The following is a 56,346-nucleotide window of genomic DNA, read 5'->3' on the forward strand; positions in this document are numbered from 1 at the left end:
ACAGCTATCCACTATTATACCCAGAGCAAGAAACTACATTCACAATTACAATAAACCAACTTTTGAATAATGCGGACTTCAGTCCATTTTTGATTCAATTCAATATCAATCCGCCCCGTTAATTCTCAATCCGACCGGTTAACTTTCAATTCAACCGCTTTCGTTCCAATTCAGCCGGTTAACTTTCAATCCATACTGTTTTAACATAATGCCCCTCTCTGAGTCATAAATTAAAATACCTAGTTTCTTTCATCTTGAAAATATAACTATGAATTATAGTCAAATAAAAAAACTAGATGAAGAAACTTTAGAAAAACTGACTGAAGGCACAGGGCCCAGTGACCAATGCCTGTGTTCGATACTAGCGCCGCCTGACGGTGAGAAAAAAGGGTTCAGAGCATCAATCAAGAAGGCGCTAGCGTCGTTTGGAGGAAGAGGCGGGAAAAACAGAGCGATGTACGGACAGAATAGCGTTGACATACCACTTACTTTTTCTAAGGGAGGAAAAGGTACGTTTAGAACATGATTTGTCATTTGTGAATCTTCACACATACAGAGAGAAACAGAGAGAATAAAGAGAGAGAGAGAGGGAAAGAGAGAGGGAGAGAGAGAGAAAGAGTGTAGATATAGCTCTCTTTCTATTCTTCTTCTGACCTCTTTGGAGAGCGAGTTCGTTTCAGCCAAATGACGTCCACTGCTGAACAAAGGCCTCCCCCAAGGATTTCCATAACGACCGATCCTGCGTTGCCTACATCCAGGTACTTCCCGCGACCTTCACCAGATCATCGGTCCACCTAGTGACCAGACACTACGTCTACCGGCCCGTGGTCGCCACTCGAGAACTTTTCTGCCCCAACGGCCATCAGCTCTTAGAGCTATGTGCTAACGCCCACTGCCATTTCTAACATTATTAGTTAGGTACTCTATATCTATAAAAGCGAAAGGTCACTGATTGACTGACTCTCTCACAAAATCTCAGAAACTAAAAGTGCTAGAAGTCTCAAATTTTGAATGGGGGGGTTCCTTTTAGAACGTAGGTGCTCACTAAGACGGGATTTTGCCAAATTCAACACCTAAGGGGGTACCTAAAACGGGATCCACGCGTTCGAAGTCGCTGGCGGCCGCTGTAGTCTGGTCCGTGAGCACGTAGAATTTTGTCCAATGACCCCTAGCTACCCATCCTTATTGCTCGCGCGTAATTAAGTTGCTATCGCGCTCGCACACTCACTGCGGGTGCCAGTCGCACAGTCGCGACAGCAATATAATTACGCGCGAGCGATAAGGATGGGTAGCTAGGAGTCATTGGACAAAATTCTACGTGCTCACGGACCGGGCTTTAGTTAATAAGAATTTTACTTCATTGTGTTGTGAACTGTACTAATGTAAAACTTGGTATTCGATTCCACAGGAATCTACACCACCAAGGAGGCGGTGAAACGGAACTCCTCATGCGGGAAGTGTGGGTGCGACAACGAGAACTTGGTGCTGAAGCATTCGTTCGCAAACATCAGGATCACCAGCCCTGACGTCTCCAGCATATGCCCTTGCCCGTCTAATTGTATGCCAGGTAAATTAGTTAATCTGGCCTCCCTAACGCCCTTTCCACTCAGGCTGTGCGGAGATGAGAGGAGATATTGTGTGAGTTGTGGTGCGTAGCTGTCAGTTGTCATTCTTTTCTATCTGTCAAACACCGCACCGCTCCGCACATTTCCGCATCACTCTGCTCTTCTCCGCACCGCACCGCTATCAAATTCTATAGAAAAACAAGTGCACCTGACAGTTCTCCGTTCTTCTCCGCTCGATCCATTTCCACCAAAGAATCTGATTGGTTATTCAAAAAACTTCTCTGCTCCGCTCCGCCTGGTGGCAACCGGGCCTTACTTACCCTACCTTTGTTTTGTCACCTTTCTTTGGCTTTGCACTGGAGGGAAGTCGAACTCCTACGTTCTTCTGATTAATTTCGTTGCGGGCCCAATGACACTTTATTTTTTTCCCGGAACAAACTTGACCTTCACTAGTTGGGTTATTGGCGGTCAAGCTGTAGATCCTGGCTACACAGGAGTCGCAGCGGTGGGAACGAGAGGTGGGAATAGTCTCGTAACCCATGTGGCTAGCGTAGGGAGTGTAGGCTAGTAGGTGGGAGGGGTGATACTTACGCCCGTATTCACAAACGATGCTTGCTTAAGTGAAGCAAATCGAACGCACAGCGTTGAATACAGCTTTGTGCTTGGTTAGTGTGTCTACGCGTCCACGCGCACTGTGAGACATCATAGTAATGTTTGTGAATACGGGCGTAAGTCACTCATTTTTTTTCCAAAAAACCTCTATTACTTCCAAGTCTTTCAGTATCTTATTTCTTTTCCAGACAAAGACAAACTCCAGAACAACATCAAGGTGACCATAGAGCACGTGTATGCCATAGAGTCGGATTCAGACTTCTCCGAAGACTCGTTGTATACGGTGTCAGAGACAAGCAGACTGACTGCAAGCGAGCCGGTGTTGCCACGGTCTACGGACTCTTTGACCGTGAATGAGTTGTCTATGACTGAAGAGAGGGGGATAAACAAAAATTAAGGTAGTTTAACCTCATAAAGGTAGCAGAACCAAAGAGACTGAATCGCTAAAATCAAGTGGCAGTGGGCGGGGCACATAGCTCGTAGAGCTGATGGCCGCTGGGGCTGGAAAGTTCTTGAGTGACGACCACGAGCCGGAAGACTTAGCGTGGGTAGGTCTCCCACTAGGTGGACCGACGATCTGGTGAAGGTCACGGGAGGTGCCTCGAGGCGAGCGGCGCAGAACCCTTGTGGAAATCCTTGGGGGAGGCCTTTGTCCAGCAGTGGACGTCTTACAGCTGAAACGAACCAAAGGTAGCAGGAAGGCGCTGGATGCAAGCCGCCCAAGTAACATTTTACTCCATTTAAGAGTTCAATAGTCGTTCACATGTACTCCACAAGCTGTGTATGTCAGCTGTATACGAGCTGTATAGCTTGCTATAATGCTTTTATAGAACCAGTTTGGGCACAAATTAGACAGCTTTAAGTTCACTATGGCTGTACATTAGCAGTATAATAGCATTATAATAGCAGTTTAAGTAGTAACATCGTACTTAAGGCTGACTTACGGCACTATATGGGACGCAGTGTGAACCATACAACGTACGTGAGGACAATAAAGAGTAACAAGTGGCTAAATGCACAGCTTTCAAAGTTATAAAGTCCGACAAAAGTACTCCAATGCTACCTAAAGTTCACGTGTGTCTTAAATTATTTCCACATTTTAATATTAGTTTGGTATTTGTACGTGAGTGCCAAGAGGGAAACAACTCGGGCGGATAATCATTTATGCAAATAATAACACGGGTTTTAAATACTTAATAATGTTAATGCCATTGGGAATGCAACTTTCTCGTGAAATGTATACATATTTACAGCTAAAATATTTACGCGCCTCTGTAAAAACGCGATATTCATTTTAAAATATTTAAAACTGGCTGAGAGGAAATCTACAATTTTCAGTTTTGATATTGGATTGGCATTATAATTATATTACGGTAATTAATTATAACATGAAACCAAAACTCAATCGCTCTATCTGCGAATTTTGTGATAAATCTGCATTAATTTCGGAGATTTATTTGGTAAATATTTTAGGTTATGTAGAACAAAATGGTGGAAATGAAATACGGCTATGTGAACTGTTATAACTCCAATTTAATGCGGTGAGCGTATATTAGGTTCACATGTGTTCTGTTAGAATGCTGTTATCTATATGAAGTTCCACATTTGTACCACTACAGCGCTAATGTCTATAAATTTATTCTAATGTGAACTTATGTACAGCTTTAAGATGTACCTAGTTCAGGTCAATTGTGTATCTTTAATTCTTTCAAATACTGAAATTTTAGAGATCCGCAATAAAAATTATTAATGTCCGTTAAATCGCCTAGCCCAGGTACTAATAGTCAAGTATGAATACCTAAAGCATCAGACGGTAGTGTTCCCGGTTTAAATTCGTTTATTATGCTTGACAATTTATTCAAAGCGGAATGAGGAATACGATTTTCAATAGCCCATGTTCTTATTTTTTTTGCGAAAGGTTAAATAATTGTCCAAATCAAAATGGTATTCACTATCACTAGAACTGCAATCATCACACTCTGATATCTGGTATATTTTGAAGGGAAATTTCAGGTTCAGGCATAATATTTTCCTCTGCATCATGTACAGAACCACCATGAACAACTAAAAACAGGCTTGGGGAAATGTGGAATAGAATATCACATTCACATTCGTGTTCAGCTTAAAGCAAATAAGAGTAGTACTTGTGGACAAATAAACTGCTATTGATGTTAATGGACAACACATATAGTCCTTTTAACAGCCTACAGTGTACATGCGAACCATTGAAACACTTTTGTACAGATAGTAAAAAAAGGTTATTTTAATTATCACAAACAAGTCCTACTACAGCTACTAGCTGTATAACAGTCTAAAACAAGTAAACATCACAGCCTTTGGCTTTATAAATGACCACGTGTGTTCTATTAAAATGCTAGCTCTATAACATCGTACAAGTAGGCCGTTAAACAGCGGTTGCCGTATCTCTACCCTCCTATAATGCTCTTAGTCAGATGGCCGACTAAAGGATAGTTGTTAGAGTATTATAACACCAACAATCGTATAAAAGTATAACTCTACACTAGTCTACACTCCTATAAGTCCCTTAGACAGGTATAGGTGTAATTAATTGCAATAATACAGCTTATACATCACGAGTGAACTGTACTAATGCTTTAAGTACACATTGGAACTAAATGTGAACTCTTAAATGGAGTAAAATGCTACTTGGGCGCCAGCTTTTAGCGTCGGCCGTTTGGTGTAGTGGTTCAGAACGGACTACTGTGCCGAGAGGTCCCGGGTTCGATTCCCGACCGGGCAGAAATTGAAATGATGAATATTAATTTCTGTGACGGGTCTGGGTGGAAATATGTATAATATGTACGTATTTAATAAAAAAAAAAGTATATAAGTAGCGCTGTGTGAAATTGTCCAAAGATTTATTTATTTATTTATTTATTTATAGGTCTAGCCCTGAACTCAGTCAGTGCCTGAAGTATGGGAGCGGCTCGGGAGGGGTGACATTGACATATTATGACGTGACAGAACATACAAATCTGAAGTACCTTTGAAGTCTCGCTGACGTTTGACGTCACAAAAACACCCTCCCGTGCCGCTCTCATACCTCAGGCACTGAATGAGTTTAAGCACTAGACCTAATGTATTCTAAATAAATTGGCAATCGTTCGTACGTTCGTTTCAGCCAAATAACGTCCGTCGTCCACTGCTGGACAAAGGCCTCTTCCAAGGTTTTCCACAATGCACGGTCCTGCGCTGCCCGCATCCAGGCTCTTCCCGCGACCTTTACCAGATCGTCGGTCCACCTAGTAGGAGGCCTGCCCACGCTACGTCTTCCAGCCCGTGGTCGCCACTCGAGAACTTTTCTGCCCCAGCGGCCATCAGCTCTACGAGCTATGTGCCCCGCCCACTGCCACTTGGTTTTAGCAATTCTGCGAGCTATGTCGGTCACTTTGGTTCTCCTGCGGATTTCCTCATTTCATCAATGGCAATAAATTAATGTTTTTTCTTTTTAGAATATGATTAACAAAGAACTCTTACTTGAACATAGAAATGTGGAGTAAGAAATTTATATTAACCATAGCGGGCCTTACATCTTCCGCTTATATTTTTAATAAGTATTTCGAAGAATAATGTTTTAATTTCATATTTAATAAAATTTGAGCCAACCCAACACTTGGTTATTATTATTAATAATATACATAGAAAACCTAATTTCACCCTGTATAGTGGAAAAAACGTTCATCATCATCATCATCAACAGCCCTTTACAGTCCACTGCTAGACTATGAGCCTCCTCCACTAAAGTGGAGGGTTTTGCCATAATCCCCACGCTTGGCAGGCGGGTTGGAGATCGCAGTATAAAAGATTGATGTTTTTCAGAGAGCGCTGCTGTCCTTAAAACATCTCTAGCTTTTCTTCTTTCCAATGATATAGGTATCACACGTAGTAATTAATTAGATATTGGAATTCGTCAAACATTCAAAGTTTAGGCAAAAATTGAATAATAATACAATTGAAGTCGCGATGTCGTTTGACGTCACAAAAACACCCTCCCGTGCCGCTCCCATAGACCTATAATAATCTTATGCACGATGCTTGCTTATCAAATATACCTCTGTGATTGGTCCGTGCGTTACCCTGTGCGTCTACGCGCGCACTGTGAGACCTCATGTTTGTGAATACGGGCGTTAGTTACTATCTGGAAATAAATATACATCATGGAAAGAGTGGGATCCAGCGCCATAATGTTATGGAAGATTTGGACGCACCCACGCCTATATTTGGGCTACCTCTAGACAGAAATTACGCTGTTGATTGTGTTGGCCGGCCATGTAGTGACGTGCTAAGAGAGAATCGATGTTGCTGGAAAAGTGGAAAAATTGCGTTTGTTAGTCGTATACCTCGAAATAAAAAAATCCTTGTAGCTTTTCACCTATTCGCATTTCGCCGCGATATCAAAATTTCTGAATAGATTTTTATTCTTGTCTAATTTTTTATCGCTAATTACAATTGTCTAAATTCATAGTAGATTTACAGTCCTATCAACTTAAGCTGAGAATTGCATTTGTGTGAGTGATCGCCAAAAGTACCGTTAGTAAAACACATACAAATAAAATTAATGTTTTATTAAAAGGAAGTCTACAAAACACTTGCTACCAATTGGGCCGATGTAACGACACTTGACACATCCTTTTAAATAAATAAATAAATAAAAACAGGTCCTCGCTCAGCATATGCTAAGGCACGAAGTACCTCGACGCTGATATTCTGCGAGCACCGTTTATAGAGAGGGCGTCCAGCCAGCCTTACAAAATACAACAAAAAGACAAACTTTATAAAATTACAAAATAAAAACAGACTAAAAACTTTTCGTTCACACCTTTAAAATACGTATTCAATTTGCATAAAATTTCTTTCACTTGGCTGCTTAATGGATTTCGTACAGGAAATTCACTTACAGTAGGAGCCATTTCACTATTTGGAACACAATTACATAAAATTACACGTATCTGCTACCAGTACCGGGGGTGAAGTGAAGTATGTGAGCGACAAGGAAGCGGTGCGTGGCGGACGCGCCGCGCTTCAGGCCGCTTGCTATAATAAACCATGCGCGGGACGCGCCGCGCTTCAAGCCGATTGCCACTCTAAACTATCGGTGTGCACTCACACAAATGCAATTCTCAGCTTAAGTTGAGAGGACTGTACTTTCCTGCCTGTCTTCACTGTATGCGGCTTAATAAATAGGCTATTGATATACATGCTACATCAAAATTTGCTACTGTTGTAAAAATCTGTTAAAAATATATGCTAGTAACAAAATATAGGTACTACCGATATTACTCGCTACAACAAAAAACGCTATCACGGTGAAATGCGAATAGGTGAAAAGCTACAAGGATTTTTTGATTTCGAGGTAGGTATACGACTAACAAACGAAAAATTTGTCGTAATGTCTCGTTCTCCCGCCAAAATACTCGTATAGTTCCAAAATACTGAACTGTTCTATCCATGACATTGACAGTGGGGCGCCACCGTCAATACTGGATCGCTGGTTCCGATTTTTGCCATGTTGGAAACCATATAGTTGAACGATGGTAGCGCCCCCCTGTCATTGAGTTTGGCGGGACAGTTCAGCGTGGGTCATCTATATGTCAAAATCAGACGGGTTCACCCATGACATTAGGTATGTTTACATTTGGTATCGCTTCTCGTTGGCCGTACTTTTAGTCAATTCACAAAAAGTCTGACTCCACTGTTCCCCGCGACAGATACGTCGTAACCTTATACAAGATGGCCGCCGCCCATTCTTAGAACGGCCAAGTAATGCACGACCTGTGTTTATGTGTATTTAATATGTAATAAGCTTTATTAATATCACTAGCTGTGCCCGCGACTTCGTACGCGTGAAAATAAGTTTGAATCACAATGAAGAATGTTCACTATTTTTGTTTTTTAGCTTTCTGTATTCTCTGTTAAAAATAAAAAATACACGTGAAAGAATTGGGTATTTCTCATCGCCACGGTTCTCATCGTCACCTTCGTGGCGAATTTTATTTCTAACTTATTTCAACTTTTTGTAAACAAAAATTGTAGCGCTTGATGTGAAGATTGTATTCTCAGTAAATCAGTCAAATAGTGAGTCTCGTTTGGAAGCTTTAACGTTTTGAATTTTTTGATGCCACGAAAGTGATTCTGTACTTCACAGCAATAATTTTTACAAACTTTATTACTGTAAATGACTCTTAAGTGTTTATAAAACATATATTTTGTCTTATTTTCATAGATAAATAGCAATAACATAATATAAATAGGTACCTACTTAAATACAAGATAAAATTTTACCGATTACGTCACCTATTAGTGCCTTTTCACACGTTCCGGTTGCCGGCTATCCGGCGCCGGGTACCCGGTGGTGAAGTGTATGGGCATGGTACGTAGCTTTCACATGTTCCGGCGTAATTAATCCGGCATGCCCATACATTCACGACCGGGTACCCGGCGCCGGATAGCCGGCAACCGGAACGTGTGAAAAGGCACTTAAGTTACAAGATTCTACGCAATTGGTTTTAAGGGTGATACTGGTGGCATTCTGAAATGCTAAAGAAGCAAAAAACGGATTATCAGTACCTCAATAAAAATAACTCTAACTGATTATCAGTCCCTCAACAAAAATATTTTTTTTATTTAGGCCAGAGGGCCTCGTATTTTTGTTGTACAACTTTTAACTCAAACTTCAGATTAAATTTATCTTACAAACAGATACACAGTCACATATACAGACATACATACAGTCATACAGACAGATAACAAAAATACCCTTATTTATTTATTGATGTACTGATCTCTACTTACCACGTATAATTTATTAGTTATTAAAATATTGTAAAAACATAAACACCAGTCACTATATTTTAAAATAAACCAAAGCAAGAAATCACTTTCGTGGCCTAAAATCACCTTCGTGTATAAAACACCACGAAGGTGATGCCACGAAGGTGACGAAAATTGTAGTTTTTTATGAATTATCCTAAAATTTGAATTTAACGGTTCAAGTCGAATACTACACAAATAAGTCTAACATGTTAAGTTTTCAATGGCAAAGTTTCAATTAAATTGTTTAAATTTTAGAGGTAGAAAATATTGTTCAAGCAAGCGACGGTATTTCTATGGATAATCACAAAAAGTTACGTATTTTTTTCCCGGAGCGACGATCGACCTATCTCACCTCCCCAATGGCCGGAGCGCGACTAACGTTAACCGAATAAAACACTGTGATTGGTTGCCGGTGTTCAGTTTAACGGCAATCTTGTATTATTACTCAAAATTTTAGGTACCTAAAATCGTGTGACCAACGTATTTCGCTTTCTCAATTCAAAATAATTATAAGAAGATATTTTTTTGACTATTGTGTGGAAAGTATATTTAATTACGATAATTTTAGTATATGCTACACACAAATTGAATGAAAATTGTGAATGCAGTAACCAAATGTTTCTTTGCAACCGAAGGTGTGACACGATGAGAACGCGAAAAATCACCCCGTTTTTTATCGTTTCATGTGATTTTTTCGTATTATTTTTGCTTCTATTACGATAAAATTTATATTGTATGTAGCTAAATAGATATTTTATCATCTGATTTCAAAGTTATTGTTCTAACTTATACCGTTTATGAACTATTATTGTGTGAACTTCAAATTTGAGTGTAAATGAGAAGTACCCAATTATTTCGATACGTCAATTAGTTTCCAAGATATTGAATTTTAAAAGTGCGGGCGGCGGCCGGCCCGCCATTTTATGCGCGTGACGTCATATTACAGTGACTGGCTCATATTTGTATGGGTGGAATCTTGCAAGCTGAATTAAGAACCACTTCCAGGCAACCGATTAAGCTGAAATTTCGCAAACACATGTGATTTGGATGACCATGCAATATTATGATGACATGGAGCTGATCTGATGATGGAGCTGGAAGGTGGCCATAGGAACTCTATAATAAAACGACTTAAATGCATCGAGTTTGGGCTCGTTCGTTTTGTATTGATGAGTATTTTAATTCTTTAAAGTAATCGGGGTCTAATGATGGAGCTGTAAGGTAATTCGCAATAAAACGACACAATCGCATCAAGTTTGGGTTTGGTTCAATTTTAATTTCTGTGATGGGTCTGGGTGTTAATATGTATAATAAGTTTGTATTTACAAAAAATTATATTTAAGTATGTTTATATCCGTTTTCTAGTGAGCGGACGCTGTGAATGTACGTCACACGGGGTCACGTGACCGTCGGCGGGACTCAATATTTAAGCGAACTTTGAATGCCTATAAAATCATAACTACTGGGTATTTTTGAATGAAATAAAAACTAATGTATTTGTAAATATAAAAGCTTAACTGTGACATAGGTTTCAAGTGATTTTGCATACCTAGTAACATTCTCAATTCCCGTTTTTGCATTGCTTAAATGGTTTTTGCAACATTTTTCTTTACTGCTCCGCCCCTATTGGTGTAGGGTGATGTTAAACAGGGTGTCCCAAAAATATTGTCAAGCCGAAGCCCAAAGGTAGAGCATCACTAGGGCTACCCCAATCACGGCGACTTTTGATAGTTTTCGAGTTATGTTTTTTTTTACAACATTCAGGATTTTTTATAAATGCGAAAGTCTGGTCTGTCTGGATGGATGTATGTTTGTTACTCTTTCACGCAAAAACTACTGAACGGATCTTGATGAAACTTTACAGTATTATTGTTTATTAACCAGAATAACATTATAGGCTATAATTTATGACGATCTGTGACAAACAAAATTTCACGCGGGTGAAGCCGCGGAAACAGCTAGCATTAAATATTTGGTTGTAGCGTACATAAATATTATTTACTATGATAAATTGTGGCCTTCATAAAACTTTACACAGGTGATTTTAATTTCAAAATAAGTTAATTGTAAAATATAGACTTTTATACAATGACGTCATTGAGTATTTAATCATTTTGTAAATATGTAACATCTGTAATGATATAAAATAAGCAGTTTGTGCAGTGGACGGCATTTTGAAATTTCCAGTCAAACGCAACAACATGAAATACACACTTGTAAGTTTTTTTTGTATTTCTTTTTATACAATCTACTTAGTAGGCCGTTTGTAGACATCCCTTTTTTCACCGGACGACGGACCGTCAAAATCAAAATCAAAATCAAAAATATTTATTCAGTTTAGACCACAAGTGGCACTTATGGCGTCAAAAAACGTTTCGGATAATTTCGGATGTAGGCAGTTTAAATTGTTTTTTGTATAGCATTATGTAAAGGCATAACTGCCTGATTTACCTTTATAATGCTATCTAGTATCAATTTTTATTTTTTTAATACTTTTTATTCGATGTAAAGTGTGAGGCCATGAATGAACCGTGTTGGACAACTATTGCAAATTGCATTCTAAAGCACAGATTTGATATCCGTAACCGTAACCGAAACTTTCGGATATCCGAAATATAAAAACATCCGTACCTACTCGTAACCGAAAACCGGTATAATATTATTCCTATATCCGTAACCGTATCCATAACCGAAACTACATATCCATAACATCCCTAGTATACATATCGTACATACGAGTATAATAATAATAAAAGGTTCTCTTTCAATACCGGAACAACCAGTTCCGAGAATCTTTAAGAAGAAAATATAAATAATAATAATAAGGAGAAAGCGCAGCACACCTCTCTACACCCCTGAGCTGGCAGACGCTAATGCTGCCCCTCAGTCCGGTCTATTCGACTCATGACGCCAGGAGGGGCCCATTTAGTCGCTGGCTAGTCACCGCCTGCCATGGTTTTCAGTCCGAGACTATGAACCAGGCAGGTGACCCGTAGTCTCCATCCATAGCCCAGTAACCAGTCCCTCCATCCTTCATCCATAACCCTATTCCATTCACCAATAACTGCAATAGCTCCTGTGCACAGGCTGGGGATGGTCTCTGGCTACATCCCATGATATAGTCAGAGACTAGATCCAGCATGTGCACCACTTTCACTTTTGTCGATTATTTTGCGCTTAAAACGGCCTCTACGTGTTGGATCTGTATCCCCACGCAAGCCTTATAAAGGACCGGGCCACTTTTGACCCGTGAGCTCCAAAGCGTACAAATATAATAATAATAATAATTTTTTTTTTTATTTCAGAAAAAAATATTTTCCATAATAATATCGTAATTTCCTTCTTTCTCCCGCAGTTGCTTCTCGTTGTAGCGTTGGTGGTGGTGGCTTTCGCCGCTGCCGTGCCTCAGGGGGAGGAAGACGCACCCATTTAAGGAGTGGCCTTAACTGCCAAAAGGTGACTTTCAAAAATTGGAGTGGCTTTATTTATGCAAAGTTCGTTCGTTCGTTCGTTTCAGCCAAATGACGTCCACTGCTGGACAAAGGTCTCCCCCAAGGTTTTCCACAATGAACGGTCCTGCGCTGCCCGCATCCAGGCTCTTCCCGCGACTTTTACCAGATCGTCGGTCCACCTAGTAGGAGGCCTGCCCACGCTACGTCTTCCAGCCCGTGGTCGCCACTCGAGAACTTTCCTGCCCCAACGGCCATCGTCTCTACGAGCTATGTGCCCCGCCCACTGCCACTTGATTTTAGCAATTCTGCGGGCTATGTCGGTTACTTTGGTTCTCCTGCGGATCTCCTCATTTCTGATTCGATCACGCAGGGAAACTCCGAGCATAGCCCGCTCCATCGCCTTTTGGGTGACCTTGAGCCTTCTTATGAGGCCCATAGTAAGCGACCACGTCTCAGATCCGTATACCATCACTGGCAAATTCAAATTCAAATTCAAATTCAAAATATTTATTGCTTACTAAGTGACAATTTGTAATGGTGTAAATTACATAATATACAGGAGCTTAAAAACTTAGTTACCTGAGTGGTATCGCAATAGAATAGGCGGCTATTTAAACATTAAATTCATTTTCAACCGACTTCAAAAAAGGAGGAGGTTCTCAATTCGACCCGTATGTTTTTTTTTTTTTCTATGTTTGTTACGCGATAACTCCGCCAATTATGAACCGATTTGAACAAATCTTTTTTCGGCGTATAGGTAATACCTCAAGGGTGGTCCCATTTAAATTTAATAATAGAAAAAACAACCCCCAAGGGTGGAAAATTGGGGATGAACTTTTTTATACGCAATATCTCCGCCGATTATAAATCAATTTGAACGATTATTTTTTTGTTGAATAGGTATTATCAAAAGGGTGGTTTCATGCGAATTTGAAGAAAATATTTCACCCCCAAGGGTGGAAAATTGGGGATGAACTTTTTTATACGCAATATTTTTAATTTTTAGTTTTTTTTTTGTGTTCACGCATTTGAAGTCGGTTTTATTTTTTTTTAAAAGTTATCTCTTGTTACAAATTATGGAACACCAAACAATCCACACAACTTTAACCGCCTCTGTGGTCTAGTGGTAAGACCACCTGCTTCAGACGCAGAGGTCCCGGGTTCGATTCCCAGTGGGGGATGATTTTTCTGTTCGGTTTGGTTGGTGGTAGGGCTTGTTCTAAGTCTGCCTGGCTACCTACCACCATGTTACCTCTGTCGCCACAACAACAATGTTAACAGCATTGTTGTGTTCCGGCAGTTAGAGGTAGCCAGTTCCTTCGTGGTTGAGGATTCCGGGTGAAGCTCGATTCCACCTTCGACGTCTTACCATCAGGTGAGATACAGGCCAAGACCTTCCTCGTTGTGGATAAAAAAAAACTTTAAAGACCAGCCATCCACGAAGACGCGCCCCACCAATTTTTGGTCTCAGTCGCGCGGGGTGCGGGGAGTGTGGTCCGAGCAATCCGTAAGGCATTATTGTAGTGTGCGTGTGCACTCATGGATCATTTAGCGTGTACACTCAAACATTAGCGGAAGAATGGTGGGGCGCGTCTTCGTGGAACTAGGTATTATTATAACTAATGTTTTTTCTCAATACAGATCTCGGCTGGTAGACCCACTGCTACGCACTCTGGACACCGAAAGCAAAAGACAAACTTAAATAAAGTACCACAGCATGAAACTCTTAGATAGAAAATATATTTGAAAACTTTGTTAATTATTTCACAACTAGGTATCACCTAATTATTGTAAACCCTTGAAAAAGAGGCTGACCATAGTGACTGAGTTTCTTGCGCTGCTTCTTCTCAGCACTGGCCCATTTATTGTCCCGAAGCAGTGGTAGGGTTAATACTGGGACATGTAACACTTTAAAAACCTATTTGCTGAAAGTAAATGTCTTTTTAACTATTATGATTTCATGAATAAATAACTGCTTAATGTACTTTCCGTATATTGTGTTTTATTGCGTCTCTGTTTTCCCTTATGCCTTCCGTCGACTGACCTCACTTTAAAGGTTCACCCTCAGATCATAGAAGGGAATAGATGTGAAACGGGGGCGTGGCGCGTGTCTCCGCGATATGCCCAGAAACGAACATCGGCCGCGTAGCTAGGTTAGTCGCGATTCAGTCGTACTAAGGAAATGTTCTCCGATATTTTGGATAATGCGTCGTTACGTGCAATAAAACAAGTGAAACGAAGAACTACAGGAACAATGGAGTCATTTACTACATGTAAGTATTGCAAATCCATTGGTATTTTGCTTATAAATAAAAAAAACTAAACATTTTTACGAACGAATTCAGTGCCGTAACAGTTACTGCGATATCGAAATCAGTGGTGATAAAAATTCTAACAAACTTGTACATTGACGATTTAGTTAGCAACCACTTTATGTCATGCTCAACTACTGCGCAATGTATTTAATTTCTTCCGATATCCACTGTCGTGTGAAAATACACAGTACGGCCGCATGTGCCGGTCGTAACATAGTGCCGTGCTCGTGTTCTAATGCGTTTTCCTATTATCGATAAATAGAAGTAAATTATAATTTTCTATTTTGTAATTTTAAATAAAAAAATGATGTGTTACTTGCGATTATAAGATTTTACAAAAAAAAATAACAGTAGAAGTAATTAGTAACTGTCAACTATGTAATTACTATAAGAGCTAGTTGAAAGCCTAATATAGGCATTATTTTTGATAAACATATGCGGTACGCAGATCGCCATAATTAAAAAGTACGAGTAAATGCGTGATAGTAGTTAATAATAACGTATAATAATAAAAAGGTTTTCATACATAAGCATTTTGTGAAACCAGTTTCGAGCCTTGCCCCTAGCGATTTAAAGTATCGATATCTTGTCGACTCCATTTTATCTTTGTTCTCTCACTAGCGTTTTCAATGTGTGCGTCACGTCACGCGGCCATTGATTGGCCATAAGGCATGCCTTCTGGCCAATCACAGCACTTTTAAGCCGGTTGCACATGTTGTCGTAGACTCTCAGTCGCTTTGTTTTTACACAGTTGAATGTGTGTGTGGGAGCTGTGGTGGGGGAAATGTGGGGACACTGGTTCTCGTTGTAGTTACGCGCGACTTCATATCTATTCTCTTTCTATGATCTGAGGGTTCACCATATCGCCTTGCGCCGCGAGGCGAGGCGTTTACGTTTGCGGTGCGGATAAGGCCCAGAACAGACGGTGAAACGCAACTGCAACGAAACTGCAACTGCTAGTTACTTTAGTTGCATCTAAGTTTCTGCCATAGCGTCCGTTGAGAGATCACACATGACGCGACCGGTTTGAAACTTTCAGTTTCAGTTTCATTCATCAGAATCATCACATAGTTGCAGTTTCGTTGCAGTTGCGTTTCATGCTCCGATTTGAAATACCTTTTTGTGTGGTATATTCCTTTTTTAGGAAGGCTTTAAGCATAACATCACCCTACAGCCAATAGGGGCGGAGCAGTAAAGAAAAATGTTGCAAAATCGGGAAATATTATTCAAGAAAACTATTTCCACGCGAACGAAGTCGCGGGCACAGCTGTTAAAACGTAGTTAGAGACTTCAGATGTTAATTTGCTATACAGAGTAGATACTAGTTTATAGTTATATAGGTACGAGGGGCGGCTGATAATTCCGCGGCCTAAGGTACCTACTTAGCGATGAGTAATTAGCATGTTACTCATGTCACTAGTTGCGACACTCAGTAGTATTATAAAAAGCAATCAATAATTAAGTTTGCACTGATAGTTCAATTTCTATCGAACAAATGACATCACCATGTCCGCCAAATCTGGAGATTTGCGGAATTTCGACACCGCGCGCCGCGGACATAATTCCTCGTAAAGAAGGAAAATAGACCGAAAGACATTTTTGAAGAGATGTCATTGGTTCTTCAGGATTCTGGACCTTCATATACCATGGTTAAAAAATGGGCCCGACTATTTCAACACGGACGAGAGACCTGTGAAAACGACCCCCGCCCTGTCACGATACTGAGTGAAGGAAACGTTCAAAAGTCGAAAAAATCGTTCCGGCTGACCAAAGAATTAAATCGTGGCAGATAGCTGAAGAATATTTATTTATGTTCGCGAGGCTATTGTACAGAAATGACGTGGGAAACTGACACGCGGATTGATCTTTCGGCAAGACAACGCGCCCGTTCACGCCGCACGAGTTGCGAGGCCAAGCCCTGAAAGACACCGGGTTCTCAGAGATTGGCCACCCACCATATAGCCAAGACCTATTACCTAGCGATGTTTTCCTGTTTTTCGATTTGAAAAAGGACTTACGGGGCCGGAGATATGCAGATGACAACGAAATTAAAGCTGCGGTTGGTCGTCATTTTGAAAAAAAAATTTTTGGGTGGGTAAAAGGCATTGTATGCGAGATTTAAGAAATGTATTTCTTTTGAGGGAGATTATATTACAAAATAAAAAATAGAAACCATTTATTTTATTTCATTAAGTACCTTAGGCCGCGGAATTATCAGCCGGCCCTCGTATTTAGTTCCAATGAGCAGGAAAATAAATACAAAAACATTAGCTTAGTTTTATCATAAGGGTTTCCACAGACTGTCAGTAAAAATAAATTTAACCTAAGTGGCGATCACGGACCGGAAGATGTATCCAAAAATTGGCAAAACTGTAAGTTTCCCAAAAAAAAACTGGAAGACGTAGCCCTTCGGTGGACCGACGATCTGGTAAAGGTCGCGGGAAGAGCCTGGATGCGGGCAGCGCAGGACCAGTCTTTGTGGAAATCCTTGGGGGACGCCTTTGTCCAGCAGTGGACGTCATTTTGGTAAACGAACGAACGAAGACACTTATGGCTCTTTCCTACTGAGACATCCCGTTTTTTGCAGGATCCCTTTTAGTAGACGTGTTATTATAACACTAGCTTTCCGCCCGCGGCTTCGCCCGCGTGGAATTTTGTCTGTCACAGAAAAACTTTATCGCGCGCGGCCCTGTTGCAAAAACCGGGATAAAAACTATCCTATGTCCTTTCCCGGGACTCAAACTATCTCTATGCATCGGTTAAGTGGTTTAGGCGAGAAAGCAAGACAGATTGTCGTGGAACAGGAACTTACGCCCGTATTCACAAACGATGCTTGCTTACGTGAAGCAGCAAATCGAACGCACAGCGTTCAATAGAGCTCTCTGATTGGTGTATCACCCTGTGCGACCGCACACTGTGAGACCTCATAGTAATGTTTGTGAATACAGGCGTAAGTCTGCAATTACCCTAATATTGAATTAACTGGTTTTCAAAACAGGTTATGGTGTTTTATTTATTCGCGATTCATTAAGGAAGAACGCGGTTACAAAACAGTCTCGTGATTTAATATCAAAGTATTTTGTTGCAATACAAAATTTTATTATAACAATATTTTTCTAGTTAATTATAGATATTTTTCATGTTGAATAAGTACCTATCGTATTCGAGTTACTAAGCGCTTCAAATTTTTGTTTATAAAATAAATATGTTTCAATACGTTTGTGTTCCAATGACACAAAGTTTAATGAAAATAATTTTTTTAGTGCTTCTATAATAGTGCTATTAGGTACAAAATATTTAATAATGTATAAATATATAACATTATTGTCGTGTTTGTGTGTTGTTGCAGCACAACATGAGAAGTCTGAAGGTAAGATAATTTAATTAAAATAGAAAATATTGATACTAAGTGCCTTCCTATAATGTGATGTTTCGTAATAAACCATTACATATACCATAAATCAAAGCACAAAAGGGACAAACTTGACCTCCACTGGTTGGGTTATTGGCGGTCAAGCTGTAGATCCTGGCTACACAGGAGTTGAAAGAAAAGAAAGAAATATTTATTACGATGAACATCACTTAGAGAACAAAGAAAGTATACGCAAATAAGACAGAAATAGCACATAAATATTACAAGGAAATAAAAAGTGAACTGAGCAGTGCCACCCTGTTACAACAGCGATGCCCATCGCAATGGGACTCCACTCAGCATATGCCGTGGCCCACGGTGGGGAAGGACACGATGCTGGTTTTCAGTGTGCCCCATGCCGAGTGGAAGTCACAGACTGCAGACACCAACCTAAACTGCATATAAAACAGTTTAAAAATAAATATATGTGGGAATAAGGAGTTTGGTTTAGTTTTTATTTTTAATTATGTTCTTTATGGTGAGATGTCAGATTTGGTTTAGATGACGTTAGCTGTCTGTAAAAAGATGTACGATTTTGTAAGACGATTTTAATAAAATGAAGAATGAATAAAACCATTATTTTCAATAACAATCTCACAATCCCACAACTTTTTTGGGGGCTCGTTCGGGATATAGTTGGGATAAGCAGGGATTGAGAGGATTGATCATGGGGGTCAAGCTCATCATTGAAAACTAATGGTTCAAGACGACGACGGAAGACGAAAATTCAAGACGTAAAATACGACGAAAGATGATGAAGGTGACTTGTTACGACGGTGATCATTTCTGATGAATTCAAGTAAAGTATCTTACTATACGACGACGACTTACGACGAAGACGAAGAAGACGAAAGATATTTTACCGAACATGCCGCCTAAGAAGAAAGGTCAGGAGCCGAACGAAGATGAAGAATACCATGAGTGCCATGAAGATGTTGGGGTTCAGATATCGTTCCGAGACTTGGAGAAGTCGATGAATGTTTTTACTGGCGATGATACCTATCCTGTAACAGAATTTATAGAAGAGTTTGAAGACGTTGCTGATTTGATGAAGTGGACTAATGTAGAGAAATTAGTTTATGCGAAGAGACTGCTGGGAGGAACTGCCAAGTTATTTTTGAGGTCTATTGGTAGAGTTAAAGACTACACTAATTTGAAGAGAGCGCTCAAGGAAGAATTCGCACCCAAACTGAATAGCGCGACGATCCACAAGAGACTAATTGAACGTAAGATGAAGAGTGATGAAACTTACCAACAGTACTTTTTGACGATGAAAGAGATAGCGTTACACGGGAAAGTTGAAGATGCTGCCCTGATGGAGTACGTTATAGACGGAATTAGAGACGTTGAGACGAATAAAGTTATACTTTATGGCGCCGCGGATATTAAGGAGTTCAGGAAGAAATTAGAGATATACAGCGAATTTATGAAGAAGTTAGCGAAACCAACACCTACGACGTCAAATCACCAAGGAAGTCAAGGTAATCGAAGATCAGGCAATGATGATAATCCGAAGAGAAGATGTTATAACTGCGGAGCTTTGGATCATCAATCTTCTGCATGTGGAAAGGGAATTAAATGCTTTAGATGCAATGTCCAACGTGGACACAAGAGTGTTGATTGTCCCAATAACGAATCGAAGAAGACGTTGAGTATTCTTAAAGTAGTAAAAGATGATGTACCGTTAGAGAAGATTAAGATTGAAGCAGTGGAAAAAGATGATAATACAGTTGTAGAATACGACATAGACGACTCTGGACATACGACTGAAATTAAGACAATGTTAGAAGACTGCAAGTCTACTGAAGAAATAAAGAAGAGTAATGACTGTCAGATTGAACAACTACCTGCACCACGAGTGAAACACGACGACGCCCTAAGCTGTTTAGTACTTACCGAGACGACTGCACGACTGAAGAAAGCACAAGATGAAGACGAACATATTCAGATGCTGAAAGAATGCTACCAGAATGACATGTTGCCCAAAGAGAGAAATGAAGATGGATTATTTGTAGTACCAAAGAAGATGCGTGACGAAATTATAAGAGAGAATCACGAGAGAGGGAAAGAAGGACTGTTTAACCGGATCAATAAAGGAGGTGATGAATTTGTTAAGATGCTAGAAGAGGAAAACGTAGTAAGGATGAATGAGGCAAGACGAGAGTTAAGAGAAAAGGCGAGAGAATGTGTAGAGACAATTCAAGATGGAAGTGTTAGGACTTATAACAAGAAAAGAAATAAAGCTACAACATATGAGAAAGGTGATTTGAGAATTGGAAATACAGAAGACCCTGATTTTATGAAGACGTGGATTGTTACCGAAGATGAAGGTATTTCATCTGGGACAGATGAATAATCAGGAAGGCCGTGTGGGAATAAGGAGTTTGGTTTAGTTTTTATTTTTAATTATGTTCTTTATGGTGAGATGTCAGATTTGGTTTAGATGACGTTAGCTGTCTGTAAAAAGATGTACGATTTTGTAAGACGATTTTAATAAAATGAAGAATGAATAAAACCATTATTTTCAATAACAATCTCACAATCCCACATATATACCTAATAATAATGTGCGAATAGAGTTGTTGAATATATTATGTACATATAAAACAATAGTTGCAGCGGTAGCACCGAGAGGTGGGAATAATCCCGTGAAAATGTACCATAAAATAATGTGACTTGTTGAAAGCCAATGTTGTGCCTCAACTCTAGGACTATCCAGACCAATTTTGATTTTGTTTTAATTTGATTTCATTTATAGGCGCCGAGTGCTCAGATTCTATCGGCAATTCAGGGAGATGTGTCAGGATCAGACACTGCAAAGAAATTGAATTCATCAAGAAAGAGCGCTACTCTAACGTAAGTTTGGTCTTTGGTCATTTACTTACTGCCCGTTCGCGCTAAGTTTGCCGGTCCGTGGAATGCGCGTCCCCCCCCCCCCCCCAATCGCGATTAAACGCAATTAATGTGTCATATTTTAGGCAAAAACACAATTTTTATCAATAATAATAAATAAAAAATATTTTAAATATAGTTTGATAAGATTATAAACGATTCCCTTCGAGTGACGTCATATCGCCAGCGGCAAACTTAAAGCGAACGGATAGTACCTACTTATGGTCTCAGTCACTGAGGTACCTATGGAGGCGGCACGGGTCTTTTTGGGACGTCAAAGTTAGCGAGACTTCAAATATGCTTCTTCTTCTTCTTCTTATTAATGGCGATGAACTTGTGTTTTTCGCCACAGGGCACACTGTTCCGCCAATATCACGTGCGCAGCTTTTACACGGTGTAGGTATTTTGATAAATTTAAATTTTCAAAGGTATGCTAAGCAAAATACCTAAAACAGAGACATCACAAATAAGACAACACAATACATAAACATAACACATAAAAATAAACACAAATGTGGAGGTTTAGTTTTCTGCTAGCTCTTGCCTGTTACAAATTAATTTTGTTAATGTTAACAAATATGCTTCAGATTTGAATGCTCTGGCACGTCATAATATGTCAATGTCACCCCTCCCGTGCCGCTTCCATACCTCAGGCATTGACTCAGTTAAGCGGTTAATAATGTGTTGAGGAAAAAGTTTATGTAGGTATTATATTATTAACTTCGTACGTGTGTATCCCGTTTTACCCCCTTAGGGGTGGAGTTTCGTAAAATCCTTTCTTAGCGGATGCCTATGTTATAACATCTACCTGCATGCCTTTCAGCCCGATCCGTCCAGTGGTTTGGGCTGTGCGTTGATAGATCACTATGTCAGTCAGTCAGTCAGTCACCTTTGATTTAGATTAATGGGTATTTCTCATCGCCACGGTTCTCATCGTCACCTTCGTGGCGAATTTTATTTCTAACTTATTTCAACTTTTTGTAAACAAAAATTGTAGCGCTTGATGTGAAGATTGTATTCTCAGTAAATCAGTCAAATAGTGAGTCTCGTTTGGAAGCTTTAACGTTTTGAATTTTTTGATGCCACGAAAGTGATTCTGTACTTCACAGCAATAATTTTTTCAAACTTTACTACTGTAAATGACTCTTAAGTGTTTATAAAACATATATTTTGTCTTATTTTCATAGATAAATAGCAATAACATAATATAAATAGGTACCTACTTAAATACAAGATAAAATTTTACCAATTAGGTCACCTACTAAGTTACAAGATTCTACGCAATTGGTTTTAAGGGTGACACTGGTGGCATTCTGAAATGCTAAAGAAGCAAAAAACGGATTATCAGTACCTCAATAAAAAAGAACTCTTACTGATTATCAGTCCCTAATCAAAAACATTTTTTTTATTTAGGCCAGAGGGCCTCGTATTTTTTTTGTACAACTTTTAACTCAAACTTCAGATTAAATATATCTTACAAACAGATACACAGTCACATATACAGACATACATACAGTCATACAGACAGACAACAAAAATACGAGGCCCTTATTTATTTATTGATGTACTGATCTCTACTTTACCACGTATAATTTATTAGTTATTAAAATATTGTAAAAACATAAACACCAGTCACTATATTTAAAAAAAAACCAAAGCAAGAAATCACTTTCGTGGCCTAAAATCACCTTCGTGTATAAAACACCACGAAGGTGATGCCACGAAGGTGACGAAAATTTTAGTTTTTTATGAATTATCCTTAAATTTTAATTTAACGGTTCAAGTCGAATACTACACAAATAAGTCTAACATGTTAAGTTTTCAATGGCAAAGTTTCAATTAAATTGTTTAAATTTTAGAGGTAGAAAATATTGTTCAAGCAAGCGACGGTATGTCTATGGACAATCACAAAAAGCTACGTATTTTTTTCGCGGAGCGACGATCGACCTATCTCACCTCCCCAATGGTCGAAGCGTGACTGACGTTAACCGAATAGAACGCTGTGATTGGTTGCTGGTGTTCGGTTTAACGGCAATCTTATATTATAACTCAAAATTTTAGGTACCTAAAATCGTGTGACCAACGTATTTCGCTTTCTCAATTCAAAATAATTATAAGAAGATATTTTTTTGACTATTGTGTGGAAAGTATATTTAATTACGATGATTTTAGTATATGCTACACACAAATTGAATGAAAATTGTGAATGCAGTAACCAAATGTTTCATTGCAACCGAAGGTGTGACACGATGAGAACGCGAAAAATGACCCCGTTTTTTATCGTTTCATGTGATTTTTTCGTATTAATTTTGCTTCTATTACGATAAAATTTATTTTGTATGTAGCTAAATAGATATTTTATCATCTGATTTCAAAGGTATTGTTCTAACTTATACCGTTTATGAACTATTATTGTGTGACCATCAAATTTGAGTGTAAATGAGAAGTACCCTAATACTTCTTTAACTATTTTCCTTTATGTATTATCAAGACGACGACCTCATAAAGGTAGCAGGAAGGCGCTGGATGCAGGCCGCTACCAACCGGGCTGTTTGAGATTGCGTCTGTCATAGTTTAGAAAATAGTAATGGAAAATGTCAAAAGTCATAGGTTCTGAAATTGTATAGCTAGATGGCGATGTGCTTCGTTCAATCGCGATATCATTTGATTTTTTCCTGGCTATTTAAGTTAAAACATTAAGGTTCAATATACTTCACTTTACTTGGATCAGTGTTTTATTTTACAACCACGGTCCGAGCTTTTTGGGACACTGTACATTGTTGTGGTCCTTCGGTACGCCGGATATAAAGGCCACGTGGAGGTTTGTACAGCTGGCCACTCTCTCGTCACACCGACCAAGCGGTGGACTGTCGCTTATGGTGTGCTTTGCGGAAGCGGAAAGCGGATTCTGCTGTGATGACGTCAGCGCAAAGCAGTTGGATGAGATTTTCCACCAGACGGCGCTAAAAGCAGTGCCACCCGCAAGGATCCTCCAGATGGCGCTAAAAGCAGTGCCATAGACAAGGATTCTCCAGAGGGCGCTAAAAGCGGTGCGAGTTTATGGAGTTCACGAGGAGCAACCAGATGGCGGTAAAAGCAGTGCAAATCGGAAAAGTCGTGAGTCACAGTGATCAGAGACAAAATCAAAATTGACAGTTTGGACTTTGATTTTCTTTATGTAGTTAGCAGTTGTCAAACACTTGTAATTATTTATTTAGTTTCGTAGCTAGGACTTAGAATAATCGGCGAAAAAGTGAACAGACGGGGAACCTATGCCCGATTTTTTATAAGTTCTATTTTTTCAAACACTTAGAAAATTTTGCATCTCAGGACTTAGAATTTTTTGCGATTACGGACTTGGTATTTTCAAAGTGTGTCTAATGATTTCTTAATTAAGTGTGCGGAATTAACTAACTTTAATTTAATTGCGATGTTAATCTATGTAGGTAATTAACTGTTCATATAATATTTCCATGCCTAGTGATTTAGAGAAGTCGTTTCACTCAATGGATCACTCCTCAGAGGTCAATATGGAAGCCTTAGTTAAGTTACAGGAGGATGTGAAGGTTTCGATTAGCAAGGGTCATGTAAACTTTAAAAAGTCCCCTAAATCCAGAATTTCCCAAGCTTACATAGAGACACGGCTGGAAACATTAGAGGAACAATGGAGGTTGTTTACTGATACGCACCGAACGATTATTTCAGATATTGAGACTGACGAGTACAGGAGCTCTAGCTATTTTACTGATGATGTTTTCGAATCCACACACGAGCTCTACTGCGATTATAAGACCAACTTAAAAGAGAGCTTGAGTGAAGTTGTTGCTGTAGCCTCGAGCAGTAAGTCTCCTATCCCGCAGTCCGGTACGTCAGTTAGTATGCCACAGGTTAAGCTACCCAAAATTAGTATTCCCACCTTCAGTGGAAAGTACACTGAGTGGACCACTTTTAAAGATTTGTTTGAGTCCCTGGTCCATAGGAATGATAGTCTGGAAAATGTTCACAAGTTGCATTATCTTAAAGCCCACTTAACAGGAGAGGCAGAGCAACTTTTGCGTCACATTCCTGTTACTGATGCAAACTATACCGAATCTTGGGCTCTGTTGAACAAAAGGTTTAGCAATAAAAAATATTTAGCCAACTGTTTATTAAAGCGTTTGATTAGCCAGACAAATGTAAGTTCCGAATCATCTGAGCTAATTAAATCTTTACTAGATACAACTTGCGATTGCCTAAACGGGTTGAAGAATTTGGGTTTAGAGACAGATTCATGGGATGTCATCGTAATTTATTTGATTAGCGCAAAATTAGATCCAGAATCTCGCAAGTTGTGGGAGGCAGAAATAAGCACTTCCGACGACCATCCTACAATGAGCCAATTTAAGAACTTTTTAGAACATAGGTTCCGGTCGCTAGAGTTTTTGCCTTCCCGATCAGTAAAGCCAAATAATGTAGTCCGCAATAACATTTCTGTCCATCACACTGCTGAAATTTCGTGTCCATTCTGTTCAGAGAGTCATAGATTATACAATTGCAAGAATTTTGCAAAAGAACAGGTGGACACACGACGTAGTTTTGTTCAGTCCAACGGATTATGCTATAATTGTATGTGTTCTGGTCACTTCGTATTTGTTTGCCGTCAAACTTCCAGGTGCCGAGTTTGTAAAAGGAAGCATCATTCTCTTTTGCATGTCAGTAGTCCCAAATCAACTGATCAAAATGTTGAGAGCTCATCAGTTGATAAGAGTGAAGTCATTGTAGCCACTTCATTGCCTAGTAACTCCAGTGTTAATAGTGAAGTCCTTCTGGCCACTGCACGTGTTAAGGTAGAATCGCAGTCCGGAAATATGCTAACTTTTAGGTCTCTGTTGGACCAAGGTTCTCAGGCTTCATTTATCTCGGAGTCAGCAGCACGATCACTAGGCCTTAAACGAGTTTCGTGTGATGTAAATGTATCAGGTGTAGGTGATACAGTTCAACCTGTTGTTTCGAAATCATTGGTAAGCTTTAAGCTCCAATCGACTCTTGATCCCACTTTTGACATTCCAGTTAAAGCATACGTGTTAAAGAAACTGTCATCAGTCATCCCAAAGCGGAAGGTCAAGATTCAACTGAGTCAGAGTTTGACACAACTCAAATTAGCCGATCCCAAATTTCACACTCCTCATAAAATAGATTTGATTCTAGGAGCCGACATTTACAGCCAGATTTTAGTTGAAGGAATAATCAAGGGTTCTCCAGGCTCTCCTCTAGCGCAGAACACAAGGCTTGGATGGATCCTATCTGGCCAGGTTCATTCAGAACCTGTAGACGGTTCGCCGTTATGTCATAGTAGCAGAATCATCAGTTCGCACGCCCACAACGACAAGTGAGCCGTTGTTGAGGAATGGTCTCTCTTGGTTGACAAAAGAGCTATCGAATACAGTCCACTAGGTTGTAACCAAGATACCAATTTAGGAAAAACTTAGCTCTGTTTCTACAGCCACCAAAGTTAGGTCTTCACAGGTACCCAAAATATGTAACGTAGGGCTACTGGGCTAGTGAAAGAGAATGATCTTCCCCGGCTCGTTGGCTTTATGGCATCTTTGTTGACAACCATCCCTTCGCTGGACAAATATTACACGTGTTTTCGTAGGCTAACGTGTGCAAAAGCTCTACCATAAAATGACCTGTTTCGAAATTATGTGTCTTACCTGTGGCAGCCTAATTGAGTCTCGTTTATTATTGTAGATTTTGAATGTTCTGATTTGTTAAAGTCATAAGCAACTGTACTCGCACAAGTCTCACATAGCATAAATATTATTAGATGTGTTATGTTTTATGAATTTAATGAAGTGTCGATTGCTTTTTGTTTATTAAGTGATGCTAGTTTTGTTTTGTTTTGATAGTTTTTATACCAGCGAATGTTATTATATCGTACCAGTGCAATTAGGTATCAAGTACACTACTTTATAACTTAAGTAATAACTAGGTTATAGGTATTTTGTCGAAGTCTCATGTACGCGATACTGATGTTAATGATGAACACCGCACAGTGTTCATGGTGGGCGGTTATGTTTGAGATTGCGTCTGTCATAGTTTAGAAAATAGTAATGGAAAATGTCAAAAGTCATAGGTTCTGAAATTGTATAGCTAGATGGCGATGTGCTTCGTTCAATCGCGATATCATTTAATTTTTTCTTGGCTATTTAAGTTAAAACATTAAGGTTCAATATACTTCACTTTACTTGGATCAGTGTTTTATTTTACAACCACGGTCCGAGCTTTTTGGGACACTGTACACGGGCAATGTGGAAATCATTGAGGAGGCCTATGTTCAGCAGTGGACGTCCTATGGCTGAAATGATGATGATGATTGTGTAAACTTGGTTTCAGATCTGCGGGTCCAGCGCAAAAGACCCGATAATATGCTGTACAAGGAAAGACTTGAGGTATTTGTTGTTTTAAGTTGAGTTTAGACTAGACCTCCGTTAAGGTTTTCAGGTGACAACGAACCCCAGTAGCTAATTCCCCCATAAAATAAAATAAAATTGACTATTGAAGATAATAACGTTTACTTTGCATTATCTGTCACGTTATACTAAATCAATGTCACCCATTCCCGTGTCGCTCCCATACCTCGGGCAAATTCAAATTTCAAATTCAATAATTTATTTGCTAGAATACATAATTACATGCTCGTTTTACAAAGCAGATCTTACAGAGTTAAACGTTAGACCTATAAAAAGTTTATTTCGTACAGAGTTCAACTTATGTAACATTTCAGAAATACTGATACCTGCGAGCCGGCCAGTCCTCGTCGGCCAGACATGAAAATAGGAAAAATTGCTTACCATAGTAAGTCATGGGCATTATAATATTTTCTTCTACACCCCTATATTACTTAGGCACGTAATGATCATCATCATTTCAGCCACAGACGTCCACTGCTGAACATAGGCCTCGCCCAATAATTTCCACATCGCCCGGTTGGTAGCGGGTAGCGGCCTGCATGCCAAATACACTGCAAGATATTTTGTGCTGCAAGTTATAGATCGTTTCATCCACGAAGACGCGCCCCACCAATTATTGGTCGATCGAAGTGCTGGGTGCGGGGAGTTTGATCCGAGCAATCCGAGCGTCATTATTGTAGTGTGCTAATGGATAATTAATTAGCATGTACCGATAACACTCAAACATTAGCGGAAGAGCTGATGGCCGCTGGGGCAGGAAAGTTCTTGAGTGGCGACCACGAGCTGGAAGACGTAGCGTGGGCAGGCCTCCCACTAGGTGGACCGACGATCTGGTAAAGGTCGCGGGAAGTACCTGGATGCAAGCGGCGCAGGACCGGTCTTTGTGGAAATCCTTGGGGGAGGCCTTTGTCCAGCAGTGGACGTCTTTCGGCTGAAACGAACGAACGAACGAACGATTAGCGGAAGAATGGTGGGGCGCGTCTTTGTGGATAAAACGATCTACATTTATCAATTTGTGATTAAACTAAATTAAAATTTAGTTTTTAACGGCTTCATTGGTTTCCAGAGTGCGTGGACTACCAAGAACAGATCAAGTTTCCGTGTGTAGGATACACATACTACGCGCAAATTAACGGTTCGACCCAGACTCGGTATACCCGCCGCGATGGCTGTTCCGACCCTCCTTCTCTTGTAATCGGCTCGAGCGGAGTCGATGCTAGCAGAGGACAATTCCCCCACATGGTAAGACACCCTATAAACGAAGAAGCTCTTGGCCTGCATCTCACCTGATGGAAAGTGATGATCAGGCCGAAGGCGGAAGCGAGCTTCTTTCTTTGTTATGGCGACAGACTAAGGTAAGTTGGTAGTGGACTTTATGCCCGTTTTCACCATCAATCCCTAAATTTTAAGTGACCATAATGAAAACTAAATTCCTGTTATGTATCACCATAGGGGTCACTTAAAAATAGGGATTGGTGGTGAAAACGGACATCACCAACCAAACCGAACAGAAAAATCGCCCCTACTGGGGATCATAACCGTGGCCTCTGGATCTGAAGCTTTTCTATTTATTTCCTTCTATTGAATTTTCAGGCTCTGCTCGGCTACGTCGAGGATGAGAGCGAGGTGGAGTGGCTGTGTGGAGGGACCATCATTAGCGAGCAGTTCATCTTGACTGCTGGCCACTGCACCTCGCACAAGCAGCTGTGAGTCACCAATATAGTTCCAAAATAGTGAACTGTCCTATCGATGACATTGACAGTGGGGCGCCACCGTCAATACCGGATCGCTGGTTCCGATTTTTGCCATGTTGGAAACCATATAGTTGAACGATGGTAGCGCCCCCCTGTCATTGAGTTTGGTGGGACAGTTCGTTCAGCGTGGGTCATCTACAGGGTGGAAACGTTAAGTGATCTCACTCGATTATTTCTAAACTATACAAGATATTAAAAAACTGGTTACTGATCCTGAAAGTGCTTCTTGAGCTCTTTCAAACGGTACCAATAATAGGTTACAGAATAAACTGGATCTATCTGAAAATTCATTTTTTCCAGCTTCCATACTAAATGTATGCCAGACACACAATATTAGAAGTGTATTTTTTTTTTATTTAATAATAAACTCTTAAAATAAACTCGTGAATTGTATTATCATTTAAAATGATTCATGGAAAACATTGGTTTTAGGCTTTACTTGCTATAATATTGTCAAGAGATGAGTGTCATCACTGTAGTAGTACTAAATGTATGGAAGAAGGAAACATTGAATTTTTGGATAGATCCAGTTTATTCTGTAACCTATTATTGATACCATTGGATAGAGCTTGTGAAGCACTTTTAGAATCAGAAATCAATTTTACGATATCTTGTGTAGTTTTTAAAATAATGTGACTTTACCAAATGTATGGAAGCTGAAAACATTGAATTTTCGGATAGATCCAGTTTATTCTGTAACCTATTATTAATACCGTTTGATAGAGCTCACAAAGCACTTTCAGGATCAGTAAGTAGTTTATTGATATCTTGTATAGTTTAGAAATAATCGAGTGAGATCACTTATCGTTTCCACCCTGTATATACAGATTGGAATTTTGTAATGCCACCTGAAGGGAAAGTAGGTCTTAATACTGTAGATAGAAAAATGTCAAAGAAAACATTCCTTTATTTTTTAAATGAAAGAGAACTACTTACATTCAAAGATTTCCCTCCAGGTGGCATTACAAAATTCCACCCTGTAAACACTTTCGAATATTGTCCTAGTTTCGTTTTTTGTTTGAAATAGCAAAAAAGGCACCAATAACTAACGTCTAAAGCCCGGTCCGTGAGCACGTAGAATTTTGTCCAATGACCCCTAGCTACCCATCCTTATCGCTCGCGCGTAATTATATTGCTGTCGCGACTGTGCGACTGGCACCCGCAGTGAGTGTGCGAACGCGATAACAACATAATTACGCGCGAGCGATAAGGATGGGTAGCTAGGGGTCATTGGACAAAATTCTACGTGCTCACGGACCAGACTATACCTACACTATACAGGGTGTAAAAAAACCTATCACGAAGACTGAAACTACGCCTTCTGTACACCCAACCAAGTAATATTACAAAATATTATTGGTGGGAAATATTTTTTATTTTTATGATTAAAAAAAATACAATATTCCGCAGCCCGCAATGTACAGCGCGCCACGCAACGCAATGACCGTGCCTATGTGTGTGTGAGTGTATTGGTTGGAGCGTACGCGCTTTCCCGCCACTACCTACCGCGACCGCAGAAGTATTTTGTACACAAAATTACCAGATTATTCACTTCCTACATTTAAAAAACACATTCCTTTAGCATTTGTTTAGGTTTAGAACTAAGTACTTACCGACTAATCCCCTTCGACGTCGTCTGGAATCGGCCGCTCCAACCGGACAAGTTGTGGCTCGAACTGACGGCCTTCCACGTGCAAGCAAACGCGTGCCAGGTAAATCGTGTTTTGATGCGCGCTCCAGTATTCCTTCACGTACAGACCGCTATTTAAGTTCCTCAAATCCGACACAATACACGCCTAGACGAGGCGGACGGAGGCACAATCGGCTGATTGTCCAACAGACGTTGTACAGCCAGAACAATAATACGTGCATCAGTACGTTGGTGCGCTGTAGGATGTTCAGCCCGATACCTACAGCCTGCAGGGCTTCAGATGCGTTTCCACGTGCCCTCCCATAACAGTAAACCATGTTTACGTACTCACGAGCACTGTACGTATGGTTAGGCATCTTTCTAACACACATTCACTATTACCACACTCACTATCACACGTTCACACACTAACTATCCGCACGAGAAAACAATCAAAAGTCGCAAGCGCATTCGACGGCCGAAGAAACCGAACTGGCCGTGCGACGAGCAACGCGAGGCGCGAGCGGCCCCTCGCAACAAAGGCACTGCCCCGCGCGGCGAGACTGACTGACCAATAACAGTCAAGCAATACGTCTATCGAATGTGTTCGTCGTGAATCGGTAGCGCTTTGTTATTACTCTTCATTTTCAACTACAAATTTACGTAATTTTTAACTTAACAAAAATGTAAATTCATCACTTTAGTACAGGCAAGTCTATCAACGAATGAGATTGTAAAAGCGGCGGCAAAAATACTTTGATTAATCTTTGTTAACTAAAGATCCGTCCTAGCATACTTAATAATAATTAATGCTTTAAGCAAGCTTCCAAAATACTCAAATTTGAATGAATTGTAGATGCGCAATCGTTATTAATAAAACAATAAGAATATCAATACATTTTGATAGTTATTCCGTGTAATAAAGTTACGTTCATTTAAAATAATCACGAACAAGACGATGAATCTTTTTATGTTGAAGAATGGAAGTAATTGGTATGAAAGAAGTGCTAAAAGATATGAAATTTTGTTTAGTTTCTAAAATCAATCGAGTTTAAAAATAAAATCTTATGTTTTAATCTCCCTTCGAAAGTGAAGGAGCAAGAGTTTGCCAGTGTGTTATTTCTAGGCGTTCAGATTGCAGTAATAAGTAAGTTAAGTTTTATTTTATTAATTACTATCGTAAAGACGTAAAATTTATTAAGTTAGAGAGCTAGAAATAATGATCCTGTGTGTAAGAGCATTTGTCATTTGTTTACAGTACTTTTTAATGATACAAGTTTATCACATCTGCTTACTGCCTGTGATTAACGATTAAAATTACGTTTATTTAGAATCGCGTGCATAACCATTACTTATTTCAAGTAAATTATGAAGAAAGGAAGTAATGAGTATGGAAGGAAGACTGAAAAAAGAGACCTTTTTATTTAGTTGCTGAAATCAATTAAGTTTAAAGAACACACAATCATCACTCCTATCGAAATTGAATGCCTTAATCAACGATAGGAGTAACATTGCCAGGTGTTTACTCTAGGCGTTTAGAGCGGGGTGGTGTAAGCAATAATTTGAGTTTTACTTTATGAATTTTATTACTATCGTAAAGACTTAAGTTATTGAAGTAGGGAGTTATTAATGTAAAGAATGACAGGCCTCATTCAAAAGATCATTATTCATCTGTTTACGGTACTTTTTAATGATACCTACTTACGCTTATCACAATTGCGTAGCTAATAAGACCTGTGATACTACATTGTGATAGAATAACGGTTATGCGTAAAAGCACGGTTTAGTTAACAACCTAGGTTCTGTAAGATTATTTAATTTGCGGAAAGAAACAAATTCGTGTAAAGGGTTTTTATTAATTAAAATGTAATTTATTATTTTTTAGAATAAAAACTAAACTGGTAAGGTGATATTAAGGTGTAAGTAACTAATTTAAGTACTCATTTCATTTTTACAAACTAGGTAGATTTGGATTAAGCTCAGTTCAGTTGGTCCAGTCGTAGTCGTTGAACTCACAGTAGAGTTGAATGACTCACGGGCGAGCGCGGGTTGCGGTTCGGGGCGTGGGGGCAGCGCTTGAGCGTGTGTGCGCGCGCTGCTATCCATTTCTTATTGTAAAGACAAAAGCCTTATTGTGACGAAAATACTCAAAATTTTAATAAGGTTTCTTAGAAAAAAAAATTTTAAACAACGAATTGAAATTGATAATGTAAAAATCTTGAAAAAAATATTCTGACTTTGACCTTCAATATCTCCTAAACCACAAGTTTCCCAGGTATGGTCCCAAAGAAAAAAATGATCCCCATGATGTGGAGAATAAGTAGTCTTCGGCTTCGGGATAGGTTTTTTTACACCCGTTATTTTGCGGGTATCATATGCCGCGTCACGTCGCGCGACCCATGACAGGCCGCGCAACCTGTCATTGGCCTATGAACGCGCCGGCGCGATGGCGATCTGCACACGTTGGTTGGTGTGGTTGAAGCATAATACTATCATAATAATATCTATCTATCTATCTATCTATCTACCTATTGTTTTCAGAGGTCCAGTATCGCTGGCAAGACTGGGCATACTGAAGAGGTCAGACCCTGACAAGGTGGCGCGGGATTACAAAATCAAGAGGTTCCTTCTGCACCCGGAGTACAAGCCACCTGCAAAGTACAATGACATCGCTTTGCTAGAGACTGAGAAGAGGTTCGTACGATACTTTTTTTAACCGAGTTCAAAAAAAGGAGGAGATTCTCAATTCGAGTGTATGTTTTTTTTTGTATGTAAGTATATTACCGCAGAACTCCGTCAATTAGGATTTTCGCGATTGAAAAATCCGCCAGATGGCAATACGTAGACGGGAGGTCCAAATGCTGCATGATTGGTGGATTTTGACATATCTGTCAATGTCATGTTAAAAATAACCAATCATGCAGCATGATTTTTCAATCGCGAAAACCCTCATTATGAAGCGATTTCCAAAACTCTTTTGTTCTATAGAGTGTATACCCTACGGGACGGGAATATTCCCGAGGTGGTCCCACTGTCACCAAAGTCAGGGTCTGATGATGGAACCTAAACATCTTAGGGGAAATCGAGGGCAACCCTCAAATTTTATAGGCATGTTTATTGTTTTTCATTTTTTTCTTAAGTTAATCAAGTATTTGCGCCTGGAAATCATCATCTCATATTGAGGAGCTGATGATAGAAGGTAAAACTCCTTAACACTTAAGAGTTGGAGGATAATTCTTTTAATTTTATAGATAAGTATAGTTTCTAAAGTTATTCAAGTGTTTGCATCAGCAGGTAGTTATCAGCTCATCATGATGAACTGGTGACGGTAGGTACAACTCCTTAACACTTAAGAGTTGGAGGATAATTCTTTAAATATTATAGGTACAAATAGACCGACAGTTGTATTCTTTCATGTTATAGGTACTTTTAGTGTATGTTTTTTGGAGTCGGTTTTATTTTTTTGTTAAAATTTATTAACCGAAATAGAGACTAATAGGTTGTTAGCCGCCAACCCATATCAAAAGGTCTATTCCACTTCGATCACCTGGATTTGATCACCCAGGTGATCAAAGACTCCAGGCGACACTTTCTGTCCTTTGATCACCCACGAATAAGTCCACTTCGATCCCCTAGGAGATTTTATAAATTTTATTTTATCCACAACGAGGAAGCTCTTGGCCTGTATCTCTCCTGATGGTAAGTGATGATCAGGCCGAAGCACAGTGATTCGAGTAGAACAAGCTAGCTGGACAATATTATTTTTTTACTTTAATGTGTTTAATACACGCATTACTTACTTTTTTGTGCAATTTAAGATTAATTAGGCTTGTTATTATAATTATTATAGGTAGGTTTGAAAAAAAATTTTTTTTGGTAATAAAATATTTATTTCCGAAAATCAAGAGAAACAGAGTAAAAAGGAAAGAAGAAACTAACTTTACAGTATAATAATAATTGATCTTATGATGTATTAGGTGTTAAAGTATGAAATTCCCGTTTTTTATGGAGAATTTAATGAAAATCAATTTTTCGATATAAACATTTTTGCGATTTATATGGAACAAAGAATCTCAGTTTTTTTTAATTTAGTGGGTAGACTGGGACAACATTAATGACTTGCCAAGTTGCTGTGGCCAGCAGACATTTGCGCTGCAGCTTCAGCAGCCAATATCAGTTCTCAAGTACTTCTTGAGGAAATGAGGTCTAAAAGTCTTCTTCTTTTCGTCTTTTTGCTGGACTCGTCGAACTCCTTGAGTGGTCGTCCAGGTGTAGAATCTTTCGACGTGGAAGACTGAACTTTATGAACAGAAACATGTAACACTATGGCTCCGGGAATCCACTCAGTTTTGTTTTTCATGAAGCGTTCCCTGTTTTGCCGTATTTCGTCCATTGAAATGAAATTGAAATGCGACTGATGCTATTCTTCAACTCTCTCAGCGAATTTTCGTGATCCCAATACATCACATTTTAAGAATATAAATTAAAAATCATGCTATTCTGGTCACTTTTTCAATGTTTTAATCATTAATCAAAAAACTTGATTTTTTATAAATCTGAAAAAATAAAATTGTTGTGCAAAAGTGTGCAAACTGAAACTGGTATATTTGAATACTAGAGGGTTACAGCTACAATATATATAAATTCCAGACTGGGGTCAAGTGGGGGCATACAACTTCTAGTCTTCCAAACATAAAATTTTGAGAAAAATATAAAGGTCAACATTTCGCCATACTTTTTAAAACTATGTGCATTATTATGCACCTTATTGTACAGAAAATAAAAAGTACTTACCCTTATCTTCAAAATCCATCACACAAATATTTCGTCGGCGTCGTCGAACAACGACGTATCTGCAAAATGTTAAGTTTCCAGGAGAGCGTTTTGAAGTTTTGGAACCGGTTTTTTGTGTCTACAAAAAAAACTACTTGGCTGATCGGTTTCAAATTAGGGGATGTTATAAACATAAAGATGTTATTTTATATAAACTATGTACCCATCTCCAAAAATACTTAGTTTTTTGTAAAAATCACATGCGTCATTGTTCTATGGACAATTTGAGGATATATGTGATAAACCGTCGTTGTTCTGCGAATTTTTTTAATCAAATATATGACGTATGTCACTTTTAGTCATTATTCTACGGAACTTCTGCCATGAGTACCCGTCGGATGATGAAGAAAGTTGGAGGAAATAAATAAAAAACATTGTTTATTAGGTTTCATTATTAATTAATTTATAAATAAAGACAATAGGTATCAAAGAAAATTAACAAAAATCAAGGATAGATAAACCACATCCATATACTGCGGCAGGTTTTGCAGAAGATCGAAGAGTATAACTTGCCATTATGCTTGGAGTTCGTGGACTATGAGAAGGCCTTCGATTTGATCGAGATTTGGGCAGTGCTGCAATCACTCCCTGCACCGCGGCCGTATCGACTCTCGTTACATCGAGGTACTGAAGTACTTCTACATGAACGCACCAATCTGGCCCAAATACAGAAGCAGAGCACGAGCGCGATTCCACTACAGCGAGGCGTAAGGCTGGGAGATTTTATACCTATTTCCAAAACTGTTCACCTGTCCAACTCCTGGAATGAAAGGATTCGGCATAAATATCAACGACGAGTACAACACTCACCTTAGGTATGCCGACGATAATATTATGGTCATGGCAGAATCTTTGGAAGACCTCGACACAATATTAAAGACCTTAATCGAGTATCCCAACGGGGCCTTTGGATGAACATGGAAAAAATGAGCTTATGTCGAATGTCCATGTTGCACCCTACCCAACTTCGGTTGGGATCTCAATTCTTGAGATTGTTGACAAGTAGGATGTCTACATTGGACAAAAGATTTAGCTAGGTAGGTCCAACTTCGAGAAAGAGGTCAATCGACGAATCTACCTCGACTGGGCAGTATCCGGAAAACTAGACATCTTTTCGTCCAAAATCCTAAAGTGCCTAAAGACGAGAGTCTACCATCAGTGTGTGTTACCCTATTATAGGTCCAAAACATTGGCTCTCAAAGAAGCTCAAAGTTGCACGGCGTGCTATAGCAAGGGTTATGTCAGTGTTTCTTTACGAGATCAAATCATAAATGAGAGGTCCGTAAACAAACTAAAGTCGATGACATATCCCGACAGATTAGCATGCTGAGTGACAATAGGCAGGACACATAGTACGCAAAACTTACGGCCAATGGGGCATCAAGGTTCTGGAGTAGGCTGCATACCGAAAAACGAAGCGTGCGACATCCACCCACAAACCAAGGCGGAACGATGATCTCATAAAGGCACTGGATGCAAAAACTATCATCTATAAGATCTTGCATTTTTTGAATAATGTTGGGATCTGCTTGAAAGGGTAAAGAGGACATTGATTTGACGGTGTAAGTGCTACTTAGAAATGAATAAAATAAATAAGTATAAAATTTAACTTAGACGAAAAGCTTTCTAAGCATACCTATACTTACAGGGTGACGTGTAATAAGTGAACATCCTTGTAAGGGATAACAGGTTATTGTAACCAATTTATTTATGTAGGTATATGCCTAGGCAAAAGTCAAGCATTTCTCAGTTTTAATAGGGACATCCTAAGATGGTGTTCCGATAAAAATTGAGCGGGCGCCCCTTTATCACACTATTTTCTTTTATTTTATTACTTTTATGTTTACTGTGTGTTTAATAAAGTCTTTTATTATTTTTATTATTTATAGTTTGGGCTTTTTCTACCTTAGCTTAAAAGCAGGAAAATTTAAAATCAGCTACGGGATATTAATTATTATTATTTTGATTTTTTGTATGGAAAAATTACATTGTGTTTTGCGTAGGCAAATACTTATCTAATTTGATTGCAAATGACTTGCACTATAATCCTTTACAAGGATGTTCACTCATTACAAGATGTCATCCTGTATACGCAAAAAAAAACTTTATTTTTAACACAATGTTTATTTTGAGTAACAAATCGTCAAAAAGGAACACATTAAAATCAAATTATAGTAGTCTCAATTTTTTATTTTATTTTTTAAGCAATTTAAAAATAGAACAAAGACGCAATTGGAATACCCACCCATCCCTAGTACAAAATCGGTTGTGTATATCCGACGTCAAAATTACCAAACTTTACCGAAGTAAAACGATGGTTCTGATCAAACGCCAAACAAAAGTCCTTAGAACAATGAAAGTTCAGTACATCCGCCACCAAAAACAATTATTTTGTACCAAACATTCTTAATGTTTATACTCATCAATCTACCTACAAATACCATAAAATAAAAACAAAAGGACACTGTTTCTTTTATTTTCGAACTTCCTAGTACAACGACGGGTGTGTACGTACGTCACAGTTTTTTTTTCTCTGACTTCCCTAGTAAAGAGATGGTTGTGACTTTCAGTCATCAAAACGATAAAGTGTCCAAACTTATAAATATAAAGACGAAATTCTAGATACATTCAATATCAATACGAATACAAATGTATAAGCTATTCCAACAAACGATGTCGATGCCTCCTAAGTAAATAATCGTAAGCCACAAAATATCAATTTTGATTTTATAAGCATTTTATAATTACTAAAATACGTATTATCGAACCCGCGAACAAAAATTGCAATATCATTTAAAATAAAAGATTTTTCACACGTATTCAATCGTATGTAATCCACGATCGCAACGTATACTATCGTAATGTCCTGTGCGATCGTCTACAGGGGAGAAGCGGTTTGGTTCACCGCTAGCGAGCGCATACTATTAGGTAAGTAGTAATTACAGTTTTCCTTTTGGTGTTGAAAATTGCCTTATATTTTGTTACTAGCTATGCAAAACTATAGTAATTAACACATACGATTCTTTACGTTCCTTTTTTAAGCTAACAAAGTATCGTATGTTTTACATACCATGATAAACGTTGTCAATTAAATTTTTTTTTTATCGTATGTAATACATACGATTATTAACGTGGTTTGTTTTCGTACGTTTGATATTGTATGTGCAATTTAATATTGTTTACGTTGGTAAATTGAGTATTTATTCCTATTGTAACGTTTAATTACGATTTTTTCGTCTTCGTTGTGAAGTTAAATTATATTTTATGTTTGTGTTTTTTTAATATTTTCAGATTCGCCATTGCCTGAAGGAGCTGATTTAATAGAAATCCAAGCATTTTCTAATTTGATCTCCAGTGATTTACTTAGTGATGAAGGTACTTCGATCCTACTAATATTATAAATGCGAAAGTTAGGATGTCTGGATATCAGGATGTCTGGAAATTTGTAACTCTTTCGCGCAAAAACTACCGAACAGATTTTGATGAAACTTTACAGTATTTTTGTTTATAACCCAGAATAACATAACATATAGGCTATAATTTATGACGATCTGTGACAAACTAAATTTCTTTAATAAGTGACATTTTTATGTATTTTTATAAGTAATCAATAATAGGTAAAAAGCTTTATAACTAAAAAAAGTAAATCTGAATCACTCTCAGCATTATGATTAAAAGAATCTACAAGAAGATTGTGATAGAATTGGTGATGCACCGCTGGAATGACACCTCTAGTACAAAGGCTTACCAAGTATTTTTTTTTTAACTTTGGTTATAGGTAGCATATTTTATGGTTAAAAAGGAAGCAAACATCAGAGTAATCTTGCTGTCGTCGTCTCGTGTTAGTTTTAGTAACAACAGTCATATATTGAGACTCATCCAAATGATATTTATAATGGAGTTTATTTGAACACAACATCACCGTTCAAGTTCTTAGTCCAATTTTTACAGCCTAAGATTGACTCAAAATCCAAAAATTTGGTATGATGCAACTCGATTACAGTATATGGTTTCCCATCTTGTTTAGCCCATCGTACCAATGAAAACCATTCTAAAGGAGTATAAATACATTTATTTTTGGCACATCTTTCAATCAAAGCATGAAACTACAACCATGTACTGTGATCGTGTTGGATCATACCAAATTTTTGGATTTTAAGTCAACCTTAGGCTGTAAAAATTGGACCAAGAACTTGAACGCTGTTGTGCAATGGATGAAAATAAAAGAAGTCAAGGTGCTTCCTTCTGAGCCAAATAAACTCCATTATAAATATCATTTGAATGAGTCTCAATATATGACTGTTGTTACTAAAACTAACACGAGACGACGACAGCAAGATTACTCTGATGTTTGCCCCCTTTTTAACCATGTGCTACTATAACCAAAGTTAAAAAAAATACTTGGTAAGCCTTTGTACTAGTGGTGTCATTCCAGCGGTGCATCACCAATTCTATCACAATCTTCTTGTAGATTCTTCTAATCATAATGCTGAGACTGATTCAGATTAACTTTTTTTGGTTATAAAGTTTTTTACCTATTATTGATTACTTATAAAAATACATAAAAATGTAACTAAATAAAATAAATATCTTTAAAAGTCCAGTAGAAAAAAATAACTCATAACTTAAACTTAATTGATTTCAGAAAAAAAAAACACAATTTACTGAATTATCATTAATTATTATTCATGTTACCTATTATATAGATTCCTTATGTACAATTTTTGAATAATATTAGAGGCTTTAGTAAGATTAAATACTATTTTTTTTAAAGTAAGAACAATAACGATGTAACTTTGTTAATTGATTTTATCAAAATTAAGAATAGATTTTGCTTATTTTAAGGTTAATAAAGAAGATAAATATTCCTTTTATCACTTTATAAATAAAACTTTTTAATTTAATCGTTGTACGCGCCAGCATTAAAACCTCATACATTTCAAACTCATGTCACACTATTCTATCACTCATTCTGACAGTCCTTTTCCTATCCTCTCCCTCCCACCTTCAGTCTCGCTCTCGCATCGCAACGCGCCGCTTCGCCTACCTATCTGGGCGTTAATACTAAATAAGTATCCAAAATAAACCAATTCAAATAAACACAAATCGCGCGCTAAACTCATCTCAATAAAAATTCAAGTGTTTGTGAAAGTGAAAGAAGAACCAAGCTTGGACCGTCCTGTGGAGTCTGCTCAATCGAAGGTATCCCATCCCGTTCCTATCCCAATCTCCTACAACTCCTTTCTGGTCCTTCGAGCCGGATCGTTCATTTCCTATCCTTTACACTTACAGAAAATCACAACTACACATTTTCACGCATCCGTCATTTTGACAACCCTCTAGAAAATTCTAGAAAATTCGCTCGTTTGACACATTCTTTCTGGAAAGTTCGATTCGTTTGACATTTGACACATTCTAGTGGGTCTAGACAAAGTGCAAATTATAATCGCAAACCAGTCGATAAGTGGTCGAAAAGCCCCTTTTTTGTATGGAGTTTTGACGGATTCGATTTTCGATTCGATCAAAAAGTGCGTTTTGTCTAGGGGGGTAGAAATTACTATTCACTCAAACGTCAACTCGTTGTTTGTAAACACGTGTATTTTTTAAATTCAATCTTTTAAAATTTTATTTCAATTCAATTTCAAATTCGCTTACATACGCTACGCATTTTATTTTCCTACTGGATTATAAATAAATACGCACAACTCAACTCATTTTTAACGCTAGCTCTCGTGCGTGTGTTTGCTCACCTACAATACAATGGAGGGAGTAAAACGCAAAATTAATTTGCTTGAAGCTAAAAAAGAAGCGCTTTTTCAGAGGGTTCAGGAACTATACGACCTCAGCCTAAAGGTCTCCGACCCTCAGATTGAACAAATTTTCATGTCTCGCATGCATTCGATTGAAAAAACAAGATCGGATTTTCTTGATACTATTGACGAACTTAATTTGTGTTATATGAAAAATGATGAGGAACTCAAACCTACATTTGCCGCACTCAACTCGTTTGACGATTTGTACTGTAACATCCTTTCGGTGCAAAGCTCCATCGCACAACTAAAGGCCAACACAGAGCGTCGCAAACATGATTTCGTAAAAAAATTACCGCCTTTAGAATTAGTCTCTTTCGACGGAGCCCCTTCCAAGTGGCCCGTTTTCTACCAAAATTTTAAAACGCTTATTCATGAGAACACTGGTTTGTCTCCAGGTGAAAAGGCTCAATACCTTATAGGAAAACTTTCCGGAAAAGCACTTACAATTTGCTCGGGTATTCCACCGACTGGTGAGAACTATTACATAATTTGGAACAACCTATTAGAAAAATACCAAGACATAAGAGTACAAGCCTCTATGTATTTGGAACAATTAATAAACTTCAAATCGCAATCTTTAGATGAATTTTTGGAACAGTATTGCTCAGCTGAAGCTGCCTTACGACGTTTACAGATTGATGACCTTTCCGATTTCATTTTGACTCATATTGCTCTCAGTAAATTAGACAAAGACACTCTAAATTTATTTGAACAATCCATTAAGCACGTAAAAATGCCTACGTTTAATGATCTCAAGACTTTTATAAAAGAACAGAATAAAATCCATGCTTTACGCTTATGTTTTACGCAGAATAAGCCGTACGTTAATAATAAAACGAATTTCGCATCGCAGTCTAAAAACTCGAAACCGACACAGTCGTTTGTTTCTAATACAGCTTCTGGAGTAAAACCCAATCAACATTACTTTCAATCTCAACCGAATTCGCAAGGCTCATACACTCCATCCGCTGTACGCAAGAATTGTCAACTTTGTAAGACGGAACCTGAACATGCCCTGTTCAAATGCAGTTATTTTCGCTCGAAAAATGCGCCAACTCGCTACTCTTTAGTGAAAAAATGTAACTTTTGCCTCAATTGTTTGGGCTTTCATAATGTTAAATATTGCAAATCTCAAAATCGTTGCTCAGTTTGCCAACGTAAACATCACACTCTTATTCATATAGATAACTTTAACGTGAATAGACCTATGACGTCACAACAGCTGACTTGCAGCGCGACGCTTTCGCCGACCGACGCGTCCATGTCCGCGCCCGGTCCGGTCACGCCGCCGTTGCAATCGATGCCAACCAACAATGTGTCTCTCTCTGCAGTCACGCCGTCGATCGCTGATGAATCTAGTACCACGGTCTTATTACCCACCGCGTCAGTGTATACTTATGACAATAATAAGACGTGTCAAAAATTACGCGTGTTTCTAGACACAGGTTCGATGAGCAACTTTATCACAAATAAATGTTGTGCGCGACTGAACTTAAAAGTCAATCCGCTACCTACCACTATTAAGGGGATAGGTCAATCTGAAAGTGTGTCGCTAGGATATGTATCTTTCACAATTGCCTCACGCTTTGATCCCAGGTGTAAATACACAATTAACGCACGCGTCATTGATACAATAACCGATTATTTACCTAATGTAAGGGTTGACATAACCCAGTTATCGCATTTACAAGGTCTTCCTATGGCTGATGGCAGCTTCGATATCCCTGCTGAAATCGATTGTTTGTTAGGCAATGAGATATTCCCGCTTCTTTTAGGTAGTAATAGAATAACTTCACCGCAATCCTCTGTCATCGCCATCGAAACCACGCTCGGATATCTCGCTATGGGACGCGCTCAGTGCTACTCAGCTCATTCACGCAATGATAATAAAGCATTCTTTTGCAATGTAGACTCGCACTCATTAGAATCACTCACGCAACGCTTTTGGGAGCTTGTAAGTGTACCTACTAAGAGACACATCAGCCCTGACGACGAAATATGTGAAAACATTTTCCAATCAACTCATTCTCGCGACGACTCTGGGACGTATACCGTTTCTTTGCCATTTAAACTCGACCCATCAGAACTCGGCGATTCTTACTTTACTGCTAGGCGTCGCTTCTATAACTTAGAGAAAAAGTTAGACTCAACTCCGGGCTTACGCACTAACTATAATGAAAATATTCAAGACTGTATCGATCGCGGTTTTCTGTCAAAAGTCGAAAACGCATCGAATTCAGAGGAAAATACTCCAAATTATTATATACCTCATCATGCAGTATACCGACCAGATAAACTCACTTCAAAAACTCGAGTCGTTTTAGATGCAAGTTGTAAAACAACCTCTGGAAAGTCGTTAAATGATGTTCTTTACACTGGCCCAAACTTACAAAGTAATATTTTTGATCTTTTAATTAACTTACGCATTTTCTCAGTCGCTTTATCTGCTGATATTGAAAAGATGTATTTCTGTGTGAAGCTTGATCAAAATCACCACCCGTTTCAACGCATATTATTTCGATTTGATCCTGAATCACCGATTGATACTTATCAATACAATAGGGTTTCTTTTGGCGTTTCTAGCTCGCCTTACCTCGCTATGCGTGTCGTTCGCCAACTCGCTGAGGACGAGCGCGCGAATTATCCTATCGCCGCGTCTGAAGCTCAATCCTGTATGTATATGGACGATTATGTCTCATCGATGGACGGGTTAGAAAAAGCTGAACAATCTTACCATCAAATGGTTAAGATGTTCATGGCCGGGGGGTTTAAAATGGTTAAGTGGATCTCGAACAACCCTGAGCTTATAAATAAGATTCCCGATTCGCATAAAAATCCACAGCTCGTCGATTTTGACACTGACTCAGAAATTACGACAAAAATCATAGGCATGCAGTGGCTTCCTAATGATGACGTTTTTCTTTACAAAATTAACTCTACTAACTCTGACCAATGCACCAAACGCACGATTCTCTCCGCAACCGCTAGATTATTCGACCCTTTGGGTTTGCTAGGCCCTGTGACAGCGTTTCTCAAACTTTTAATTCAAGAATGCTGGCAGCGCGAACTTGAATGGGATCAGCCAGTTCCAGACTCAATAAAAAATAAATGGAATCGGTTTGATAGTGAGATTAACTATTTATCGCAATTAAAAATATCTCGTCATATAGGAATCACCGCGGGTTGTCACGTCACTATCATGGGCTTCGCGGACGCCAGCGAAGTATGCTACGGAGCTGTAGTTTATGTGCGCGTGAGCTCTGATGCAGATTCACCCGGTGAAGTCTTTCTTATCGCATCCAAATCGCGCGTCGCGCCTTTAAAGAAAATATCTCTTGCGCGGCTTGAATTGTGCGCAGCGCTGCTCTTAACAAATCTTTTATTATCGGTTCGCGATAGTATAGAGAATCGTTATCCTGTTAACTCAATTTACGCATTTTCAGACTCGACTGTCACTCTCACGTGGATACATTCTCCCGCGTACAAATTTCACACATTTGTTGCGAATAGAATTACTGAAATTAATTCGAAACTCAACGCAAAAATTTGGCATCATGTTAATGGAAATGAAAATCCTGCAGATGTAATATCGCGACCTGTAACTCCTAAAGCATTATTAAATCAATTAAATTGGTTTCACTCTCCTCAATGGACAGCTCAGCCAATCTCGCAATGGCCTATCGAGCCATTTCAAGTTTCATCTAACAGTGTTCGACTGGAAGAGAAAACTATCGCTCTTGTTTCAGAGACAAGCTCTCAATCGAACTCTCACCCTTTCGATCGATTAATTGATCGCATTTCCACGTACCCAAAATTATTACGCGCTACTGTGTACGTGTTACGCTTCGCAAAAATACTACGTTCAAACGGAGTGGTTACATCCTCTGATTTAGAACTCGCTGAACTCTATTTAGTACGCCATATACAGGCACTATTTTTTACTCAAGATATGCACGCAATTAAAAATAATAAACCCTTTAACAAATCGCTTCTCAAACTTAACCCTTTCATTGACTCTGATAATATACTTCGTGTCGGAGGTCGACTCACTCACTCTCAACTCAACTATGGACAAAAGCATCCAATCATTCTATCGCCTAAACATCGCTTCACTCAACTTTTAGTTGATTACTTTCATGTATGTAATTTACATACTGGTCCTTCACTTCTACTCAGTCTGCTTAGACAGAAATTTTGGATACTTTCCGCACGTAACTTAGTACGTCAAAGAGTGCATCAATGCAATATCTGTTTTCGTTTAAACCCTAAATCTACAAACCCTCTTATGGGCGACTTGCCATCATTTCGCGTTTCAGAAGCTAAAGCCTTTGTTTATACATCGGTCGATTATGCAGGTCCCTTCTTTATTACTCACATTCGCCGCAGAGGTGTTAAAAGCCAGAAGGCTTATATTTGTTTATTTTGCTGTCTTACAACTAAGGCTCTACACATAGAGTTAGTTTCAGACTTAAGCTCTGATCTATTTCTCGCCGCTTTTCGTCGATTCATTTGTAGAAGAGGCCCCGTTTCCATGATATATAGCGACGGAGGTACTAACTTCATTGGCGCTAAACGCAAGCTTGACGAAATTTACGCTCTTTTGGAATCTGACTCTCACAAAAATTATTTAAGTTCACATTTGGCTGAACAACGCATTAAGTTTCTTCATAGTCCACCATATGGTCCGCACTTTAACGGCATCACAGAGATAAATGTTCGTTATGTAAAAACGCATCTTTATAAAGTTATTGGTCTTCAAGTGTTAACATACGAAGAGTTCAACACTGTACTTGTACAAATAGAAGGCTTATTGAATAGTAGACCATTGTGTGTTCTTAGCTCTGACCCATCTGATATATCCGCTCTCACTCCCAATCACTTTCTCAATATAACTCCACTGAAATTCTTACCAGTAGAGAATGTCTCTGATATTTCTGACAATCGGTTAACGCGTTATCAGTTAGTCAATAAATTAGTGCAAAGCTTTTGGCGTCGCTGGAGTCAGGAGTATTTAACTTCTCTACAACGCCGTGAAAAGTGGAATACGGTGACCAAACCGATAGATGTGGGCTCTGTTGTTGTTATAAAAGATGACAATGCGCATCCTCTTTGTTGGCCATTGGGTGTGGTTGTGGAAGTATATCCCGGAAAGGACAAAATCATTCGCACCTTAAAGATTCGCACTGCAACCGGTATTTATGTTCGGCCTGTAGTTAGAGTTTGTCCTCTTCCTTTACAGTAACTCAAATAATGCTTTTAACTTTAATTTTTCTTTAACTTCAATTTAACTCAACTTTAACTTTAATTTAACTCAACTTTAACGCTCATTTAACTCAAATTTAACTCGTTTGGTTCTCTCTAACGCATGCTTTTTTGCGTTTTTAACTTTATTTTTTTTTTACAAACGCTACTCAATCTAGAGGAAGACCTCTAGGCCGGGGGAGTTGTACGCGCCAGCATTAAAACCTCATACATTTCAAACTCATGTCACACTATTCTATCACTCATTCTGACAGTCCTTTTCCTATCCTCTCCCTCCCACCTTCAGTCTCGCTCTCGCATCGCAACGCGCCGCTTCGCCTACCTATCTGGGCGTTAATACTAAATAAGTATCCAAAATAAACCAATTCAAATAAACACAAATCGCGCGCTAAACTCATCTCAATAAAAATTCAAGTGTTTGTGAAAGTGAAAGAAGAACCAAGCTTGGACCGTCCTGTGGAGTCTGCTCAATCGAAGGTATCCCATCCCGTTCCTATCCCAATCTCCTACAATCGTAATTGCTATGTTTTAAAAATAATCAATGTTTATTAGAAAACAAAAAAAAAATTATTTGATCTCGTCAGATAATTACTTTTGATTTAATTATTTGTAATAACTTCACATTCTGTGTTAATTTAAAACTATTTTAATTATATTATCATAAGAAAGAAAGACTGTTTTATCGTGATTCTTTGGTAAAAATTAATAAATATGGTATTTAAAACAGAGGTTTCATTTCAAGACCTTCATTGTGTTCAAATTGATTTTGTGAATCCTTTTGTCCAAAATAGATGAGTACCAAATTAAATAATTTAGTTTTAGCATTAATTTACAATGAAAAATTAATAAATATGTAACATACCTTCAACAGTATAAATGATTATGTTCCCGTACAATGGAGTATGTGGCTCTTACTATATATTTTACCTACAGCTAGACAAAGTAAATAATTGTATAGTTATGTTACGATTTCTATGACAAATTTTATCCGCCGTAAAACACCGTAACAACAATATCTCCAAAACTACAATATATTTACAAATAAATGTTATTGTATGAGAATACACCTTAAATTGACTATAAGTTTTGAAAAAATCGTATCCCTAGCTCAAAAGATGGGAAAACTGCACACATAAATATCTTTAAATGGCTCTACTGTAAAGTTTGGTTTTAAGACATACGATAGTTTACTTAGGAGGCATCGATGTGCAGTCTTCCGAAGTACAATGACGCTTGCACAAACACGTCTCTGTACTGCATTAGAATAATCACATCCGTCGGTGTTCGATTCTGTATCTTCGATATTATTACGAATATTCAAAAATAAAAAAAATAGTTTATAAAGGGGCTATTTTAGAGTAGTTTAATGCAAAAAAACAGATTTTGACGGTTGCGATCATACGACGTTGTTCGACGACGCCGACGATTTGGTCACCATAGTAAAAAATAATGTCAGGTGTTGTCGAAAGTCGAGCAAAATTAGGAATTAAAAATTACACTATCCTCATATCCTCACTTACCATGTTAATTACTCACGACTAGGTAATTAACAAAGTAAAAAATTGTGGAATCCTTAATGTCTGGGATGTTGTTTATCGTTTTTTATAAACGATAATCAGAAATTCAACAATGACTTTTGTCCAGCTAGCTTGTTCTACACGAATCACAGTGCGAAGGTGGAAGCGAGCTTAACCGTAATCCTCAACCACGGAGGAAATGGCTATCTTACCTCTAACTGCCGGAACACAACAATGCTGTTAACATTGTTGTTAAGGCGACAGACTTAGGTAAGATGGTGGTAGCTAGTCAGGCGGACTTAGAACAAGCCGTACCACCAACCAAATCGAACAGAAAAATCTGCCCCCACTGGGAATCGAACCTGGACCTCTGCCTCTGAAGCAGGTGGTCTTACCACTAGACCACAGAGGCGGTTGAACATGGTCCACTTTGATTTGTGTCCCAGGCGCCAAGCCATGGTGCCTCCTATGGCGGTTCCTCGTTGTGGGTAAAAAAAATCTATATCACACTGTGTGCAGTCAAGGGCCCTGCCGGAACAGGCCGATTGCAGCACTCTGGGTCAGAACCCCTGAAAGGAGCCCTGCCAACTAATTTACGAATCGCGGTTCGCTCGCCCACCACCAATAAACAACCACTTACCGGTGGGAGCAGGCTTTTCTTCCACGTACGAGAGGACAGGGTGGTTTCTTCTGATCCTCTTCTAAAATCTAGCGAGTGCGGTCTGCAGCCACGCGGTTTTCACGCGCAGGTCGGATCCCAGCTGGTAGTCTTCGGATTCCGAATCCGAAGACTTTGCACCTGCAAAGATGGGGCACAGAGATGGTTCACCCACAACACACCACAACGTTTCTAAGATGGAAATACAGTCAAAATGTATCGAAATTGAAATTATTTGCAACAGCAATCTAAACGTTGCAGCTCGCGGCGAGGACGGCCATCACACTCGTTTTCTCAGTAAATCAGCCCCCCTAGACAAAACGCACTTTTTGATCGAATCGAAAATCGAATCCGTCAAAACTCCATACAAAAAAGGGGCTTTTCGACCACTTTTCGACTAGTTTGCGATTATAATTTGCACTTTGTCTAGACCCACAGGATCGACTCCCATCGATATGCTCGTAGGAATCGAGCGTTGCTATTGGTTGATTAAAACGAGCGAAACGAATGAAGTTTTAAACGAATGTTGGCGCGGCACGATTTGAAATAGCTACGTATACTGTACACATTGTCACTGCTGTTTCCAGGATAGTGTTCCTGAACAAGCACGTAGTCCCGGCGTGCCTGGACGCGGGCGATGCTGACGTCGAGAGCGACGCGGAGATGGCGTCCGCTACCGGATGGGGAGCGCTGGGCGATGGCGAGCCGAATGCTGACGTACTGCAAAGAGTGAGTAGTGAGTGAGTAGTAGCCCCTCCCCCAGAATGGTCTGGTGCCCCTCCCCCAGAATGGTCTGGTGACCCCCGCCCAGAATGCTCTGGAAACCCCCTCCCCAGAATGGTCTGGTGACCTCCCGCCCCCCAGAATGGTCTGGTGACCCCCCGCCCCCCAGAATGGTCTGGTGACCGCGAGTCAAAATTTCTTTTATTTGTGTAGACTAATTAAATAGTTCTTACAAATCGACAAATTTTGCTATTATGGAGCCACTACATGTCTCATAATCAGTTTACCCTAGCAGCGCTTCGATAGTACTAACCTTTGAGCTAGACCCCCATCGTGACATGGCAAGTACGGGGTACAGCTGCATTTCCTTCGCAAATTCACCGAATTTACCTGCAGAAATTCGATAGAAATTCTACCTAATTATTTTACAGCCATCAACAGCTGTCTGTGGTCTTTGTCGCGGAGACGCGTTTCACACGTTTCTAGACGTGGTATCCTATGGACCTCGTACCGGATCCTTTAACACGATCCCAAATTTCCAAGCACAAGTAAATGGGTGAATTTCAACAAGTGCATATTTTTGCCTAATTTTGGTGGAAATTGTTATTTGTGTATTTTTATTCTTTAATTATAGATCAAATTTATTGGAAACTTATACTGTTTCTAAAATGATTAAGACATTAAATTTTGTCCAGTAGTTTTTTAGATTTTCCTTACACCAAAATTAAGAGAACACCAAAATTTATATTAAAGCACCAAAATTAGAAAATGTGCTGTCAGTCGGTCATATCTTAGTGCCAAGCTCAAGAAATGGTTTTAAATTTACCAGCACCGACTCCAAAAATATTAATCATGGTATATTGTCCTAATAAATAAATAACGACGTACTTATTTTCTACTTTTAAGTGATTGTTGGCGTCGGTTTTAATTTTTTTGTTAAAATTATTTTTTTTTTCATGCTTTTTAGTTGATTAGTCCTTGTTATTGTCACTGAAGAGGGACAGAACCTATGTTTAATGTGATTAAGACTATAATTTTCCATTTTGTAATGGAAAATTATAGTCTTAATCACAATCCAAGTGTAAATAATCTTCCTAACAAAATACAGGCTCCCTACTTTAAATATCGGCAACTAAAAAGTATCAATGTATCATGTGTCAATGTATGTATCAACAAATGAGTATTGAGTATCATCTAACTCGTAACTTATGTTGTTTGACCTTTCATCATCAGCTCATCTTAAATACCTGAAATAATACAACTGTATGTACATACCTACCTAAAATATTTAAAGAATTATCCTCCAACTCCTAAGCGTTAAGGAGTTTTACCTTCCATCATCACCTCATCAACATTAGATGATGACTACTTAAATAACTTTAGAAAACGTATTGCATTCCTACAAAATTTGAGGTTTACTCTCGATTTCCCTAGGATCCCATCATCAGATCCTGACTTGGTGACAATGGGACCACCACATAAGTGTACCCTATAGAACAAAAAAAGAATTTTGAAAATCGGTTCACAATTGACGGAGTTAAGTCGGTTAAAAATGCTTTGGTGCACCACCAAAAACACCAAAATTGACTCACCAAAATTAGATTCTCGTTGAAAAAGCTAAATTATATGAAATCTGTTTTAAATATAACAATAACATTTTAACACATGGTATGAAAACAGTTCCTTTACATTATACGAGGAATTCAACTAAAAAGAATAGCTTAGAAATCTTATACAAAAAGACACCAAAATTGCAGAATTGTTGTCCGTTTAAAAAAAAACAACACATTTACGTTTTTGGCGGGAAGACGCAGAGGTCTTGCACCCGTCTGCCGTCACTGCTCGCGGGGGCGGTACTAAACCTAACGAATGATGGGAGTGTTTAAATCCTGTTTGATCTTTAAAGAAACTGACGAGCTATTTCATTATTGACACCAAAATCATAAATTTTTCGCGGACAAAACTTAAGGACGTGACTTAATCACAGTTATTTGGGAAACTTGCTTAATTTGGTAATCTTAGATAATAGATAGATTGTATAATCCAAAAATATACTTTTTCCCTAAGTTCTGTTTTGATCTTCAGCTAAAAAAATACATAAGTATTGTAAGAAATTAAGGATGTGGACACTGCACCAAAATTAGAAACGCTTAGTTCAATTATTTTTTGTCGAATTTGTAAAAGAAAATACTCATTAATAATGTTGTCCTCAAAATGGAACCTCTGTATATTTTCTTGTAAAAAAAAATCAAAGTTCTATGTCATAAAAAACATATGATTTTCAGCTACGCCGCTCAAAAAATGTGTTTGGGAAATTGACCCAAATAAAATAATCACTTGCTAGGTAGCTAGTTACTAAGTTAGAAGTAGAAAGATTTTATTAAGAATATTGGGAGCATTCGAATACCAAATCGATTTCAGGATCATGCGATACCTTATTGCGATTGGATGTATTAGTTTTTTTCACTAATTTTCAGATGGATATCGTCAAGTTTTCGACGGAAGAATGCTCGGCATTGTACAAACCGTATCGTCTCCTGAAGACCGGGTTAGACAACTTCACGCAAGTCTGCTACGGCCACCGACAGATACCTCGGGACACGTGTAAGGTGAGAGCTTAATTACTTCATCATCATCATTTCAGCCACAGGACGTCCACTGCTGGACAAAGGCCTCCCCCTAGGCTTTCCATAATGACCGGTCCTGCGCTGCCCGCATCCAGGTTCTTCCCGCGACCTTCACCAGATCGTCGGTCCACCTAGTAGGAGGCCTGCCCACGCTACGTCTTTCGGCCCGTGGTCGCCACTCGAGAACTTACTGCCCCAGCGGCCATCAGCTCTACGAGCTATGTGCCCCGCCCACTGCCACTTGATTTTGGCAATTCTGCGGGCTATATCGGTCACTTTCTTGGATGCGGGCAGCGCAAGACCGGCCGTTATAGAAATCCTTGGGAGAGGCATTTGTTCAGCAGTGGTCGTCATTTGGCTAAAACGAACGAACATCGTCATCATTTCAGCCACAGGACGTCCACTGCTGAACATAGGCCTCCCCCAATGATTTCCACATCGCCCGGTTGGTAGCGGCGTGCATCCAGCGCCTTCCTGCTACCTTTACGAAGACGTCGGTCCACCTTGTTGATACACTTAACATGCTCTCAATATTTTCAGGGGGACAGCGGGGGCCCCCTCCAAGTGGAGTATGGAGGAGTAAACTGCATGCACAAGGTGATCGGAGTGACTTCTTTCGGCAGAGCGTGCGGGAATACCGGCCAGCCTGGCGTGTATACGCGAGTCAGGCCCTATGTCCCCTGGATAGAGAGTGTAGTGTGGCCCGCCCAGGGGACTGATAAATGTGTTTGCTTCTAAATAACCTGTAGGAACCTATAAGTGGTTTACATGTTGCCTAATTTGTTATTATTATACACTGCAAAACCCAGAGGTGGAATTGTGTAAAGCAATCGTAATCATTTGACAGTTCATAAAGTACGATTATTCTGTCAAACGCTTTGTTTAACTGACTTTATCGTACGTTATGAACTGTCAAATGATTACGATTGCTTTACACAATTCCACCTCTGGTGTTCCTAAATAAATAAATAATTTCTACGTCACTACATAACTTCAGTGATCTTACGTCCCTTGGATAGTATTGTGTGCCCGCTCAGGGGACTGATGTGTTTTCTACTAAATAGATCATTTATACGTAACTAAGTTCGGCGATCTTACGTCCCCTGGATAGTGTTGTGTGGCCTGCCCAGGGGACTGACAAAAATGTGTTTCCTACTAAATAACATTTCTATATCACTTAAAGCTGACCTTACATCCACTGGATTGGGTGTTGTGTGGCCCGCCCAGGGGACTTGAAATATGTTTTCTATTAAATAAATATATTTTAAATGATATTACGCTTGCTCTTAGCTCACCAAATACGCTTGACAGGTGTAAGATAGATTATTACCATAACCTAGGATGATTTCAAATTAAAATAGATAATGTACAAAATTCAAGTCTTTTATTTTCTTAGACCAGGGGACTGATGATAGCTACTATAGTCTGGTCCTCGCGCGTAATTATATTGCTGTCGCGACTGTCCGACGGGCGCCCGCAGTGAGTGTGCGAGCGCGACAGCAACATAATTACGCGCGAGCGATAAGGATGGGTAGCTTGGGGTCATTGGACAAAATTCTACGTGCTCACGGACCAGGCTTTAAATCTCAGAAAGTACTTACTCTGTGATAACAATTATTATTTTAGAATTTAATAAAGATTTTCTTAAATCTTTTAAGAAATTACCAATTCGCAGGGATGTCATATTTTGCAGATTAATGGTGGTTTTAACGGATCACTCAGTGAGGGCTATCGTTTTAGCGCTCACCAGTTAGCGCCACTGTAGAGTAAGGTCCTGTCACTTGCTAGTAGCGAAGACAGTGGCGCCAACTTGTGAGCGCTAAAGTGGTAGGAGGACTATCGCATTTGCACTCATCAAGATGGCGCCACTGTAGAGTAAGCTCCTGTCAATCGCCAGGGGTGCCAACTGTTAAGTATAAAAACGATAGCCCTCATTCATTACTTTTCTGAACGGAGTGCTCTACAAATTCAGGTCTACACCTATAACGTGAAAGAAATTAAACAAAATATTGAAAAGAATAATTTTATTACAAGAATAAATACGTAAATAAACATTAACATTTTCAATTGCTTAAGTACTATAGTTTATCACACAATTTATTAATCACAATTTACAACATTTTTATAGAACCACGATTTTTTTTTCGATTATTAGACAACATAAAAAGTATTAAACATGGCAACTTGAGGTATAGAATCACCATCCATCTGCTGCCAAAAAAGGTACAGTCAGCGTCAATTAGTTCGAGACACCCAAAGTGGCCAAATGTGGCCTATGTTCAGCAGTGGACGTCCTACGGCTGAAATGATGATGATGATGATGAAGGTTTTTTTTTATTTTTTCTCATATTTCAATAGTTTTAGCTTTAGGCTTATAGTTTTATCAAATCCATCAGTGATTTTCTTTAACAAAAAATTCAAAAGATAGGCCTAAGATATAGATGTTTTAGATATCTCATGACGTCATAAGTTATGTTGGAACGACACGCAGAGTCCTACACAAGTTACTATGGCCGGGTGACGTTTGACGTCATGCTCAGCTCTTTCCATACAAAGTCTAAATGACCTGGTGATGATCAGACCCAGGGCTCCCAGCCTGAACGGGTGACACTGAGGATTCGAGGGTCGGTGCATTGACGCAGCAGGCAGGTCACCTGGGAATGTACATAAACAAATCAATATTCCCGTGGCTAACATAAATCTCGTTCATTTTTGCAAATAGGCACTTTTACACGTCCCAGTATTAACGTTACCACTGCTTCGGGACAATAAATGGGCCAGTGCTGAGAAGAAGCAGCGCAAGAAACTCGGTCACTATTGTCAGCTTCCTTTTCAAGGGTTTACAGTTTTTAAAATATACATATAAAGTCATAAATATTTATGCGAGCTAGGCAGTTAAACATTCCAAACATAATGTACGTAACGTAAGAGGTTTTTAAAATAACTTAAAAAAACGAACTGCCTAAGGTAGGAATCAAACCCACGATATTCTGTTTCCGGGCGACTGCTCTTCCATCTGAGCTACTTACACACTGGATGAACCCGTCGAAATTTTCAAGTGTAATTTGCTGTTGTGTGTCAAGTGTAAGGCCGCCACCAACCGGCCATTGTGGAAATCATTGGGGGAGCCCTATGTTCAGCTGTGGATGTCTTATGGCTAAAATGATGATGATGATGAATTTCCTGTTAGGCCCAGAACATACGGTGAAACGCAACTGCAACGAAACTGCAACTGCAACGAAACTGCAACTGCGAGTTAATCTTGAGTTGCATCTAAGTTTCTGCCATAGCGTCCGTTGAGAGACCACACATGACGCGACCAGTTTGAAACTTTCAGTTTCAGTTTCATTCATCAGAATCCTCAGAAAGTTGCAGTTTCGTTGCAGTTGCGTTTCACCGTCTGTAAGGGTCTGTTCTGGGCCTTACGGTCAGCTTTTGTTTCATCATCAAGATCGCTGAAGGTATCCAGCAGCCTGACTATCCTCTCTTTGTAAGGTCTGTCGGATGCTACTGATGATGATGATGACAGCGCCTAAATGACCTAGTGTTGACCTGATGATGTTTTCTTTTTATGTGACAGGAGGCAAACGAGCAGACGGATCACCTGATGGTAAGTGATTACCGTCGCCCATAGACACCCGCAGACCCAGGGGCGTTACAGGTGCGTTGCCGGCCTTTAAGGTGAAGATACGCTCTCTTCATGAAAGCTTGCAGGTCGTATCCGTCCGAAAACACCGCAGACGACAGTCCATTCCACTGTTTGGTTGTACGGGACAGGAAGTTTCTGGAGAAACGAACTGATTGTCGAAGATTGATGATGTCACTGACCTGTTCCACCACGCTGTACTCCTCCTTTTCCTCCAGATCGCTGAAGGTATCATCAAGTAGCCTGACGATTCTTTCTTTGTAGGCTCTGTCGGACGCCATCACGGCTTGCTTGGTCACTTCGCGCGACGTCGCGCGGCCGGTCGCGTAGTTTTCTATTATGGGGTACT

General features: G+C 39.1%; 2 protein-coding genes and 1 long non-coding RNA gene across 3 annotated transcripts; all 3 read left to right on the forward strand.

Annotated features, from left to right (window-relative positions):
• The first annotated feature begins 213 nt into the window (after positions 1-213).
• Positions 214-2,575, forward strand: LOC135086039 (uncharacterized). Its single transcript, XM_063980808.1, has 3 exons — positions 214-509; positions 1,409-1,567; positions 2,366-2,575. The coding sequence occupies exons 1-3, from the start codon at positions 269-271 to the stop codon at positions 2,572-2,574; spliced, it is 609 nt and encodes a 202-aa protein (XP_063836878.1). The 5' UTR covers positions 214-268; the 3' UTR covers position 2,575.
• Positions 2,576-11,130: 8,555 nt separating this feature from the next.
• LOC135086035 (uncharacterized) lies at positions 11,131-14,456 on the forward strand. The gene is made up of 3 exons (XR_010260268.1): positions 11,131-11,227; positions 12,367-12,467; positions 14,105-14,456. It is a non-coding gene; the product is annotated as an uncharacterized LOC135086035 (long non-coding RNA).
• A 3,335-nt stretch (positions 14,457-17,791) lies between these two features.
• On the forward strand, positions 17,792-53,160 carry LOC135086024 (serine protease snake-like). The gene is made up of 10 exons (XM_063980796.1): positions 17,792-18,148; positions 20,949-21,046; positions 27,458-27,513; positions 27,849-27,919; positions 28,601-28,776; positions 29,128-29,240; positions 33,460-33,612; positions 49,589-49,730; positions 52,202-52,333; positions 52,892-53,160. Exons 1-10 carry the CDS (start codon positions 18,082-18,084, stop codon positions 53,087-53,089), a joined length of 1,206 nt encoding a protein of 401 aa, XP_063836866.1. The 5' UTR covers positions 17,792-18,081; the 3' UTR covers positions 53,090-53,160.
• The last annotated feature ends 3,186 nt before the right edge of the window (positions 53,161-56,346 follow it).

The sequence above is a fragment of the Ostrinia nubilalis genome, chromosome 30 (assembly GCF_963855985.1).
Source record: "Ostrinia nubilalis chromosome 30, ilOstNubi1.1, whole genome shotgun sequence".
Classification (NCBI taxonomy): domain Eukaryota; kingdom Metazoa; phylum Arthropoda; class Insecta; order Lepidoptera; family Crambidae; genus Ostrinia; species Ostrinia nubilalis.

What these genes read in the sequence shown, in the direction of transcription:
- LOC135086039 (XM_063980808.1), top strand. Translation starts at nt 269, where the DNA reads ATGAATTATAGTCAAATAAAAAAACTAGATGAAGAAACTTTAGAAAAA. An exon ending in TTTTTCTAAGGGAGGAAAAG is followed by an intron (nt 510 to 1,408) that starts GTACGTTTAGAA and finishes TCGATTCCACAG; the next exon opens with GAATCTACACCACCAAGGAG. An exon ending in CCCGTCTAATTGTATGCCAG is followed by an intron (nt 1,568 to 2,365) that starts GTAAATTAGTTA and finishes TTTCTTTTCCAG; the next exon opens with ACAAAGACAAACTCCAGAAC.
- LOC135086024 (XM_063980796.1), top strand. Translation starts at nt 18,082, where the DNA reads ATGTATAAATATATAACATTATTGTCGTGTTTGTGTGTTGTTGCAGCA. An exon ending in TGTACAAGGAAAGACTTGAG is followed by an intron (nt 27,514 to 27,848) that starts GTATTTGTTGTT and finishes GTAACATTTCAG; the next exon opens with AAATACTGATACCTGCGAGC. An exon ending in GAGGACAATTCCCCCACATG is followed by an intron (nt 28,777 to 29,127) that starts GTAAGACACCCT and finishes TTGAATTTTCAG; the next exon opens with GCTCTGCTCGGCTACGTCGA.